Source organism: Haemaphysalis longicornis, unplaced genomic scaffold (assembly GCF_048455015.1).
Source record: "Haemaphysalis longicornis isolate Haplotype H1 unplaced genomic scaffold, Haemaphysalis longicornis Haplotype H1 scaffold_6, whole genome shotgun sequence".
In the NCBI taxonomy this organism is placed as follows: Eukaryota; Metazoa; Arthropoda; class Arachnida; order Ixodida; family Ixodidae; genus Haemaphysalis; species Haemaphysalis longicornis.
This window is the reverse complement of record NW_027526407.1, coordinates 96406741-96477904: the sequence shown is the minus strand read 5'-3', so window position 1 is coordinate 96477904 and position 71164 is coordinate 96406741. Positions and strand designations below refer to the sequence as shown.

At 46.5% G+C, this 71164-nt stretch overlaps 3 protein-coding genes and 1 non-coding gene across 4 annotated transcripts; 2 read left to right on the top strand and 2 right to left on the bottom strand.

Annotated features, from left to right (window-relative positions):
- Positions 1 to 1312: 1312 nt before the first annotated feature.
- Positions 1313 to 6208, top strand: LOC144143149 (uncharacterized). Its single transcript, XM_077674952.1, has 5 exons — positions 1313 to 1339; positions 2116 to 2165; positions 2830 to 3030; positions 4546 to 4893; positions 6119 to 6208. The coding sequence occupies exons 1-5, from the start codon at positions 1321 to 1323 to the stop codon at positions 6206 to 6208; spliced, it is 708 nt and encodes a 235-aa protein (XP_077531078.1). The 5' UTR covers positions 1313 to 1320.
- Positions 6209 to 22619: 16411 nt separating this feature from the next.
- On the top strand, positions 22620 to 22785 carry LOC144143623 (U1 spliceosomal RNA). Its single transcript, XR_013317134.1, has one exon. It is a non-coding gene; the product is annotated as a U1 spliceosomal RNA (small nuclear RNA).
- A 2447-nt stretch (positions 22786 to 25232) lies between these two features.
- On the bottom strand, positions 25233 to 37738 carry LOC144141068 (lactosylceramide 4-alpha-galactosyltransferase-like). Its single transcript, XM_077672575.1, has 6 exons — positions 37538 to 37738; positions 35981 to 36068; positions 34465 to 34545; positions 32785 to 32983; positions 31729 to 32070; positions 25233 to 28644 (listed from the first exon to the last, which is right to left on the bottom strand). Exons 1-6 carry the CDS (start codon positions 37538 to 37540, stop codon positions 28302 to 28304), a joined length of 1056 nt encoding a protein of 351 aa, XP_077528701.1. The 5' UTR covers positions 37541 to 37738; the 3' UTR covers positions 25233 to 28301.
- Positions 37739 to 53003: 15265 nt separating this feature from the next.
- Positions 53004 to 69544, bottom strand: LOC144141784 (lactosylceramide 4-alpha-galactosyltransferase-like). Its single transcript, XM_077673280.1, has 5 exons — positions 69450 to 69544; positions 66832 to 66916; positions 61679 to 61874; positions 58586 to 58930; positions 53004 to 54663 (listed from the first exon to the last, which is right to left on the bottom strand). Exons 2-5 carry the CDS (start codon positions 66890 to 66892, stop codon positions 54315 to 54317), a joined length of 951 nt encoding a protein of 316 aa, XP_077529406.1. The 5' UTR covers positions 66893 to 66916; positions 69450 to 69544; the 3' UTR covers positions 53004 to 54314.
- Between the last annotated feature and the right edge of the window lie 1620 nt (positions 69545 to 71164).

Below are 71164 nucleotides of genomic sequence, written 5' to 3'. Positions count from 1 at the left end.
AAGAGTTTTGGGTGAATTTATTGGCGCAATTGAGAATCCTTGGAATTGCTTCCAGAAGAAAATTTCGCGTTTATGCTTTCTCATCATGCTTAGGATTGCCTCAGTTAACATTGTTACCACAAGAAAATTTCGCGTTTTGCTTTGCAACTCGTTTTGTATTTCCCGAAGCTCGAAAAGTGGGGTTTGCAATGGTCACTTCAACGCATAACCTTAGTTCGCACTTCTGACTACTCTTTCCGCTTCCTCCGCCAGCGTTCGGGATTTAACATTTTTTTAAACAGTCTTTCATTAGCAAAACAATCTCCCGATCCCTCTAACTTGATGAGTGAGGACGTGTTGTTGCCTACAACGGGTTATTTTGATGTTACTGTTTCATTTTGGCGCTTGTATGAATATTATATATTATTAAGGCACCTTCCTCGATTTCAAGTTTCTGGATTTCAAGTTCAACACCGGAAAAAAGCCCCCTTTTCTTGAAAAAAGCCCCAATCATTTCTTGACTTTTGAAATTTAGGGAGCTTACAATGCTGGTAGTGTCCGAGCTATTTCGCTAAAATACTGCAAAAACGACGGAGCACTAATTGGGCGGGTATCTCCGGCACTGCTCGAGAAGTTTCTGGGGTGGCGGTAGGTTATAATTAGGTATGTGTTTATTGTCACGGCCGCCTTTACAATTTCCGTCGCGAATTCCTCATGGCAGTTCCCATGAAAGCCTGGCATGCATAGACTTAGCCTAATAATATTACTTGAAATCAACTAACAAGACCTTGTTTTGCACGTGTGTTTTGCACCAGTGTAGTCACTTACTCTGGCCAAATTCAATTGACATAGAGGAAGCCAGATTTAACGCAACGTACCCTAATAGCGTCATCCTCGCTGAACCCAGCGTAACACAATCTATCATAAATAAATTCACCAACTCTCGATAACGAGATGATGCGAACAGTAAAGTCATGTTGACCCACTGCGGAATAACGACGGGACCGTCCCGTTCCAAAGCAGGTATTTTACTAGAGAAGTAGCCGTGCGCGTGAGTTTTCGCCGTACATTGGCACAATGAAGTTTCCGGAGGCGGTCTTATCCAATCACCTGCCGTGAGGAATTCTTGACGGTAATTCTTACAGCTGCCTTGAAAGTGCAGTGCCAGTAATATATTTAGTCGATACCGCAGGAGGACCCCTACAACGCTGCTCATCTCATTTCGGTTACAGGAGCATGCCGATTGGTGTAATTGTGTTTTGTGCTGGTGTTTTATTACGATTTCTGGCTCGTAATGTTCTTATCGGTTATTTTCTGTTCATTTCAGACAAAACTGCAGCCATGAGGCACGCCATTTCCAGTGAGTTGATGCTGTATTTCTTGCCTTATAGAATATACGGGGTAGAACAACTGTGTTGTTGCAAAAGCACGCATTCGTTCAGGATCACCTGTAGGTACTTTGTTCACCACTTGTATAGTTTTCAGCAGTGCGAGGAAGTTTTCCTTTGGAAAATTCCGTGTGTCTCTTGGAACCGTTGCTGTAGTTATGGTAGGCGTGCTATGTTTACGACCCTAAATCAGGTCGAAGACGATATGCGGTTTCACAGCTTCTTGAAAATAACTTGCGCGACTGCCGGGCTTGGAACGTTCAAAGTGCTACAGAGGTCATACAATTTGATATACAGCTCCTGTCCGCGACCGAAGGCGTTTAAACCTTGGTTTTAAACCGTGCTACAAAAATTGTTAGGCCACCACTATTAGCTCATGGCATTGGGTGGGTTGTTTGAGTCGATGGTTCGATCGATTGTGGGGTTTGACGAGCCGGCGCTATACAGACGATAAGGTGTGCCGTAGTGGAGGGCTCCAGATTAATTTTGACCATTTGGTATCTTTCACTTGCGCCACGAGCGTTACGCCTCCATCAGAAAAGCTGCCGCGGCGGCCTGTAATCGGACCCGCGTCCTTGGGCGCAGCAGCTACAACACCATAGCCACTGAGCCACTGCGGCGGGTCGGGTTGTTCGAGTCGTTGACGACGTATTGCCGATTTTGTCGCGTTTTTTCCTGAAGCGCTTGTTAAGGGGCGGCCTTGTAACGAATATCGCTGATCCAGTCACTGTGTTATTCGTATTTGCAGTCGCGGTGATGATGGCCGTCGTCTGCGCCTTCGTGTCTACTGGGCCCGTCGTAAGTACTGCATCCTCCTTACATATATTACACCCTCCTAACAGTTCACCTACATGGGCAACTATGTAACTGAACTGGACGGAGCATTCAAAGATTCGATTGAGGGGCGGGGGCAGCAAGCGACCATCAAATATGCTCGTCTTCGAACAATGCAGAACGCAACAAATGACAGGAAGCACAATAAGGGCCCATTTCCTGTCCCCTCATTTATGTTGTATTTATTGGCGCTACTGTTTCCGAAGATGAACGTTGTTGCAGTTTCGGCAGTTCAAATTCGCCTTATCGTAAATTTCATCCCTTGTAAAGGGGGCATCAATTCGCCGCCTGCATTGTAAACTGATGCGCATTAAGCATTTTCCGTAAAATATGCTGTTGGGCTAGTTGGTTCATTGCTTAAGGGAAAACGAGCGCTACAAACGAGGACAGAAAAGACAGAAGCGCATCTGTCTCGTCGTTCTTCGCTTTTTCTGTCCTCGTTTGTAGCGCTCGTTTTTCCTTAAGCTTTTTCCGTCGTGGTTCGCACATTCTCTTTGAGGCTTTTTGCGGGCTTCCAAACTTACACTTGCCTTCCCCTCTCGTCTGTTTGCACCATAATTAAGCAGTGCCAATTTGGCCGATTGTGGCTTTGTGCAGTTTATAATCGTATTATTAATTTTCTCTCAAGCAGCCGGAGCAGCCGGAAGGCGTCAGCCAGGAGTCTGCTCAGGCCGCCTACCTGGGCCTGCCCTCGGGATCGGACACCATCGTCAACCCCATCGACGTCACCTTCAGCTGCGCCCAGCGCAGCCTCGGCTACTACGCTGACGTCAGCAACGACTGCAAGATCTTCCACGTCTGCAACCCCGTTCTCATGAGTGACGGACAGGTAAGATGTCGCGTTTTTAAAACGCGTCTGTTAAATCCTTCACACCGCCGTTTGAACGATGTCCAGATATCTAGCAAACGCCCTTTTTGAGTAATGTTTAATCTCCGGAAAGGGACCCAGTAATTAGATTAGGGAGTCTCAAAGTAGATCAGCCAAAAATTACTGCTCTATGCCCATCAGCTAGCTTGCAAACTCACTCAAAAAATTTTTCTGTCTTTCCTGGTCTTGACGTTCTTTCACGGCTCGAATTACGTCACTAAGTCCATGATGTGGCTGTTCGCCGGTTTTCCTCCAGTTGCAGTGGCTTTTTTCAGTCGCTTTTCGGTAGCAACTAAAAAAAGCCACAAAAACAGAGCAGAAATGGAAGGCGTATCTGATGCGACGAGCAAATCATGCTGTGCCGCTCCGTGCTAGCGATAACTATAGCTTTCGCACTGCTTTCAGACGCGACGGAAAGAGTTAAGCGCTAAAGTGTTGCAGGGACCCTTTAATTAGATTTAAGGGGGCGCTGAACGCTTTCTCTTTCCTTCGCATCTGGATGCAGTGCCAAAGTTATCAACCGCAGAAAGCGGCGCTGCGTGATTCTCTCGTCGCCGCAGCATTATTCGCTTTGCTTTGTGACTTCTTTCTCAAGTGTTTAAATGCGCTTATTACTGCAGCAGAAACGCCGCGGCCAATTGCTGCTACTTTACTGTAATAACGTAATTCGAGCGCCCAAGATAACCTGGAAAGACCGCCAAGAGTCTTTCCAGGTTATCTGGTAGGCATGAGGTTATCGTTTGAGCAGTAATTTGTGTCTAGGTACTAACCTCCTATTCCAAGTACTGGACGCGTTTGTTGACTACGTTCTAACTTAGATTCCCTAGGTTCTGTTTAAATGGCTCATCAACATTGAAGACTAAATCCACCCAGTGGTGTGGATCGCCTCGTTTATTTTCATCGAAATTTTTCCCCAGCTGATGTAGTGTCGATGCTTTACGGGTGAGTGAAGCGGCAACTACATGGAGTGTTTAGCTCGCGCCTGTCGGCCGTCGGCGTGTCTGATGCGAAAAACGTTGGAAAACGTTGGAGATGGAAATTTACCCCACCATCTGCCCGGTTGCTTTGTTAGCTAAAAACTGCCTAATTGGTGATATTGGCTCTATATTTGAACATTGGCTCTCTTTTTTATTTAAGCCCTCCAACTTTCATTCCACGTCGCCGCTAATCGACTCCGATGGATGTCAGACGCGAACAAAACTCTCCCATGAGGTTGCCTCTTAAATGTTGCGTGTTTTAAACAACAATAGCAGATGCTGCAGTACCAATTTTTAACAATCTGTGCGAAAGCTTTACAAATCTCAGTAAGAGTGAACCAGCTTGAAGGACGTTGGAACGATTTCGTACACTAGATAACAGCCTAGTCACATTAGCTAGTTGCAGTGGTGGAAGTTCGCAACATGTGTGTCTTTTTTGTTGCGAGTGTCCGATTCTCATGTGCGTCTACGTGTCGTTGTCCCCCCTTTCCCTGCGCAGGTGGCCATGATGCAGTACAGCTTCGTGTGCCCCAACCAGACCCTGTTCGACCAGCAGACGCTGACCTGCACGCTTCCCCCGGGCACTGCTCCGTGCCGCCACGCCGAGAACTTCTACTACCTGAACCGCCACGTCGGACAGCAGGGCCACGAGGGAGTTCCCCCCGCCGCTGTGCCCGAGGAGCCTCAGCAGCCGCAGCACCCTCAGCCCCACCACCCTCAGCCCCAGCACCCTCAGCCCCAGCTCCCTGAGCCCGACCAGCTCCCTGAGCCCCAGTACGCGCAGCCCCAGCAGCAGCACCACGACCGTCCTGCCGTCGTTCCCGAGCCCAAGCACGAGGCTCCTCAGGCGAGTTTTCTTTTGTTTAGTGTTCGTTGTGGTGTGAGGGAACGGAAGTGCGCTGGAGTTATTACGGAGCTCTGCAAGGGGATCTCACCTGCATACAACCGGGGTAATGGAAAGAGAGCAGAGGTTAAAGGGAGAGCAAAATAAAAGATCAGAAAAGTCAGGCTGGTGCATCAGTCAGTTCGGGCTGCAGCCACCGGTCTTCTCCGGGTAGTGGATCGGCTGGCCGAAAGCTTCCAGTTGGGTGGCGGCAGGTTCAAAAGGAAAGGATACACTAAGATCCTCGACAGACACTGCACAGCACCACGCGCCATGGGGTTTTTTATGCGACACCGGATAAACCGAAACTGCGACACCGATAAACCGCGGTGGAGTTGCAACATTCCACCGCGGATAAAGGACCACCGCGAAACGAGGGAGTTGCGACTGGATTATGTACCATGTAACCGTAACACTTAGGCGAACAAGACTCCTGCTCTCAACACGACGATCACCCCTTTCTCTGTTCCCCTGGAAAATCTGGAACACACATTCGGAAGCTTTTAACATTCCGCAGTTTTCTTGTATTTCGAACATTTCTTTTTTTCGTTTTCCTGCTCTTTACCTGATGAAACCCAATAAAGTGCGCGTTTGTTCGTCTGGGGTGCAAAGCTGTTACGTAGTTTTCTCCCAAAGTTCGGCTGACATCCGACATGTAAGGGAGCTCATATTAACTGCAATTTTTAAATTTCACCTGGACCACATTATTATATTGTAGTAAGTAACATCTGGAACAGAGTGGTAGCTCCATGAAACAAGCTTTTAGAAAGGCTCAGCCGCGGACCACGCTGCACCTGCAGGCGGATCGCGTAAACAGCCATGACGCACGCGCCATGGCCGGACTGATGAGCGGCGCTCCTCTAGCCCGGCCGTGGACGCGCCTGTGACGATGCGGCCGGCCGGGGCTTCTTTTACTGGGCAGCCACGCAGCTGGAGAACCGATCGAGCTCTGCTGCGAACGCTTCACCCATCTGCTGCCCCGCGCGCGCGTAGTGCTGCCCGTCTGTCCACTCGCTGTATGGTGGCTACTCGCTGGACGGCTGCAACGTCATTTTAATCGTCGAGCTCTCTTGATTTCGGTTGATCGCTCATTTTTGCTGACCGCTTGCAGCGGCCACGCGCGTATTTCAGCCGTTGTATTTGGATTATCAGCGCAGTTGGCCTTTAATCAAACGCTGTGCGTGCGCAGGTTCCGCCGCACACCCGTCCAGCTGGCCTTGCCCCGACCACCGATGACCACGTCGTGCGCCCAGCGTCTTACTACGGCGGCAGGCGCTAAGCGGACTCCTTGGTTTGTCGCAAGACAAGTCTAGCCGGGCTAGCACATCATGGAAGAATAAATTCTGTCCCCAACGCTCCTGCTGCTGTTTGTTTATTTTCAGTCGCTCGGCTCAGTAGGCTCCGGCTCCGATACGCTGGCGCAAATTGACCAGCTAGCGCGCAACAAAATGTTGAAAGCGCTTTTTTAAATTTATTTTTCGAATTGTCGAGGACGCTCAATTTTCGCACGTCTTTCATTAAAACCACGGTTTTTATTTCGACTAGGAGCATGTTGAATTACTTAACGGCACTTGTGCACGGCCCCGCCGCCCAAATCTGGAAACAAAGATTATAATTAACTGCTAATAATGACCGCAGCCTCGCTGATCATCCTTTAGAGTGGAGGGGCGCTGAATTATTTTTTTGTTTGCATTGCATAGCGTGGATAGTTGAATTGAAAATATGCGGCACTTAGCGCTCCAACTGTCTAAATTGTTGTCGATGGTAGGCGCAATGCGAGTCGACATTCGCGCCATTTGATTCACGCAATCCAACTGACGTCGCACGAGCTTCACAAATACAATAGAACTACTACTGAGTTCTATTAACTCAATAGTAGTTGTAACTATTAACTCAGTTCAGGAACTAAGCTATTAAAATTCTATCTGCGGCGGCGTGTTTGCTTTAAATTGTGTATTTAAGCGCACTTTAGGTGCGAAACACGTTATACGGTATTATTTCTCGTTAATGATTTTCAGCGTTTAACCTTCCGAAGCTACCTCCGGGATAATTTGGACGAGACCTGGCAGTAATGAAAAAACAGTAAGTAAATTGCAGTAATTAAATAGCTTCCTGCTGTAATGAATAATTATTGAATTGCTTTTGAGTGTTGATAATTTAGTAATGTTATATATTACTTCACGCCAGTAATTTCCAATTACTTTTGACTACGATATAGGCTGTCCGCCTCTCGTCTCTGGGCACTGGAACTACGAACGCAAAGGAAAGAACGCATCGATGAGAGCTCCGCCTGCATACTCGTGCCTCTTCATTCCTTTTTCATGCGTTCCATGTTAATTTAAAGTAATTTCATTACTTTTGACAAGTAATGGTAATGTAATGTCATTACTTTCGCCACATGTATTTTTTATGTAATCGATTTCATTGTAATTACTTTTTAGAAGTAATTTTGCCACACTGGCGTTTTGCCTCGGTGCACGAACGTTTTCGCTTTTCTCCTCCACCAAAGTAACAACCACCATCAAACACGTGTCATTAGCCTGTAGCCACAGTGGATTTCTTGAAGTGCGAAAATAAACTACTTTATGGCAACGATATTAAGAACAACATTATGTCAACACCACACGAAAAAGGTGCGCCCAAATTCATTCCTTCAGCTCATCTTCCTTTTCGAGGTGGCATACCACGCTTATCGGCTTTCTCTCCAAGAACGGTGTTGTGTGCAAGAGTTGGGCTGCGAAAAGTCATACGCTGAAGGAACGGGCTGGACGGGAGCATGCGACGCGGTTAACAGCGGCGATTCCCGCAAATTCCCGGAATCCTATTTCATCCACTGAGAGCAAACTGAGAGCCTGACTCACGGTCCCCTTTCGAACTGGGGCTGTGCCCTGAGCACACTTTGTCACCAATGAAGAAGTCTGCTTTTTGGGGGTTGAAATGTCACACTAAATTATATTTCGGCAATACCGGCAACGTCTGCAAAGCGCCACTTAAAGGGGTCGTGAAGAGAAAATGCAATTGTCTTTGCTTAATTTTGTCCGCTTGAACGGCTTTTTAAGAACATAAAATCCAAATATTTTCAGAATTCATTTCTTCTGGAATGTAGGAGGCGCCTCTGAAATTCTCGTTTTGAGGCGCATCTCAAGCAACCATGCGGGCGTCGTCGGTCGGCAGCGCAACTAGAGTGACGTCACGTCAAGTACATTTGAGGGTTCAACGCATTCGACGTTCTTTGTGTATTGGCCTCATGGAGGAAAAAAAAGCTTAGGAGAGGCCCCCAGCTATCCCCGCGCATTGGCAAAAGTGTGGAGGAAGTCACGTGTTTTCGGCGGCCATTGGAAGTCGCGTTAGCAACGGCGTCCTAGCAACAGCCCGCCCGCCGTTCACCAGTCATGGAGGAAAGGCAGCGCCTGCCTTGTCGTCCGATTGCGAAGATTAGTGCTTCGCTTTGCTGCGCTGTGGTCTTGCGGAACTCGAAAAGGATGCTGCGAGTTGCGACAGCTGCGCCGATGTGAATATGTCATTTAATTTCTACTTGCAAGTGCACCTTGTACCGCGTCAAGCTTTTGCTCCGGTCGTGATTACGACGCGCCTATTGAAGTGCAGATATCGTGAACGCGCCGTCCCGTCGTACGCGCGGACACCCGTCAGGTAGATTTTCGGGAAGTGATACACGGTGTGCAGTACGTAGGCGACTTGCAACCGAACGATTCGCAACTCAATTTTTTGGTTATCGCCGCTGCAATATATAGTTTGCTAGGCCGGCAATGCGCGGCAGTGCCTTTGCAACTGTTACAAGGTAGATTCCCAGTTGATATAATTCCATCGTCCTATTACCTTAGTAGGTGTCCGTCTGTTGACTGGAAGAGTGCTGGATCTGGAATCTGGATCTTTTTGTGGTCTCGCTCTGGATTTCGCTTTTCAACGCTTCATACTGCGAAGTTAGTGTATGAACGTTTTCAACTGATATCACCTTGAATTTATTGACACTGAGACAAGTTGAAACTCGGCGAAAAAAAGTTTATTGACGCCACCCACCCTCTCATTTTTTTTACTCAATAAAACGTTTTGCCTCCTCCCTCTCCTCCTCCTCCTTCGCAAAAAATTCTATCGAAGGCACGCGAACAACGGTAAAAACATTCCACAATTTTTTAGCGTGAAATCTGCATGAAGTACTGCTTACCTATATATATAGAACGGCCGTTTAATTGACTAGTCATCTCTGGAATTGCCAGTGAAACTGCAACGCAAACTTGCATGGGCACTTTTCAGTCCGGTAGCCGCACGGCGTTCGCCCACTGTTTGCGGCGTTCTCCATCGCTTGGGAACCTATAAACGGCGGCGATTGCAAACAAAGGGTGAATGCACACCAATGTACAGCAATACTTGTCAGCGGAATGATGCACTAACCGGTGGAAAGTGACGCCCAATTCCTTGGGTACCGATCGCGACTTGCAGCCTGGCACCGAGCATTGCGGCATTGTTAGAGCGAGCCGCTTTGCAAACCTGCTGCGGCCACACTGAAGACGTGTAACAGTGTAACCGCGCGTTTAGGTTCACGGTCACGCGCTGCAAAACGGCCTTCTACCTGCCTATCAGCTGATTTCCGCCGGCTCGGCGCTGGCAGATGCAGACGACAAGAGAGGCGATACAGGACGGAGGAGGCGGAGAAGGTGCACCGAGAGAGAGAGGCAAAAAGAGTCCGCCAATGGCATGGAGGGCCAATGGTCCGCCATTCGACTTACAGAAATGGCGTTTCCGGCTGCGCTGGGTGTGACGTCAGGGCCTCTCCTAAGCTTTTCTTTCCTCCATGATTGGCCTCGAGGAAATACCGTGGCGCCACCTACGAGCGACGTCATTTGTTGGACGCCGGGCCGCGTTGTCGTCTGCTACAACACATTTCCTGTGCGTATGCGACAGCGTGTTTTCTTTTTGTTTTTGGTCACCGTCTCGCCCCTCCTTGTTGATTTGATGCAAATTACCCTAAAAAGTGTTCTACAGACCGAATAATCCAGGCCAGGAGTCAGCGACTCGCTTCTTACGGGCGACACAGCTCGTACGCAGCCATATAACGCCAAGGACGGTGTAACTGATCGAGACAAGTACGCGCTAAATTCATTATGAAATACTGGTGACGAGACTGTGTGTGCGAGGAAACTCCTTGTAGTAGAGACGAAAACGCTCCGCTCACTTGTGATCTCACCGCGCGTATACTTCTCGCATTGCCTCCTAAATAAATGACTACGCGAGAACAGTTATCGGATTGCTTCGCCGCGCACGTGTAAAAGTGCCACTATGATCTGCAGTTTGGCTCAATCAGTGCCTATTTACCCAACAATGTTTTTTTATAGTTATGTCCGCATTCGATTAACGATCACGGCCGTAGCCTGCACTCTGTACGGCTGATGTGTTTACATTTCGCGACAACTTGTCCGCAAAGTATGAATAGTATGTTATGCGAGTTTTCAACGCCTTCGAGGAGGTTTGGACATGGCTATATTTAGTTTCAATTACCACCTCGGCGTGGGAATTTATAATTTCAACGTGGGCTTTGGTCTGTTTACAGTGAGCCTGCCTTTCTGTAGCATCAATTTCGAAACTCACGACTGTTCACAGAAAGCGAGGCTGTGTACGAGGCGAAAAACGTCGTTAAAGATTCGGGGTAATGGGGAGTTTTAGAAAAGGAGAACCGAGCGTTGGGGACCCCGAAGAAGTTAGGGGAAAACACACGCACACGTGCGACAAGACGATTTTCTCCAACAGCTCACCGCCAGCTTCGGATGCACCTAATCGAATGTTGGGAACTTTAGGCTTAGCGTCGCGGCAGATATTTCATCGCCGCTATCGTTTGAAGTTGCGAATGACAGTCCCTAATACAACTTTTCACCGCACTGCCGCCCCTTTTCTCGTGCGTGTAACTTTGTATGCGTGTTGGTTGCCGTTTCAGCGATCGACGGTCAAGATACCTGCCACGGGCTCGGCCGATTCTTGCGCGCAGGTATCCCCATCCTTCGGCTACTCGCCATACCGCGGGAAGCGGGCCGGCGCTGCTGGCACCGACGACCGCGGCCGGTCGGAGTAGATCGCGGCAGATATTTGAGCATCGCTTTGAAAACCGCAGCTGATGACGCTGCCTAGGACAATTTTTCACTACATTAAAATTTACGTTCATCAATGTGGAACTACTTTTTCACGACTAGTGGGTTTTGAAAAAGCGGCGACAAGTTATTGCAGCCGCGACCTGTGAAGGTTCGAGCCGCTCCATCGGCCGTACGGGCAGGCGCGGCGGGTGTGCGTGCTGAGCGTTTCTGCGAGCAGTAAACGCTTCATGATTTCCTGCTTTACACATTCTTACAAACAAGGAAAATCGAGAAACTTAGCTTGGTGATTCTCGTAGTCTACATTGTTGATAGGGGAAACCAGCCGCAGGGGAAACCAGCCGCTTCGGTCACATGTCATACACCACCACGCTCAAGTTGTTTGCGGAGAATGTACCATAGCTGATACAGTTGTAAAGTCCTCAGGAGGTTAAACTGCGCTTTATGCACTGAGAATTAAATTCAAACGACGGGAATTAACACGAAAATATGTTTAGTCAGCTCTTCCGAAGCGAAGCGTCTCGCGCTGCAAGCCAAGTACGCAGCAAGATAGGAACGGTGATCCCACAAGTGACGTCAAAACGATCGCAGCGCCGGCCTCTCCAGTGGTGGGGCTCGCGGCCAATATTGCTCTGCAAAGCTGAAAACCCGATATTTAAAAAATAACGCATTATTTATTCGTTGCTAAAAAACAGTTTTCTATCAACGTGAGCGGTGTCGTGACCGCTTCAGTTGTCTGGCAACCATTGCAGCAGAACTCGAACCAATTGGCTGTTTATACAGTTTGTAGCCAGTTTCCCTGCTGAATATTACGTTCTTTTGCCGAATTCTTTTCGGAATCTTACCTTTTCTGTATGAAATGGCCCAAAACCGCCCAAGCAAAAAAAAAAAAAAAAAAAGGTGCCCCGTGTGCGATTCGAACTTGCGGCCTCCGGACGAGCCAAACGTTACGGCCAGCCGAGTTGGTCACTTTATCCAGTACACTATCGACGGGAAAAGCGGGCGCAGCGAAAAACTGCTGTATAAAAGCCTGTTCGCATTTTTAACCCAGAAGTCTGTCGTGTTATTATAAATTCTAATCAACCCAGAGCTTTAACCGCCAACTTACTGCTGAACGCTTCTGCAGTAAGCCCAAGGGAAGCGTATACAATAAACGAAACAGCGTTAACAACATTGTTTATTACAGGAAACAGGAAAGCAATCGTCGAACTGCGTGGTTGTGGGACTCGGCGCTGTATCGCTGCTTCTCGCGAGTTATTTTTGCGCTTGATGAGTAAATGATTGATGGATTTTAGGTTCTGACGACTCGAAGTTCCTTCGATTAACATGTTTATGAAATAAATTCTCATTTTAAGCGTTCGGTCATTTATCTCGTCAGGTCAGAAGATTCATGTCCGCGGAACTCACATTACAGGCTACGTGAGACAGACGTCAGCAAACTTGTGCAAGAATATTGGCTAGCAAAAGGACAGTTTAGACCCGTGCGAAACAGCGCAAACAGTTTACGAATGCCCAATTTAGTTTAAACGCGGTTGCTTCTGCCTGCGCCACTCACCCGCGTTGTTGACTGGAAGTTCGGCCATGTTGATCAGTAGTATCGGAGATCCGACATCTCCCGAGGCCCGTTCAGTTGCAGGGAGAGTTTCATCATGGCGCCGATGTTGTAGCTTTATCTGACCCTTTGCAAGCCCGCGCTATGCCGACATATTGTGCAGACGAGGTAGAACTGTGATTGGCCTCTTACTGACTTACTGAAACGTCACTTCACGAGTTGAGGAGGAAAGCCTCGGTGAAACCATAACTGCATTTGTTTTTCTAGTTGCCGATATCGGGCAACGAAACGGGTATGAATTGTTTGTTTGTAAAGGTACCATGGTTATAAGCGCACACACAACACAATTTTTTTTGAAAATCTCTTCACGACCCCTTTAAAGCCCGTTCTACATGGTGCGATTTTCCGTGCGTATTCGCAGAGGCGGCGCCGGTCGTGCGCGCAAAACCGCCTTTTTTCGTTGCTGCGGCAAAGTGCCATTGTTTAAAACGGTCGAGAATCCCCCGCGAACGCCCCTTGTGCGGCTCATGCGGCGTAGAGGGGCCGGACCTGTGGCCAATAGGAACACAGCTGGGTGAACGTCACGGCCACGATGGAGTATTCTTCCATCGTGGTCACGGCAGCACCATTTGCACGCTTAGCAACCAGATGGCGTTGCTTAAGCGCGGGTGCACCGAAACAAGCGCACGCGCGTTCACAATGCACACGCGTTCGCGCGCGGATTTCATGGAATGCTTAATCGGTATCCAGCAAGCGGGGGACATCACAGCAGGGAGGTACAGAAACCAAGAAGAACCGGCCGAGGTAAACCGAGATGTGCTAGGCACGCACAACAAGCGAACCCAGGGTTGCTTATTTGTCTTCGCCGCCATGTGTGTGTGTAATTGATAAATAATTGGCGATTGTTGTATGAAACCGCAGGTAAACACACATTTATTGCAGAAAAGTGTGACACAACTTGCCAAGAAAGTAAAATAAAACCTTTTTTTAAAAATCACAACAAGCTTTTCCCGCGGCAGACTTAATTCAGCCTGCAAACAATGTGCCTCTGAAATGCGAACATCGTGACGTTCGCAGGCCATGTAGACGACATTTCCAGGCGTTGCGAACTTCGCAAGTGCGAATGTTCGTTCCACCGAATTCGCAGACGAAAAACGCACCATGTAGAACGGGCTTAAAGGAGTACTGACACTAAATTTCTCGCTTTCGGTTTTTATGCTGTAAGGGATACCTCGTGGTCCAGTGACTACAAAAAGCGAACAAAAAGCGATCAGCCACCAGTGTAGAATTAATTATAACGCCTTTATTCCAATCAGTTTGAAATTGGGTCGTCGCGCGCCAAACGGCCGTTCAAATGCAGGACGGAGAATCTTACGTCACGGTTTCCGTGACGTGAGGGGCGTTTGCCGCATCGTCTGCTACGACTGAACATAGTGCGCACTCGCCCGCGCAGTCGACATGTCGTCTGAATCGTCAGACTCGTAAGAGTCGCTGCCACCCGGCAGACATACAAAGCAACTTTATTTGGCCAGGCGATTAGGCAGGCGACGTCTGCGCCGTCATCCGTTTATAATAACACTGCGGCTCGAACCGGCACAGACCGTGATAGCAACAGCTTGTCGCCACTCTTCTAATCAATATGATCGCGAAAAAGAAGTTCCACATGCGAGAAAGTAGATGTTAGTGTGGTGAAAAATTGTGCTAGAGGTTGTTGTCAGCGTTGAATTTAAAAGCGGCGTTCAGATATTTGCCGCGATGGTAAGCCTACGCTGAAGGGCAGCGGAGGTTCGCGCTCCGACCCAGCACTGGCACTGCCGGTACCGTGGTGCGGCGAGCGGCCGAAAGATGGCGCCACCTGCGCGCTAGAATCAAAACAGGCCATGACAGATGTCTTGGTCACCGATCGCTGAAAATGAAATTACGCCAAAATAAAGCTCCACACACGAAAAAGGGGATTATAGTGTGGTGAAAACTTGTGTGAGGGATGGTCATTCGCAGTTGTACAGATAGCGGCGATCAAATATTCGCCGCGCTACTAAGCATACAGTTCCCAATACCCAAGCTGACCCGAGCAACGCCGAGCCCGCTGGCTTGGGCGACAGTTCTTGCGGCCGCCGCTGCGCACGAACTCAGTCCACGTTTAGCGCCGCAAGCCGTCGCGTGGAAAATAATGCATCTTGGCGTCGTCGTCGATTTGCTCGGATAGGTACACGAGCAGTACTTCGCATTCCGCGAGCTTGCCATAGCACAACTTGGGCGAGCTCGGTCCGCGTCGCCGCGTTGCACGTCGAAACCGCGCAGTTTTCGGCACGAGTGCAAGGGAACACCATGCGCCGGTCACGAACTGAACAGCAAAGACGTCGCTTTCACTGATAAAACGTCCCTGTCTTTCGCCCCATCTTAAGCCGCACAAATACCGGAAACAGAGGCGTCAAATTATGGTGGCTAGAAGGCCACCATAGTCAAAGAGTGCCGTACAGATGAAGTACAGAAGCGAGGAAATAATTACCAACAGTAGTGTCGAAATAAAGAGGAGTAATAACAAGCAGATCATACCACGCCATTCCAACATTAAGGATGGAATGCCGTAATATGTGGCAGTCACGGGAATGACTTGACCAAAAAAGTACTCGCTCTAAAAGTGTCACCTGTGCATGGACATTATTGATTGATTTATTTTGTTATTGGAGCAAGGAGGGCGTGTGCCGTACGACGGGGGAGGTGATGCAAGCAAGCGGATTGAAGAACACTTAAAAAATGATATAAACAAGCTTTGCTCATCATAGAAACGTAAAACGCTTGGAGGAAAAAGAAATTGCCACCAAAAATTTTACTAAACAAACAAACTCGCTGTGCAGACAAACTTTGCTCTTATTTATCTATGTTGAGGTTTATCTTACTCTTATTTATCTACAGTTATTTATGTATGGTAAGCAGACAGAATATTTGCCGAGAATATTTGCAAGTTAACGAGGGAAAGAAGCGGGTAAAAATCAACGAAGTACACAATAAGAATTTCGAAATTTTTTACTCAAATGAGCACGCGGATGGACTACATGCAGAAAGTGTTTACAAATCGTTGTCCATAATTTCCGGCACGCCGGTCTAAGGAAATTTTTTGTCATGGTGGGTGGGCGTTCCCTCTACTTCCGGAACTGCTGTATTGCGTGCTTCCGTGTTCTCCTCAGTTAATCCAAAGAAATGCAGTTGCTTATGACTTTCATGATAGTGTTTTTCTAGGCATGTTGGAGAGTAACTGGCCTGCCATGCGTCCACATGTACCTCAGGATCTAGCAATGAGCCCGTAGTTAGGCCGCGCCGTTAACGTGTAGGTTCCACGCTAACTATTCCTTCTCTTTACTGGGCCTAACACTGATGACCCCGCCGTACCTAAGCATTTAAATTTCGCCACAAAGGACAGACACTTTATTCCTCTGCTTCAGTCCTCTTTTCTTTACTTGCAGGCAGGGGATTCCGAGTCACTAGATCCAACGCGTCCAACCCAATCCCAAGAAATACAAACACGCGCGATTCCTCCCTTTGGATGTAATTGCTCGTTGGATCTAGTGACGCGTTGGATCTAGGGACTCGGATGGATCTCTTGGCGCGTTGGATCTATTGAAGCGTTGGATCTAGTGACTCGGTTGGATCTCATGACTCGTTGGATCTTCTGACTCGGTCATCACGTGACCTAGTGGATCTCCTGACTCGTTGGATCTAATGACACGTTGGATCTAGTGACCATAAGCGGTTGGAGTCCCGACCACCTTTGCCACCCAGGAGGGCGTAGCTCGCACAATGCCAGGCAAGGCTCCCCTGCTCGTTCCCACTATGATTTGAAGCACAACAAAAACACACAGATGAAGAACAGAGTAGACGAGACAGGCGCTACACTGTTCTTCGTCCGTGTGTTTGTGTTGCGCTTCAAATCATGGCGTCTATTCACCAACTAGCTCAGAAAGAAGTTCTCGTTCCCACTAAAAGCGCCGCTCCCCTCTCCCTCTGTAGGAGAGCGCTTTCACGGCAGGGGGAGGCGCACGGCGTGGGAGGAGAGACAGGGATTGCGGGCAGTGAGATTTCGAGACAGGGGGGAAGCTGGGCGGGGAACTGCGACGGGGGAAATGCGACCTGGGGAGGCGGGCTACACCCGTTCATAATAGACCTTCTTCCAGCAGCGCTCTGCGCATGCGCTATTTTCGCTCCCAGAGACCGATTCGCCATTCTTGGGGGGCAAAACAGGGCAACATTTAAACAAACGACGCCATATTAGATTAGCCGGTTGGAAACGCCGACTCAGCGAAGTGCTGCTCTGTTTTCTGAGCCCTGAACGCGGGTGACAGGTAGGCGCTACGGCTGCCATCGAAAAATTTCTTTGCCACAAAAACCACGCATGGCGACTGGGACAGCTTCCTCAACTGCGCAGGGCAGGCAGAAAAAAAGGGCGTGCTCTTCTATAATCCCCCAAGTGTGGTTCGGGCGGCCTCCGCAAGAGGGCTACGCTACTGGACAAAGGTCTATTGTTTATTCGACGCTATCAAGTACGGCGATTTCTGCCTCGGACGTCTCTGCCAATGCTGGTTGTCAATGCTGGCACCATGTTTCAAAATAATAAAAAAAGAAAAACAAAGCTACAGGCGATGCAGCTTTGAGTCGAGCACTGTGCACAGCTGTAGTCGTGACAACTACACAGCGTCGCTTGGACGCAGCCTGACAGCCACGTGGTTTTCCTGAACCGCAACGCTAATCTCCACTCCTGCAGTCAGCCTGTTCCCGTACAAATCTCGTGCTGTACCGCTCTTGAGCTGTAATCGCTCTCGCAATTTTTTATGCGCACGAGCGCAGAATAGGGAGCCTTAGCACAGAGTTCACAGAAGACGTAAGGGAATAGCGCAGGCTATGACTTCACATCGCTGCGAAAGTGCAGCACGCTACGCTCGTTTGGCCTCTAGCGGGTGGACCATGACCGCACGCCGCTTCCGAAAAAATTAGCAGTGGCTTAGCTAGGCTATGCCAGGATATACGTAGCGTGAGCAAAGGTTCAGCTGGTTTTTCTCGGGTTTCCTGGTTGTCTAGGATTAGCTTGATTATGCTTACTGCTGCTAAAACGATTTCCGATCCAATCCAATCCAATCTAGTCCAGTCCAGTCCAGTCCAGTCCAGTCCAGTCCAGTCCAGTCCAGTCCAGTCCAGTCCAGTTCAGTCTAATCCAGACCAAACCAATCCAATCCAGTCCAGTACAGTCACTGCTCCTCGCGCATGCGCAGCACGGCTCTCCCGGAGCCTTGCGAAACGGCTATTAAGCGGCTCCTGCGCAGAGTCAGGCTTAGCTACTGCGCAACGTAGGCGCAGAGCTAGGCACGCGCCGGCGAGTGCGTCTGCCGCGGCTATGACGTCACTCCTCTGGAATGCGCAGACCGGCGAATGTGCAGACCCAATTCTCCGCACACCCGTACTCCAATTGGATTGGATGTGAATCCAACACAATCCAATCTGGTCCAATCCAATCCAATTCAAGCCAATCCAATCCAATCCAATCCAATCCAATCCAATCTAATCCAAGCCGATCCGATACAATCCAATCCAATCCAATCCAATGCAATGCAATCCAAGCCAAGCCAAGTCAAGCCAATCCGATCCAAACCAATTCAATGCTCCTCGCGCTTGCGCAGAACGGCACTTCACGGCCCATGCGAAACTGCTCAACCTCGGCCAGTGTAGCTTGCTACAAAATAGCGCGCTTCTGCTGAGCCGCTTGCGCGCTGCATTGGTCGCATGACGCGCGAGTGCGAGACTTTTCCTGTAGGTTTCGAAGTGTCACTTTCGACCCAGCTTTGAAGAAAGCAGACAACCCCGATGTGACGTAACCCTATAAGAACAGCCAGGCGACATTTTCGGCGCATGTTTTTGGTTAGAGGTCACGCGAATGCACAACATATGTCACGACTGAAACAAGCGCAAAATGGGCATTTTTAAAAGAGGCGCAGCTCAGAATTCTGAATCTGGTTCAGGCAGGGCCATTACTGCAGTTTATGGACAGCGCTATCCTTACACCGCGACTTGAAAATTTTTCATTTCTTTAATAATACAGTTGAGGGAAGCGTGAAAGCTAAAAGGTCGTCTAAGCTTCACTAAAACTGCGTTCAAACGATCTTCAAACCTTCAAAGAACCACACCGCAAACGATGGGCGAACCCATGCGACGATTTTTCGCGCAATAATATAAGTGAGCGCATCTGTATAAGAACGATGTAAATGTATAACGATAAGTGGTTTAAGACATTGAGGTATACTTTCGTCTGCCTTCTTTATAATCGATACGTGTTTGGTCTTGTGGTGAAAACAGTTTTGACACAATGGAAGCCCGGTTTCATGCACGCGGGCCGTGGGCCCAGAGAACGTATTGAAGCTTTTGGGTCTACCAAACGGTCTATGGGGAAATAATTTCTTTTTGACGGGGCGCCATCAGCCTAATAACAAAGCTTTCGCTTCAAAAAGGGAAAGCCACGGGCCTTCTGTGGGTGACCGCACCGTTGTTTTGTTTCAATCATTCGTTATGGAGGGGCATTGCAAATTGGATTATCGTTGTTGTGAGAGGAAGCGTCGGAGCGGCGAAGGCAGAGGCGTAACTTGCGATAGACAAATAATTATTGGTAAGCGCTACTTGATGATAAGCGCAGTTATTAACCTCGATTATGACTCCGTCTCATCCCATACATTCGCCAGAGGCTACGGGGCTGCCAAGGTGTGTCCCAGCATTTCTTAGAATTCACGAAAACACAGTTAGCAGCAAAGTTTGTCAAGAGACCCTCTCGATCTCCAATCCTCGCTTTGAGCCTAATCAAATATTGTTCTTTCGGGTTTGACCTTTACTTTTTTTTTGAGAACGCCTTTTTTAAGCGATAGCTTTATTACTGTGCTATAGCTGACTCTTTCATGAACCACAAGTTTTCTTCTAGAGACGTGTTCAGAGGAGAAATATCTTTTTCATGGCAACAATCGTCTACTCCTGTACTCGCGTCCTTTTGTTTCCTCCACTCTGCTCGCTGTTTCAAAGGATGCCGAGCCCTAATCTACAACTTCCAACGCGTTTTAGGGCACTGAATAGGCAAATAAGTGGTGCAAGAGGTATTACGCAATAGCGTCAACCGAATAAAGAGGTTTTGGGAGGGCCATAGGCTTGGTCATGCAGTAATGGCATGGGATAATTGGAGACAGGTGGGATAGCGACTACAGAACATACGATGCTTGTGGCTCTGATATATCTCCCGAGTCCTCACCTTCCCCCTCAGAAAATACACATCAATTCGTATAGCACTAACCTTACTACAAAACCTGCAGACCACGGGGACTAGAAAAAAAATGAGGGAGGAAAAGAATCAAGATCACAGGATCTAGAACAGGGGAGGGGACACATTTGGCAATACCAACCTAAGTAGACAAATTCAGACCAAGAGATATTATGCATCGGGTAACGGTTGCTAATAAAGAGGGATATTTGTTAATAATGCAAGAAAAAAACACACTAAACATACAGGCTTGAAAGCTATCAATCAGCACGCAAAAACATTCATAATAAAATAAGAAAGCAGAGAAAATACGTCCAAATATGTAGGGATATTTTTGCATGCAATGCAGCGGATAGACATCGAGGGGAAATAACTACGATCAGGTTGGTGCAGTGGCCACCTAAACCAAATAAATGTCTAGAAAATGAACGCAACAATGATTGAGATTCTGTAAAACGTACGTAGGGTGTTTGATAAAAGGGGCATGCCTTCGATAAAACAGTGCTTTATAAATTTCCGGGGAGTAATCCCATCTGTGACTCTTTCTTTGCTTTCGATTCTTTGCCTCTTGACCAGATTAATTCAACAGGCAGGGCGGAAACACTTCACCCCAAGCTCCCCAAGAATCAGAGTGTGGGGCGTGAACCTATTCCTGTCACCTGTCACCTGTCACCTGTTCCTGTCCTGCCATTGTTTACCGGTTACGTGATATCATATGACATCAGCGACACGCGCGCGAGGCGAAGTACAGTCGATTCCCCTTAATACGAAATCGACGGGGACCTCAGAAAAACTTCCAATCAACCGAATTTGGAATTAAACAAAAAGCAGAAGAAGAGCATTGGTATTATTCCGCAACACGTCCGCCTTCGTGATTTTAGGGGCGAAACATCTTTGTTACTGTGGCTGTTGGCGTCGACTTTCGTCATTGGAATCGTCGTGTCATGTAATAACGGCACTAAAACACTAAAACATATACTGTAACGCGCACTAAAAAACACCCACACACTCATTTACGCTTCGCGCTGGAGCCCTTCGTAACACGTACTAAAAAACACCGGAACACTCGTTTACGCCTCGCGCTAGAGAGTCTTGTGCATCAAAGACAAGAGACTTTTACAGCTAAGCTGTATACCTCCAACCCCAACGGTTTCCTCTCCGTTGGCAAGCATGCCAAGGTGGCAAGAATACCATTATACTCCGCATGCTTCGCGCCTCCCCAGGTTTCACGTTAGTGGAGGTGGCCCGGGATTTTTTTCCCTTCGAATGTGGACTGTAGTCGTCGAATCCGAGCGAACGACACCGGTTGCCCTGATAGTTGATACCACGGAGAAAGTGTTTGGGGGTTATCTCTAAAATCGATAAATCGATGCGTGATGCGCCTACCACGCAAGCTGCTCACACGGGGCTGCGGGCAACATAGAAGGTTGAGGACCTCAAAATAGGCACATACGTACGCTGGCGCGAGTCTTGAGTCTTGACTGCTTTCCGCTTTTTCCACTGAACGCTGCCCCAGCTGCCAATCCGCCGACGTAGTGCAGAGAACGGCGGCGTTCTGGCGCTTGAGAATTTCGAGTTTTTTTTTCGAGAACTGGCGGTTACGTCGATGTTTTTATTCCAAATAACTTCCAATAACCGATGACACGGGTTTTAGCTCTGAATTATCGAGCGATTTCTTCCATTGAATTGCATGTAAAATTGCCGGGACCATAAAAGCACTTCAAATTATCCAAAATTTTATTTAAGCGACTTTGAACTATGGAGAGTCTACTGTATTGCTTCACCGCTGGCAACGTGCTTAGGTAAGGCTGAGGTAACGCACAATACGCGTGCCTCAGAAACCGGGGTTTGATTTCTGGTTTCTGTGTTTTATTTACCCTTTACAGCGGCGGCCATATAAGGGAACCAAACAACACAACGCCGGTTTTTAGAATGATGGAGCACTTAATTAGGGTGGGAGCATTAATGTTCCCATCTGGAGGGATGGTATTTTTGTCACTCGCGGCGGCCGCTTTTCTGGTGGGGGCGGAAAGCGAAACCGCCAGTGTGTTCGAGATTCCGGCTCTCGTTAAAGATCCCTAGGTGGTCAAAATTAATCCGGAGCCCTTCACTACGACGCGCTTCGTCACCCCTGTGTAGCGTCGGCGCGGTAAAGCTCCCAATCAATCAATCAATCAATCAATCAATCAATCAATCAATCAATCAATCAATCAATCAATCAATCAATCAATCAATCAATCAATCAATCAATCAATCAATCAATCAATCAATCAATCAATCAATCAATCAATCAATCAATCAATCAATCAATCTTTGTCGCTATTGTTTCGTCTTTGTGCGACTACCACCAAGCATGGGTACGTAAGGCATCACGTGTCGAACTCCATGGGAAATACGGCTCGGAAGCCAGTGTTATAATAAGGCAAAGAAAATACGACGTTCGCCAACAATTTCTCAGCGAGGACCTCGAAGGAAACAATTGCCCACAGCCGTCCGATGCAGCTGGGTTAGAACTACGGTTCTGGGCTTCACGATCATGCGTTAACATTTTCTTGCTTCTCAGCCCTGTCGCTTTGATTGAATGAATTAGACTAACAAGTATTGTAGTGTCGCCTCGAGAGAAGTAAACTTAAGGTTTTTTGCAGAGTTTATGTAATCGTCAGTTATATTTTCTCAGTGGAGATAACGTTCCCACTGAGCTAGTCTGCGCTACGCGAATCGGGCTCTGTGTCAGTGAAATAGCCACTTCACCCTGAAACTCACCTGACGCCGGGGGTTATTGGTAAGACTCAAGACCAGGCTCCCTGGCTGAGGTTGCCATTGCACCATGGCAGCTGAAGCTTACATCTACTCCAAATTGGGTAGGGTTGAGGCGTCTAATTTCTGGTAGTGGAAAAAAAGGCATTCATTGCCTTTTCCACCAAAAATCTTGCAAGGTAAACAGAGATCGCTGAGAAGGGGCCGCATTGCTATAAGTTCAACGGCCATGTGACATCGGCTTCTCGTTCCCGGAAATTTTACGTTTTAACTCCGTGTGCAGTGACACGCTTTTCCATGCCGTATCGTTGCAGAGAACACGACCATAAGTTACTCTCGATGGCTTTCTTTAATCCTGGTTTGTGACCAATCATATTACGTAAATGATATGACGATTTGGGCCTATATGTTTGAACGTCATTGAAGGCGAGGCTTTCTATTCTTATAAAAAAAGCCAGCCAGTAAGCTTTGGTCAAAACACAGCTGGTTTCACGTTTAAACTCAGGTGCATTTAGTTCAAGGCTTCGGTCTGGCTGTGGGCGGTGTTTGGGCACAGTGCCGCTGCTTATATTACGACAAGCGTAATGACAGCACTAAAATGAGCAACATTTTAACAAGTGTCGGGAGAAAGATGAGCAGTTGGTGTTATTATTGCTCCGTTACAGCACGTTTGAGCAATAATATATAAATGATATTCATTGATAAGTTTGCCTGCCAATTTCTTACCTTGGCAATACTGGAAACGGCCACGGACATGGCCACTGTGCCACGGACATAAAGCGGCTTGTGCCACTGCGCCCGCACGCCGAATAATAATAATAAAAAAAACCGGCGTGCGTCGTCTGCTCCGTTTCAACCCGATTCTCAACGGTGGTGTCAACAGAGATGTTATTACTCGCACTCATATTGGACTTGAGGCATTACTTCGCGTTCGGTGGGGCAGAGTTTGGAACGCCCAACACACATCATGCGCTTAGCACGCACATGTACCGCCATCCCGCGGAGCCCGATGTAACCAGGGACGGCGCACTCATATGGTTGCCTGCATGCGTGCCTCACCAGATGAATACAAGCTATAGGCTGGCTGAAACGACAAGAGTTCTAGATGGACGTACCTACTAAGCCTTCTTTCAGACGTTTGAAAACACAGAACTTTGGTAAGTGTTATTTCCGTTCACTGTTTCGGTGCGAAAGCCCCCAAGATGTAGAAAAGCCCCTCTGTGACACATTTCTATTCCGAATACAGGTAAGAGGACGTGCCCAGATCGGTGTGAGTGAGCGTAGAGCACGCATGCAATTTTATGCACCAGCCAACAAGGACACGTTTACCCCTCCCTCACGCCGGCCGTTAAAAGGGAAGACGAAATGCAAGTTTGATTCAAGAAAGAGGCCGCTTTCTCCCGAAACAATGACACCAATTTTATCGCACACTTCAGTCATACGATGAAGCTACTAGAAAAAGAGGTGAAGGAGTGGCGACGTCCCAGCCACTTACCGGTGACGTTTCTATAACGTCGCAGAATCTTGTCTTCGGGAGCTTGGCGGCTGCAGACCTAAGCCAATACCAACAAACATGTCCTAGTGATTGTAGCGAGGCTTCTATATTCGATTGATTGCATTAAGAACATGCAGTTAACGCATTGATAAGTGTGATTTAGTGCTGAATAGTGTTATTAGGTAAGTTATCAAAGTACCGATACTTACGCACGCAAGTCACCAACGGCCGCCATGTTGTCGTTCATCAGTGTTGCGAGATTGGCGCATGTACGGCCTAGCCGTTAACTTTGACCGGGTCGTTCGTGAAGAACACTACCACAAATGCAACAAAACGGCATCTTCGGACGCAATCCTGCTGCTGAAATGCTGTAACACACGCTCTTTGCTTCACAATCGGAACGACGTCAGTCGCGCGTAGCCACAGAGCAGAACGGACAAGCTATGCTTACCTGTGTTGACCGACTAAAACGCATGAACGACAAAATGACGGCGCGCATGAACCGCCGCCGTGATAACAAATGTCACGTGATGCGAATGGACCAATGATCATCGCGGTGGCGCGGAACAATTGGTGAACAAAGTGCAGATACTCTGTACCCTTATCTAGTGACACTAACGCTGGCCTCTCTTGCGTAACTCCTTACCAGAATGTGTCAGTGCACCTTTAATTTTTTTAGTTCAAAAACATCGTTGGAGGCTGGATTGGAGCTCAGTGAGCTACCAAAGTATAGTTATTTAACGTAGAACAAACCTTCATTTTTTATTCACGGCTTTTCAAAGCCTCCGCGGTTGCCGCCATGCTAAAGAGAGTGCTTGGTCATCTCGTCTTTTGGACTAAAGGAAGCGAAACGGTGGGGTTTGCCACGTGTAATTTCGGCTAGCAGCTTCTGCGGATGTCGTGCCGAACGCGAAACTATAGACGTGACACAACAACATGGCCTTTGGCGCAGTCTTGGTCTATATTGAAGAAACTGACGGATGAGTTCTTTTTTTTTCCAGAGAAGTGGGCGTGGTCTATACAAAAAAAAACTACGCCCCTATTGGGCGGCAGTATCGGTTACACTAAACCTTAGGCGATCTTGCATCTTTCAGTACTGTCGCTGTTGCAAAAAAATATGGGGAAGAAACACCGCAGACGCCAGCTGTGCTAACAAATTAGGTGCTAACACAACGCTTCCATTTCGTTACTGAAAACATTGGGTAATGCGCGGTTTTGCGGCAGTTGCAGATTCAGTTGTTAGAAGCGCAGTGTTGACAGTGCTGCGGGCCACCTGATTAGCTTAGTGATTATTTCGCTTCCCCTTGTTGAAGGGGTAGCAACCCCATTTCATAACCGAAGAAATGCGCTCTGCATCGTACAGCTCTTCCAAATAAATTTTGTTCGTAGTGAATGGTAGCTGTTCACAATATGTTCTCCACGTAGCTTTTCCATCACCAGCAATACAGTCACTTTTTGTCATCTTTATGCCTCTGTAAAACATTTTGTAAAACTTTTATTATAATTACAGCGTCATGACTGGTGAGTAAGGCAATGTTTAGATTACAGACACAAAAACCGTATCGTGATCTATTGACGTAAAGAAAAGCGGCATGCCACGCAGTTCGGTTGGCTGAGACGTGACATGACGTCATTATTTAAAGGTATTACGACAGTTGCGGCAACAGTCTGAAACCGGCCTAATAAGGTAGTTGAGAGAGCCGGGTGACCACTTATTTGCATCCCATTATACTGTCCGCTAAGCCGACCCTGGTACGAAATCGTATAGGAATCCTCGTGCAGTGTCAGCCGAACGGTGACCTATCATTCTGATAACTGGTGTACCGTAATCTCACCACTTAATCCCTTGTAGAATTTGGTAAGAAACGTATACCAATCACTGCTTTGCAAATAGTTTGTTGGTAAAAGCGCTTTGCAGCAGGCAGGCACGAAACGATAAACGCTTGCGCAGGCAACAGGTATATATGATATTCTACGACGTTTTTCGTGATTGTGCCACTATCCACGCCACCGCAACTCGCTAGAAGCGTTTATTTTTCTCTCTAGTTTGCACCTGTTTCTACCGCTTCCCATGGACTCACAGTCGCTTGTTTATTTTTACTGTAGTTTTTCTCGTGAGTATATTGATAAGATATTCACTGTTATTTTAATACTGCCTTCCGAACCTGGCCTTCGCCAAATTGTATTGCATAAAGTAATGTTATACAACACGATTGAAAAATGGCGCATTGGTAAAAAAGGGATTCTCGAAAGCCCGTATGTTTTTGTTTTTATATGCTTGACGGTCTTTTTTCAAAACAGCTATTCTTAGTGACATTCCGCCACAAGAAAAAAAATCTGCTGAGTATTCGCGTGCGACAATGTCACTTCAGGAACACTTCGCCATCACAGAAATATGACATTGTGGGTCGGAAATATCAAAAACAATTTCCGTTTTGCCCTTTTCTCTGCCGCCAAATGTCTTCGTTCGAGCGCTGAAACTATCCAGTGCCACCTGAACCAAATGAGCCTCCAGCAATTATTCTTAGTACATATTGCATCTACTTTTCACACTCTTTTACGTTTAGCCATACACATTTCCGTAATCAGGAGCACAAACACTATCCCCATGAACAGCTTCGGCACGCAACTTGCCTTCCACTCTGTCAAGTAGCGGTGTTTATAATATTCTGGTTCCATTTTTGCACCTCAATTCTGCTTTTGAAACGTGTAAATCGTATCGACACTACACAAGGTGCGATAATTTTACAACAATATTGCTTGTATGTTTGGCCCGTTTGTATTAGTACTAACCAAAATCTGCAATGTCCAGAGCTGAACTACCTTTATCTCCTCGTCTACATGTAAAGCTTCAATACATACGACTGGCTTAAGGTCCACCAGTAATCGATGTATCTAGAGATGGATGTTTATCTATATATCTAGCGATCGATATACTCTAGCGATTGATGGTGGTTGTAATAAACATCCTCTACCATCCCTTCATAAAAAAGGTGAGAAGCGCGACAGCTAAAAGTGCGTAAACCTTCGCTGAAAGAGCGTCCATCGTCAAATTTTCAGAGACCCAAATCGCAAACTAAGAAAGAACCAATGAAACGGCTTTCGCGCACTAAGTAAACACATCTACGAACGATCTATATGTACTCACGGCGTCAAATGAAACGCGAACACGAAAACATGAACCTGCACGCACAAATAGCGCGATTCCTTATCATGCAAGCCTAAATGACGCGTGGCTTAGTTACTAAAACAAAGTCAGGAAAAGTGGATTTCCAAATATACCAATAGCGTGCCATTATAGGAACTCTGCGAACAGTATTTTCCAATTGTGCACGTTGTCGTTCATATTTTCGTGTTCGCGTTTCAGTTGACGCTGATAGCACACCGATACGTGGTTTATGAGATAAGGGTACTGTTGTACCCATTCTTCGTGATCGATGCATGTGGTGTCATATGTCGAACTGTTCATTTTTCGCGATTTTTAAGTAACTGTTTTGACACAATAGAAGCCCAGTGCCAAGAGATCTTACCGGTACCTTTCCCTCGACCAACCACTCTTTCGGGAAATGCATTACTTTTTTTCGCAGAACGCTATAGATACCACTAAGAAAGCCTTCTCTTTAAAACGCATTCTTGCTTGAATGCATCGCGTTACAACCAATAATCATAGTCATTATCAAAATACACTTGTTTCAAACCTGGCGATTTTTATGTCTTAACTTACCAGAGCAGGAGAACCCAGAGGAAGATTTTGACATGCCCCCGAATGACTGACACTGGTCGGTAAAGCCGCTGCTTTATCTATAGCGGTACGCCGACATTTGAGTGCAATCCCGTTTCAGATGTGAGAAAGATGCGAGCTTGTGTTTATTCACTGCCGTATTTGTTGAGATTCCCTCCAGATATTCGTTACTAAGCGCTTCGCACTTTCAGAGTTGCCTTGGCAATTCACCAAACCCTTCATGTCGGAGCAGCGCGTTCCGTACCGACACTGAGCCTCACAATTTCTCTATCCGTCCTGAGATGCTCAATCAGATAATGCGTGCTTGGATACAGGGTTTTCTGTAGCTCATGCTAAAACTATTGAACAAGTGCATCGCGCTTTTAAAAGTAGTCGTTTGCAACTGCGGAAGCTCCGCCCATTGCGGAAACACTGTTCCCTACGAGCACTGAGCGTCACAATTTCTATATCTGCGCCTGCTTCTCGATCAGGTTATGCGTGCTTGGACACAGTGTCTTCCGCATGACATCGTACGCTGATCCGTGTTCGACTGTCTGCCCTCGGCTGTAAGAGTTCCACAGGTGAAGTGCGAAGCTTTCTGACGTGGCTCGGAGCACTTCGAATGTGTGGTTTTGTAAGAAAGGTTTGCGCCACTCCAGGTAGGTGACCGGGTAGAATGCGTTCGCGGGAAGCACGGTGACGCCGGAGCACTTCACCAGGGGCTGTTTGTTCACCGAGTTTGGAGGGCAGAACCACGGAAGCACGCGTTCCAGAAGGCGAGGCCCATTGTGCGCCCACTTGCGAGGCCTGCGGTAGAAAGGGGTAAAGTAGGGAGTAATGTTTTGTTTTCATGAATCAGCCCGAAGGGCACAATGTCGAGAAGATGGCAGCTTGCAGCACCGACAAGCACGCGATACCGAAGGCAGCCTCATCCACCCGACTGCATTTTTTTGACACGTTTCGGTAGTAACATTACACACATGACATTCGGCTTCATCATTATTATTCCACGATTTCATTTCATTTCGTTTCATTTATTCATACTGCAGGCGAAGATGCTGGCCCATGCAGGGAGGGCAATACAGAGCAAGAATACAAACAACTAATGAACTGGATGCCACCTATTACATGTCACAAAAACTTCCAAATACTTAGCACCACCGCGACATAAGAGCAACACAATAAATCGCAGTGGGGCCGTGTTGTGAAGCCGTGGCACCGATTAAGAGTATGTTCCCAGTCTTGGGCAGTAACTAGTTACTAGTAACGCGTTACTGGTAACTAGTTACTTTTTTTCAGTAACTTGTAACTGTAACTAGTTACTTTTAAGTTAGAGGAACTTGTAACTGTAACACTGTTACTTTTTTGTGGAGTAACTGTAACGAGAGATATCGTTACAGTTACTTTATATAAAAAAATTATCCAACAGCAACAATCATTAACGATCGATGTACAGTATGCGCGTTTCACTTTTTCGGCCTTTCTTCCGCCGAAACTTCGTCTGCTTCATCTATGCCAGCGCACTCCCTTCTCATTTGTGAAAAACATCTGGACTAGAAATGTTTAGGCGTGCACGTGTGCGTGGTGTCCCACGCGGTCTACTAAGGGCCGTATTTTGGTCTACTAAGGGTCTGCAGTATTTTCTTCAGTAGCGCGACATCGCTCTCACCCAGGCCATAAATAACGCTGCGGCACGCGCCTATGCGAACGTGGATGCATGTTGACGCGCCACAACCTATAGTCTGACGCGCGGCTGCACCATGTTCGCCATATCTGGAGTGCAATAAAAGTGTTTGACACCAATGCGAACAGCAAAACAAACACCCACAAACGCCGCACAACGCACTGAAACCTTTGCACTTTCGCGGAAGCCTGGAAAACGTCGGTCAGGGTGTCGCTTTCTCATTAGCGACGTGCAGCCCCGTTTGTGGGGTCATAAAACGCCACGGGTAGTCTCTCGGCGGCTTCGCGCTCGTCCAGCCCTGTGCACACTGTAGAGTGTTCGATTCACAAGTCGCAGTTGCTTGCGCCCATTGTGCGCTTTAGAGACCCCTGGCCGTCTTTGGGACCACGCGTTTGGGACCCCTGGTCTAGAGGCTTCATCGAGCTGTACCAAGTGCTCGAACGAGGTCGAGGAAGTAATAAATTTCATGCCCCTCCACACATACGACGACCCCAACGATGGTGGCCCCCGAGCGCCCTCACACCACCCAGCATTTTGGCCGGCAGACGTCTGACCACACTGCCACTGCACGAAGAAATGTTCTTAGAAAGCCTCGTGACTTCGTTTCGAGGGCCGTCGCCGAAACGAAAACAGTAGCTACATCTGCTTTTGAATGTTGGGGGCAAGGAATACTTGGCCGAGCTTCGTTCGGCCTACGCCTCAAAGGAAACAAAGGGAGAGGTTCTTGGGATCGGCGGCGTGATTGCTGTGGAAGGCTGAGATTGTGAGAGCAGCTTTTTCCGATCGAGATGGCAAAATCCGCCTTTGTGAGGACAGGGGTGGGGGTGGGAGAGGGGGAAACAGTAAAGAAGCGTCCATTTCAGTTTCTATTCCCTTTGGAAATATCTTGTCCCATTCCAGAGATGGGGGTGGCTGGGGGTTGGGGCGGGAGAACGATTCCGAGTGCCCACGGACAAACGTCGCTTCGGCAATGGCTGAAATTTGTCTCCGTCTCCGACCACAAGTACGAAATAAAAAGTTAACGAAGCGCTTTTTTTGAGTATCTTTCAAAAACACCTCGACAACCGATGTACTCCCACGTCCGTTTCCCCTTTACTCCAAGGGCCTTCCGTCGTTCCGCCACTCCCGCCCCCTTTTTCCCTTTCTCTCTCACTACGCGGGGCGGTCAAGCGACAGCATAGTAGGCGAAAATAAATTAAGTTGACATTGAAAGATTGTTTCGGCTGTGTTGTCCTCTAGCTCGGTATAGTATAAGTTCAGCCTCTCTGATTCCAACTTTGAAAAACAACTAATTCTATGCTACAATGATGTTTGCAAATAAATTTCAGGCAGCGAGAGTGCAACAACAAAAAAATAAAGTTCCTTATGATGGATAGCAAAACTTCCGTAATAAAAAAAATGAGGCGTACACAACGATTGTTGGTTTGGGCATGAGAGTGCATCATTATAGGTTCCCCTCGTGTAGGCTTTACTACGTGTAATTTTTGCTACCTGCATGCCTTCGTACGTTTCTGTAAATAAGCCAAATCTTTTTAGTTTTAACTTAGTTTTATACAGTAAGGGAAAAGTAACGACGTTACTTTTTTGCAGTAACTGTAACTGTAACTAGTTACTTTTGGAAAGTTCGTAACTGTAACTGTAACAGAGTTACTTTTCTGGGTTAGGTAACTGTAACTGTAACACTGTTACTTTTTTACGGTAACGTGCCCATGACTGTATGTTCCTAATTGTGTGCAACAGGGCCATAAGGTCGGAAAAGCTGACATTCTAAGCGAAGGAACTTTCAAAAGGCACGAATAGGTTTAAGATATAACGGGTAATCAAACAAGAGCGACTGTCTTACTTTCGTCGGCACGAGGCCTCGCACAAGTCACTTTTCTGAATATTCTGTCTAAAAATTTCCAATAGTCGCGTGCAGCTATCTACAGCGCGCAAAGTATTTCAGCAATTTATTCATTTTTACCAATTCAGCTCAAGCTGGCGAGGCCAATCATTTGAAGCGGTTATAATGGGAAAGAACCGTATTCAACCCTTTTGCCGTACTTTCTTCAATGGCACATTATTTGGGGAAACACAAAATAAAATCTTGCAATATCAGTGTCCGATGCGGCATTTTTATCAATCCACTGGGCTTATGCTTCCAAAAAAGCCACCGCAAGCTTTGATTTGAGTTAAATCCAAGAAGAAAAAAATACACTGCAGCTTACTTGTACGTTTTAGAGAATTCTTCCAGGCAGCGGAAAAGAAAAGGATTGCGTTTTCTGAAGGCCATCACGCTGTTTCCAACATCGGGAAAAAGCTCTCGTGCCAGGACGTTTTCCAGTTTGTCGAAGCTTCTCAGAGTGAGGACATCCATGTCGGCGTAGATGCCACCGTACTTCCACAGGACCAGCAGCCGCAGGGCATCACTTAGATGATTGATGCGGAATGGGCTGCGGTTCCAGCTGTCCTTCACGTACCAGTGCACCAGCACGCTGTCCTTGACAAGAGAGTTCAGGTCGAGGCGAAGAATCTTGAAGTTTGGCAGCTCGAACAGGTGGCTGAGAATACTAAGAAAAAAAACGTTTTACTTGGCATTCAAGCACGCTATATTCTGCCCCTACAAAAGTGTATATAGTGTGTGCCTTCATTGGCGACCGTTCAGTTGCAGTGCAGTGCTAACAGCAGCCTCTGTGTTTCAAAGCACATTAGGAGCACGCGTAAAAAAGGGAAATGATTGAAGTGTACTGTCAGGGACAAATGAAAACTGAACACAAAAATAAGAATAGGAAGGAGCAAAATAAACAAATCTGGTTCGTGGAGATCAATAATGACGCGACTGTGGTACATTTCGAAAGTCACACTTCCAAACTTGGTTGTTGATGGAGCGATGCGACGATTTGATTTGCTCAAAAAGAACTTGCGCTATTTGCGCGTTCAGGTTTATATTTTCCCGTCCACATTTTATTTGTTCATCACCGTACACGAGGAGCTGCAAGCTACGCTTATCACTCCCCTTTTTCACGAAATGGGGAATGTTTATATTAGCGGAGTGTCCTTTTTCTGCTCGTACGACATGATAAGGAGCCAGCAATTGCCAATTTCTATCAGCACTGCGTGACGAAAATTTTGGAGGGTGTGTGTCGACGCGTACAGGAAGCAAAAAGAGAATGCTAAAAAAATTGGCGTGTTCAACATTCAATGTGAGAGGATTGGTCAACACGGTAGATTGGTAACCCCGCGTCCTTGGCACAGAAAATGGCCGATGGCCGGCTACTGCATACCTGCAGTCCTCGATGTCCAATAAGGTGAGCAGCCACACGGTGTAGTCGGGATGACGTAGAGCAGCAGACTCAATGGAGCAAGCGGCACGGTCCGTGATGCACGATGCTCCGGCAGTCTCCAGAAAAAAGAAGTTTTTCTTCGACTTATGTAATTCGTGACGTCTCCGCTCGAGGTCCCTACGGCGACTGATTTTATCGCCTGCGGTAAACATAGCAAACAATAGTTTCAGGCCTCGCCTTATTCTCTATGTTTTTTTTAATTAAGTCAAGCTGCGGCACTGAAAGAAACTTTGTTTTTAGAGCTTTGGGGAAGTCCCTTCCGCTTGCCCCGTGAGTGTTTGCGAAAGCACGCTCATTTAGGAGCTTCTAATATCCATTGTGTATTGCAGCGTAGGGTACACCAAAAAGAACGAATATGCTGGTAAAAATACCCAGAATATAAACTTGCACGCGTCTTTACCCTCACGGTTAAGCTAAGCCTACATAAAATTACCCTTGGGAACCTGAACATATACTCATTTTAAATAGGTCGTAATGGCCATTGCAGTGTCCACTAACATAATCAAAGGGTGCAGTGGATGGGTCTTTGCTCTTGTCACAACGTGAATCTTCCTTCAGAGCTTCACCCTTTCTAGGTACTAGTTCATGCCGATGACACAGAAAATATCATCACCGCGTCATAAAATAAAATATCGTCATAAAATAACCTCGATGATTGAAGCCGAGCGAGAAAGGAATAAGACGCAATTTTTAACTGAATGCCGACAAATGGGATAAAACTGAAAAAGGCAAGGTTCATCGCATTTCACTCCAGGGAAAAAATCTCTTATGCTGATGACATTCCACTATGTATAAAAAGCTCGAAGCCTTAACGAATATATGCCGGATATTGCTGCTTTGAGCGCATATCAAATGAATCAGAAACTGACTCCGGAAATTTATTAAAAGTTTATTTTTTGCGTTCCTAAAAGTCTACTCCTTTTTTCTCTCACAGAAGAAACAAGACTGCTGGTGGCTATTTTTCCTCCTCTTGCAGCAGGGAAAGCTTACGGAAGGCCCGGAAAAATATCTACACCAAACGAAAGCAAAGACATTGGAAAGTTTCAGCTGTGGCGAGAAAACCAGAGGCTCGTTCTGAGCTGGCGAGACCGCTCAAGCCCGCGAGATGCACCACCTTGACCTTGGCTGAGCTTGAATGTGACATCGACGGAACGAGGCGTTTTCTTGGTTAATCTGGAGGAATAGAGATTTCACTCTGAATCGACAAGGGGAACTTCGCCCCTCGCAGCCGGCGGGAATGGTTTGGGTGAATTTTCCGCGCATCAACAGAATGCTTTTGTGGCAGCTTGTTGTGGGAGTAGGTACGGTGCTTCCAGTAAATATATAGCATACAAAGTAAAAGCAGGACAGCAAGCAGAAAAGGAAATGAGAGGGAGGGTTGTGGATAGGGCAGCGGACGTGGCAAACAAGCCAGCTAGTGAGAAAGCAAGCAAGAATGGATAGGTAGTTTGGCGCCTTTAGCTTGTTCCCAAGGCACGACACGACCAAGCCACGGTACTCGCACGTACTGCTGTCAGCGGATTATGAAACTGCCAACTGAAACACGTTCGAATCTACATGCCCTGGTATAGGAAAGCGGTTACTTCGAATAGCCTTTAAAATAGAAATAGGGCTTCCTACCTAAGCACTCGTCATGGTGTGTGCGAGTAGTGACTCCTCCGAAAATGCCTCGTGGGTTGTAGCCAAGATGTTTCGCAGAGACTTGAAAGAGGAAAAAAAGCACATAGCGAGAATCTAAATGGTACCATTTTATCTGGCGCTCTGAATGGAAAAGATACGCCGCCGTTTTTAATGCATTCTTTGCACCCTGTCTATAACGGCCTCCGCCATCAAGGTTTTAAGAGGCACTCGCATTTGCTGAAGATTTGCGCTTGTGAATGTTCGTTGTGCGCCAGGGGCTGCAGAGTGCGTACGCCTGGATGCGACTCTACCAATGACACCTTGCATGAAGCCTATGTGCAAACGTATAGTCATGCTCAGTTGGACCTGCAACATTTAACAGTATTTAAAACTTTATACCACATTCGTTTGGCACTCGTGGTTCAAAGTTAGGTACACATGAGCGACAAATTACCATAACGGCTCAAACCTTGTTGTGAGCTTTAAGCCAAAAGTAATTACTTTGAAACTATACCATCAGAAACGGGAGAAACAACCCTAACTTTGGGAACGCACAGTACGAGACACACACACGGTGCTGACCGGAACTACCAAGTTTTATTGCTTGCAGGGGCCTTTAATGCAGATATACAAAGCAATGGAGAAGGAAAGCAAAAGAGGCAAATAACACAAAATGAACGGAAGTTCTGTCTAACAAAGCGTATACATTGTCATCAAAATGGCACTATAAGGCACTATATGAATACATCGCGCTATATCATATCCGCGTACCTTCGCATATCTTGTCCGTATATTTTTGAAGGTGGGCGGTCAAACGCACACGTAAAATCTATAGAACTTTTTGCATCAGTCAGACGGGCGATAAATGTGAAAGAAAACCGTGTGTGTCACTTTATGAAAATGAAACCACGTATCTTTCGAATGAATAACTGAACTTTTTGATGACAATGTGAACGCTTTGTTTGACAAGAACTTTCGTTAATTTTGTGCCATTTGCCCCTTTTCCTTTTCCCTTTCTATTGCTTTGTATGTCTGTATTTAAGGCGCCTGCAAGCAGTAAAACGATTTTGATAGTGAGGTTTAAAGCTCTGACGCTACAGAGGCGATGAGGTCGGCCGTAGGGGAAGGCCAGGGATCAATTTCGACCACGTGGGGATGTTTACCGTGCGCTGAAATCTCGAACACACAGACATTTCCGCTTTTCACTTCGATAAAAAAAATAAAAACAGCAGAATAAAACTTGGTTGCTAGTTGGTGCCGTGTGTGTGTCTACTCTGCGCCCCGTAATTTCCCCCGTTTCTTATGTTTTAACATGCACAAACCAGCCCACTTACTCCCCATTCTGATCCACCACCACAACGATAACGAGCTTTTTAGGTCATACTGAGCGCGGCTCTGCATTTAAATTTGTTGCGCGTGCACACGCGTGTGTAGGTTCGCGGTTCTTCGTACGCATGCGTGTGCCTTTTTCTGTTTTAATTGCACGCGTGTGTCTAAAATGAACGGCACAACTTACGCGTTACAGTTAGGATCACAAAGCCGGCTACGACGACCAACGCCGTTACGGCGGAACCTTGACGGGTGTTCCCCTTCGAAGCGTGCCACTGCATAGAATCAAATGTTAGAAAAAGAGTTGTAAACGTAACCCTTATTCGTTGGAATGAACTTTGTTCCGTACAACAATGCGGAAAGCGATTCGTAAAATAATGGCCTGGAAATAATTTTGCAATGCTCAATAGTACTTGTAAATGTAATTTCCGGTAGTGGTTGATTTACTAATAATGAAAATTTACCGTAATTTCTGACAGACATGCGTAAGGAGAAAACAGCTACAAGGCAAGCCAACGACTACCAATCGCATTGCATACGTTGTTTTACATACCCGCATTACATACCCGCAGCTGAAGTATATTAGAGAGTTGTATAAATATGAAACGCAGCTGCAGAAGAGTGGGGCGCTGCCGCCTGCAGTGGATGATGGGGCATGCACGAAACATAATTAACGAATCAAATATTACTTAGAGCGCGACTACTAGGAGGGCCGGAGGGAAGAAATTTGTGGTCCTGCACTACATTCTCTGAGCCTAGCCTAATATAAAGCGACTGTTCCATACACATGTAGAAGCACATACCAGCTGCGAGGTACAGAAAACAATTCACATGCAGGATTGCATGACGCTATGCAAAAACTCTGTAGTTAGACCAAGAAATTTTTTACTGTTCTTCCTTCACAACCGATTTCTCAATGTAAATGCCCAGTAATGTTCGATGTTCCCATATATTACGTTCATCACTAATTTTATCCAAGTCTCTTCACCGTATTTCTTTTTTTGATTAATAATCAGCCACTCCCAACTGCACAAAAAGTAACTACAACTATTGTTTTATGTTTTAGTCTGCAATAAGCGTAGATGATTTACACAAGGTCTCCTTGAATATGGGTCATTATGGGGATGGCAAGAGAGAAATTTCGCGTTCGTTCACTGGCTTGTCATAATCTCTGGAGATGGAAGTCTCTGAATTTCCTCTAAACGGCAATTTTCTTTATTTCTAAAAACGGAGGGTAGAAAGGAAAGCCAATGAAGGACTGGGTTTAATGTGACAATAGTTGAACTTTTTAACTGCTCGTTCATTTGTTTCTACGCCTTTGTTGTTAACATCAAGAAATTGAAAACTGTGACGTTCCTTCAAAACACTGTGACCTTAATTAACGCGCGACAACGTTAAAAATCCAAGCTTCGGGCGTATCACAGTGGTCGAATTTAAAAACTTTTTTTTTTTAAATTTCACGATCGCTGGTTTATGCTTTACTGGTCCTCCATGCTCAAATTCCTTCCCTGCAAAGCACTCCGTTTTTATGCCGTCATAAATAGACAGATAAGTCATTGAAGATTTGCCGTATCGAAGCTAATTTTGTCTATTGTCGCCAGACTTTGCTACCACTGCAAAGTGGCGAGAGAAATGCACCAATTGTCAGCGGCATTCTGACAACCACTCTCCTGTTAATGTTTCCAAGTTTTCGGCATAAAAACACAGGAAGCGCGAGGAGAAATACAGTAGTTTTGTCACTCACCATGACTGCTTGAGGGACAACATTACCACACCTCACCAGGCATAATCAGCAAGGGAAGGAGGTCAGTGATGTTCGGTAAGCCATTCTAGACTGTTCCTTCTGAACGTTATTGGAGGAATTCGGCGTTCACTTGTTGCTTCTCTTTCAGAGTTGCAGAGCCCTACCATAGCATGTCACTGCCATCCCACAGCTCGGAAAAATACTGCCGATGGGAACGGAGTGGTGGTTGTGCCAAGTGGTTCCCGTTCCCTTCAAGCGTGTCTGACGCTGACACCACGTGGAACCAGCACTGACAAGATAACAACGACAAAAAGAGAGAAAATAAATGCTCAAAAAGCGCGCACTCCCAACAGTTACTTACAGAGAACGAATATTGAAAGGCCGGCCCAAAATGAATAGAATCGAGCATAAAAATCACAGCGCAAAAGTGCAGGAAACGGAGTATGAGACGAAAAAAGAGAAAAAGCGAGAGGGAGATAGCTAGATGAGAGGTAGGTGATAGAGGGAGCTAAGAAAAAAAAAAAAAAGACTGCGGAACAGAACACCCAGGCCCACTCAAAACGGGGCCATTTGTTTCGGGTCTCATCAGTTTCAGAAGTGAGGCCCTTTCCGGCCTTTTGTCAACCGTGGTCGCGTTTTCCGTCACGCCTGTTTACAAGACAAAGGGCGGAACCCGGGAAGCGTGCCGGGGAAAACAGACGCCTTTTCCGGTAATCACACGCGACTGACTCTATGGACTGCTCTGCTATTTGCGACGTGTGTGGTCCAGCTCGTTAGCGGCGGCGCCAAATTCCCAGTTACCACAGCGTTGCATTCGAGTATGTCCAAGCAATCAACAGTGCTTCAACGAGGCAGTGCAGATTCTTCGGCATTAGCGGGATCCACCTCTCTGTCTGCTCGATGGTCTGGTTTTTTATTTCCCACCGTGGTCACTAAAACCTCTTTTATTTCTCGTCTCTCTCGCCCTAGATTATCTGACTCAGTAGTTTTATATCACGTATAATTGCATAGGCAGTGACTGCTGCCTCACGATATGCGACTAGGCCATCCCTTCTGTTCTCCTGACGTGAAGAGACAGCATCGAAGGTACCCTGTAGCAGAACGTTCACACTACCTGGTGAGCAAGCTTGTTAACCGTTAAAGGGAAGCTGAAGCGCTTTCCAAAAAATTTGAGTTAGATTAACAGTTATATAGTTTCTTGCGCGCTGATTCCGAATATCACATTTAAATTTATCGTACATGAGTCCAAGTGGCATTTATCTTGCAAAAAGCGCGGCCCCGTTTGAAAGACGCGTGCTTTTCGTCTTTTGACGCCCCTGATTGGTTGCGCCAGTCATGACGTCAGAGGAGGACACCCTTCGGCCGCGCGGGTTGTCAGAAGCATTGCGAACGATCGCACGGTTGCCTTTGCGGCAATTTAGCTTGCAGTTTAATTTTCGCACATGACTGGAGGTTTGTTTTATATTTTCCCGTGCTGTTGGTTCAATTATCTTGGAGCTTAAATTTGCTTTACACGACAGACAACCCCAAAGAAGTACTGTGACGTCGACTAGTGGGTTCCATCAAAATATTTTTGAATTAGGCAACCAGCATAGGGGGATTTTATACCTTATGTTAATATTAGGTACTGCCTTAACTGTTTCTTATTATACACAAAACCATTTATGCCGAAGATTAATGGGCGTTTTCTAAACAATGTACCAGCGAAAAGCACGTACGTGCACTGCGCGAAAAAATAGCGTTCATGCGCTGTAAACGTATATGCGAGACACATCTTGCCGGTACACGCATAAACCAACAAGCAGACTCTGCTTCCGCATTTCCTTTGTTCGTTGTCGCCCACCATACTCATCCCCGTACACAGACCCACACGCGCGCGCCATTTCGGCAGCGGCGCTACGGCGCCTCCGCGATTGCTAGCTGCACTTCGATGAGTGGCGTCTTACTGCTTCACATGCATTTATTCTGAAAACACTGCAGCATACTAGTGCCTGCTCAGCATTACTGGCTGTAGTAGGGCTTGATTTTCGCTTGTGCGTTGCGCATTCTGCTACAATATTACGGCCACCTCGTTATAATTAACAGACCAGTCGGACAAGGCAGTTACGTTGTAGTTACGTTACTTTATGTAACAATCACCAAACGTTTGTGATAATGAATCGTTGGCCTGTTTCAGCATTACTAGATTTAAGCATTTACCGCGCTAGTCGGACAGAGGCCGTATATTTACTCTTCGCTCCCAATTTTTTTAGTATCATCATTATATATATCACCGACTATCACTGGAGCACACTTGAGGTTCAGTGACAACAAGTGCTTGCCAGGTTATAATATGCAGCCACACGGAATCTTGGACGAAAAATTAGGCCCCCGCAGTCAACACAAATTATGGCACGGTGGTGGTTCGGAGTGGTGTTTTTTTTAAATTCCAGACAAACATCACCTTATCGTGACATGCATACTTGCAAAATAAGTAATCTGGTTGTTTTGGTTCTTTTACTTTGTAAGAATACTGTTTAATTACCTCTTAGCCGGGAGAGAACTTCCATCAGGATTGGCCCTTTGTTTTAGTTTCGCCAAAAAATTGTTTTTTTTTAACACTGTCCTGAGCCCATAGGGAAAGAAAACCGACGCGTTTAACGAAACAAGTATTTCCTGAACAAATGTGACTTGGTTTCTGGAATGGAACGAAACATCCCCGGCCAAAGTTCAGCAGTATTCCCCATCCTTCTTAAATCTAGAATCTAATGTGAACATTCACGTCCGTCGCATAAAAAAAAAAAAAAAAAACCCGCATTGAAGCGGTTTACAAAGTCTTTAACGTAGTATAGTATATTCTCTGTCATCAAGCACAGCCACCTCGGCTGTCGCTTCCGTATGTTATCAAGCATCCCGGCGTGGCATTATTCTGCTTAGGAATACGGCATGATAACGTATGCCTCATTTGGCGTTCGTGCATACTTTTTGAACACGAAAATTGTACAAATGAGTGCTATCAACCACAACAGCAACAAGTATCATTCACAAGCAAACACGGCGAAAAGAGCATGGCCGAGGCGGCCGATCCGGCCGGAAGTCCAGGTATGACGTTTTTCAGCCGGTTTTCGCCCGCGCTCTGCGGTCTTCCGGCATCGCGCGGCGAGATGGGGGCGGGGCATCGGGCCACTTTTGTTTGCTCATTGCGCCGCTTCTATTGCATGTATTGCGAAAATATTTCGTACACATGAACTATTCAATGTGTACTTGCGGCTAGTCAACTTTTCTTTTAATTCTAAAACCGCTTCACCTTCCCTTTAAGGACGAAAGGGCTAGTGTCAAAGTCAAATTCAGTGTATTTTCACATAGCGGGGTGATGTCATCATTTTAGGCATGGACGGGATGCGGGCGGATGCATTGCTGTTTACAGGATGCGGATGCAAGGGGGGGGGGGGGGAGCGGAAATACACGACCCCTCCCAAACTTTCCAGGAGCAGTTTGGGAGGAGTGGGAAATAGCTGTGGCGGTCGGAGTAGTGCTAAAGGCGGGGGCTATGATGACTCATTCCGCCAGTCCACGTTGAGGCGTGGAGAACTGAGAATGCATAAACGGTGTCTTCTAGATAGTTGAGAACTACCACAACGTAGGCGGCAAGGTCGGGGTATTTCGCTGCGTCAACCTATAGCCTAGAGATGTGCAACGCGTGGGCCATATGTAGGGCCACCATCCGGGCAAGGCGGCCTACTAGATGGAACGTTCCATTGATAAGCCGCAGAAATGGGGCCCCACAGTAGGCGGATCGGTGAGTGCCGTTCAAACCGGCATTATCTCCCTGTTGCGCTGGCAAGGACCGCAAAATAAATGGACGGTTTTGTCAGGATGACCGACCCATTGGAGTAGAAGCTAGATGTTGGAATTGCCCAGTACGTTGAGCTTCAAGCATTTCTTAGAAATGTATTGTATGTCGTCGTTTGAAGAACCTTGGCTGTAGAGGTGTGATGAGTGATACCCATGGCCAGCTTCACTGCTTTGCGGGTAATGCCTTGTAGGCGTCGAGAAACGGGGTGAAGTATGCGATCCGGTGGTCGATAAATGCTTGCACGATGCGAAGAAGGTTATAGTTTCTTTAAGCTCGTAGTTGCAGTCAATAAGTAGTCAATAAGTAGTCCAATCTGATCTTCTACATTCGGGAAGTTGCGGATAGTCTCGGGGTGGGGCGCGAATGTGGTGAATGCGTATAGTAAGCAAGCGGGTATTTTAGGTTTCCTCGCATTGTTACCTAAATATTAGAGACGCAGGCATCGCGATGGCGGATTCTGTGGCGGTAAATGAATAGCTTATATAGGCTCCTGTTATGGCCGCTAAATCTCCTTTCGTGGGAGTAAGTGGCGATGAGCGCACCGGTTTGCGGAAGGTGGTCTTCAATATTACCATCACTGCCCCTGCTTTCGAAGCAAAGATCGATGTCGCCTGCCTAGAGGCTGTCATGCAGACCCGGGAGGCGTTCTAAAAAAAGAGGGAGCTGTAGCATGACCACGTGAAAAGAAAAGGCGAAATGACTGTCCCCTGAAGTGCGCCTTCACGGCTCAAAGGTCTGAGGTATCATTCCATACGTTGGGCCGGTGAGTTATTTGCAGTGTAATTGCAATTGCACGAACACATGCGAAATCGTTCATGACCAGTCAGTATACTTTGATGAGTGACATTGTGAATTGTGTAGAACAAATCGATGCACATAATGGCTTTTGTGTCTCACTGATTCGTATAGGGCTTATACAGAATTGGTTTCTGGAGGCTATGCATAACACACTGGGCAGAGATCGTAGGACGACGGCCCAGCATGGTGCGGAAAAACCGACCCTTATCGTCAATATAGGCTCGTAGAGGGGCCAGTATGACACCTTCGAGTAACTTTCCTAGACAAACGGTTAGGGAAATGGGTCTAAGATAATTAGAGCTAGCTCGTTGCCCTGTTTTGGCATAAGCAAAATTTCGAGTGGGTAAGACCAGCTTTTATTTCAGTGATAGTAATAGGCCGATTCAGGGACTTGGTGGGGCTCCCAGTTTAATTCGAGGCAGGGGCAGAGAGAGGAATATAGAGCTTTAAAAGCTTTCGAAGGACCTCCCGCACGCAAACTGAGGACTTGGGAAGGAGAGCGACCACATTGTGGCGAGGTAACGATCACTTCACCGTTGCCTCGTGACAATCTATTTACGCTATTTACAAGCGGTCATGACAGAGCCTATACTGCAGAATTGCTTTGATTAAAATTTAAACAAAAAAAAAAAACAGAAAAGGAGCAACGTATAGACAGGATAGGGTGAATGCGGCTCCTTTCAAGATTTTTTAGTTCTAAATCAGCGCGATGCAGCAGTATGTACAACCAAGTAACCCGAGTTTCAGCATTGATGATAGAGCCAGCCCAGGCAGCACACCACACACACAGCTTCTCCGCATCGATAGTTAATCTTCAACAGCACAGCGGTATGCTCCAACGGCAACTTCTTTGTTAGCTCGTCAAAATATAATTCCTGGTGTGGTCCTTCTCTTCTGTATTGAGGATATTTCAGATGGGCCTAGTGTTATGGTTCCGCTATATGTGGTCACAAAGGGCATTTGAAAGCTGATTGAAATACGACGCATGCTTGCCTATGTCCAGGATGAGTGGAATTAGGCGCCGACGGAGAGAGTCGTTGGCCTTCCGCGTTTAGAGTCGGCGCACAGAGCTCAACTTAGCTTCCAATAGGTAGAGGAAAAGAGAATCAGCCACATCAAAACGTGCTTCTTTGGGAGTATTCAGGCTACGCTGGGAGTATTCAGCGGGTTGTGTGAGGAGTTTTGTGGTCCAGTAGCGGAAAATTCGAAAATGTTAGGGTAGGTTTACTTGATACAGATGTCGGAAAATCGGAAAAAGTCTTACGAAACCACCCTGTGAGAGCTGGTGCTAGGCAGTTAGCGTCCCTCCTGAATGATGGTTGCAATCCCATAGTGTTTAATTTTAAAGTAATGGCCAGTATTGAACCAGACTGAATTTGCGATGCTATGCGCCATAATCAGATCCGAAGTGGTGTTTATTTGGACGGTGTTGCTTTGCCGCGTAGGCCATGGTGGGTCGTGTCAAAAGAGCATCTGCTGCGAAAGGATCGTAGAGAGCACCCCACAGCGTTTGTTTGGCACATGCGGATACCACCTCTCAGGGTGTGGAGCGTTGAAATCGCTGACACTAAGCCAAATGGGCATTTAGTGTAGTACCAGGCTTTCTGCAGAAGTAACGTGAAAATTGGCAATTGTTTGCCGGCACTATAATTATTTAGTATGTACAAGCAATGTTGTTGTGTTTTTGTTCGGACCCCCTATCGAAAACCCCAGCAGCGCTGGTGCTCCCCTTCGAGCGTTTGCCTGGTTATGGGACTAGCGAGCGCTGAAATATGTTGGACGCGGAAACACGCCGTACGCGGAAACGTGCGGATCCGGTGCGCGCTGCACGTAACGCTGGAACACGCTGGAGACCACGCCGTTTCAGGCGGACAGCGTGGCCGATACTGACGCTAGGTTTTTTTAGGGGCGAAGCACCTTAAGATCTCGCTTTGTCCGTGGCTTGTCCCTTGGCGTCCGTGTACAGTGTTGCGCATGCGCGACGAGCATTGGATTCGATTGGATTAAATTAGATTGGATTTGGATTGGATTGGATTGGAATTGTATGTACTAGTAGTACACTTGCGTTGTCACTCATTTACATGCGCGAGTGGGCAATGCCACGGGTGATTTACGGTAAGAGCAATCCCCAGTACTTCACCCACTCGTCATGATTCACTTCGTGGAGATGCGGGAATTTTCTTCTCTGAAAGACGGGTAGTTACCAGCCAGCATAGGAGTTAACAGGAAATACAGACGCCCTTCCTTCACGGAAACGTAAGTAGCGCTATAAGATGTAGACAGACTCATTTTTGCACTTTCCAGCTAATTTCGCCCTTCTGGCTGCATTGTCTCATCATGGATATCCGTCAATAACGCTCAATCGAATCATGAAAGGGACTTTATTTTCCCGCATAGAAAAAAAAATTTAATGAGCATCGATATTATTGATTCTAAAATTGGTTTCCTATATTTTTAGTTCTAATAAAACCCAAGTGGACAAATAGTTCTTGAACCGGTTTTATTTTAAATGCACAACGTGAGAGAACGTGATAGGAGTAAAATGGAAAGTCAATCCTTCGCTGGATTGCTTGCCTTGGTCAACCTTTATCCGTTGACAACGCATTCGTTCAGCAAGGCCTGGAAGAACATCCTGGGGCGAAAAGCGCATTTCTCCGTGGTGCAGCACTATCTCGAAAAGTACACGCACACAAAACCTTTCAATGTCTATTTCAAAGTCATTGCAGTTTCATTCGTTGTCGAAGCACATACCACGTAGTCCACATCACGCGGGTTGCGAGATTCGTCGTAATCACTCGCATCAAAGTATGAGTAGAATGTAGTCCCTGTGCTTTCGACCGCGTGGAGCCGTTACCTGTGCGGCGGCGCTGACGCCATATGTGCGGTTGCACTCTGCGGCACGCGCAGTGCGTTTCTCGATGCGAAAGGGGGTTTCGGCCTGGTGTTGGCAATAACGTTCGTGTGGACGGTGTTTTCTCGGCGTGATTTGGGGGTTTGCGAAAGCCCCGTTGTAAATATTCGCCAGCATTGTTCTCGCTTCGGAATTCTGGACTGCGCTCTTCACGCCTTGTACGACCGCAGACCCGATTCAGGCCACCCCCCCCCCCTCCAAATTTACCCCATCTTCCCGAGGGGAACCCTGAGTAGGATGCGGAGCATCGCGGGATTCACTTACATTTCCCCCAAACCCAACTACTAACACAACGGAACCCCCGATGGGAATGTAGACGTTGTTGATGTTTACAAACGGCTTCCCGTTCTCGAAGGTTCCGTTCCGCCGCTCGCTTCGTACGTTTGCGTTCCACTTCACGTTGTCGAAGTTACGGGACCGCCGCTCGACGTTCTCGAAGCGACGCTGCTTGACGTTGCCGAAGCTCAGGATCCGCTGCTCGACGTTGACGCTTCGAAGCTGCTTCGCGCTGACGAAGTTCAGGGTCCGCCGGTCGCTTCAAGCGTTTGCGTTCAGCGTAGCGTGCCCTTCGCTTCGCAGCTTTGTCTTGAGTGGACGTAACGTTGCTATTAGTGTTTGGGCTGATGCTTACGCGTGCTTGCGTCAGCCCACTCACTGTCGGGACTGTTGCTTCCATCACACTTCATCGGAAGCATCAACGGAGTCAACCGAAGAAAGCGCTGCACTGAACGCGCGCAGCGCTCTACCCGCTTTATATTCACACTTGAAGGAGAGGAAACTAGAGGAGGAGAGTAGCGCATGCGCCGCGAGAGCAGAAGCGAGAACGCAGGAGAAGCGCAAGCAGGCGGTAGGAGAGAAGTGGAGAGAGTAACGCGCAGCTGTTGGAGAGCGGGAAGGAGGAGAGTTGCGCATGCAGTGTGAGTGCGGACGCCGACGCCGCGGGACATACCCCCGAGGAAGAGATGCTCCGCATCTAAAAGCAAGCGCACCGTCTTTGTTTTTTTTTTTTGCTGTTTCGAAGTGAATTCTAGGGCAGTGCTTGAAGACGGTCTGACTTCGTGCCACGAATACAACCGTGCAACGATTTGACAGGCGCGGAGAGCGGCATAGATAACGAGGTCCGCTCCGTGCTATCTCGATTGCATCCTTGTACGCTGATTTCCTTATTCCTTGCGTTGCTTAAAACGACCGCCGCTAAAGTTATCAAAATTTCTCCAGTCATGTGACGATATTTTGTGGCGGTGGCGTGTGAGGCGAGGTACTGCTTTTACCGTGCCACCCAGGCATGCTGCGAGCTTCTTGAGGTGTATGAGAGATGGTGAGGTGCTGTGGCGACAAAGTTCTGGTGCGTTGAACGCCTAACCGTCCTCCACCTGAGCTCCCAATAAAGATGAGTTACGCACAGGCTCTGGGTAGAAGCGATCGAGAGGTAAGTACGGGATAATATTAGATGCGGCGACGACGCAAATATTTCCTGTGACGTGCTCAAAATTGGACTACTGGCTTCAGACAGGACAAAATTATTGTAAACCTTTTTATAAACTACAAATATCGTACATTAGGTACTAATTATACACCAAAGGTACAAATTACAGTTTTCCGCATAGGCGGTTCGGATAATAAATCCTATAAATAAATCATTACTTTATTAAAGTAGGTTTCGTGCCTGAAAGACAAAAAGGGGGTGCATAAAGACCTTTTCTTCACGAGTGATAACAATAGATTGTACAATATTGGGAAGTGTTTTAAGGGCGAAGTATCTTAGGGGCTCGCGCTGTCGGCGTCTTTTGTCATCTTTTCCTGTAGTCAAGGTACTAAAACACCGGGACACTCGTTTTCAAACGCCTCGCGCTAGAACGTAACCCATACTAAAATAAAACTGTTGCACTCTGCTGCAACAGTTTTGATAACAGGTTGAAGATAAGCTAACACGATGTAAAAATTTGTGGAACACTTCCTGTCCGCTTCATCATGCACATGCCTAAGGTGTTTATATACGGGTTATAATTTCTGTTGCACTCAAATACTCACCGGCTCTCGACGCTAGGCCTTATCGGGTCGGGTGGTCGTTCGAAGCAGAAAAAGGCATACGTACCTGGTGCCGGGACCTCCTTGATCACCGAGGACGAGCCCCCAGGGCAAGGCGCGAGCATGGCACTGCCCTCACGGTGACCACCACCACTGCCCCAAAGTGGGGCAGATGGGGCATGCAAATTGCTTAAATTCAGTTCAACGCAAGAGAGGGCGCTGGAACCGGCGCTTCTCCGGCGCCCAATCAGCGCGCGCAGTGTGGAAAGAGAAAGGCTTCCATTTTTTAATGCACTTATACACTGCATGCTTCGCCTTTCCCCAGGTTTCACGCTAGTGGAGATGGCCCGTTATTTTTTTTGCCTTATGTCTACATCTCGTGTATTAAAGGAGCCCTGAGATGGAGTTAAAAATGTTTTTTTTTGTGTCACAAATCTACTCCATAGTTCTTGTAGAAGGACGTCCAAAAATAGTAAGCATATTTGCTCACGCCAACAAAAGTTATTACTATGACGAGACAAAACTATTTTTTTGCTCGGTGGCTTGCGATGACGTAGAAGTCCGCCCTCGTCCGAGGCGAAGCACTCATTTCATGGTTGGCCGAAAGAATTCTCTTGTATGTCCGCGATGTTTGACGGCGGTGGTTCTACCATATTTACCTTGGTTCTACCCGCGTTGGTTTACAGCGTCGTCGTTACCATGGTTACTTCAACAAGTGGGTCGCACATGGGACGGTGACGCCCTTTTTTTTAAGCTACCTTTTAAGTCCTTACGGACTTTGAGAGGAGGTAATGCGTACGGCGTGATTGCAGAAGTCTGCTTTGCATGCGCGAGAGTTTCCGTGAACGGTAACTCAATTTAGCGTCGCTAAATAGCGGTACAGTGGCTGGAATTTCTAGCGACTGTAATAGCGAGCTCCCAACGCCGGCGAAATGTACGCTCGCGTCGTGATTATGTTACCGCAAAGTTCCTTCAGAGAACGCCCTCCCCCGAAACAACGCCCACACCCTTTTACGGGTGAAAAATTCAATTTTCTGAAAGACCCCAAAGATTGCCCACCCCGTAAAATCGATGGCTGTATCGCCGATTAGTGAACAAAATAAACGCGAATCACCTCTTCATGTGTAGATGCGGTCACTTATTCGCTCTTTCTGCGCTTGACCCGCAAGTTCGCCCATCTCGAATTTTTTCTTGGTAACACCGGAGTTTTGGCTGGCAGTGCGGCCCCCTTTTCCTAGTTTTCCGTACCTGACCCGAACGTTTTAACTTAATATCCCTGTACTTTGGGTGGGAGTTCTTTCGGAACTTTACGGTACAGCAAATGCACTGCGCTCGGCGCTTCATACAAGTAATCTTAGTTGATGCTCTTTATTACATTCTTGCTAAATGATGATCAGGAGTATGATAAATGACCTTTTTTTTTCAGAAGAACGGGCAAAATCTCCGCCCCTACTTCAGCCTCCCACACTTACAATGGTTGAGATGCGTTTATGAACTATCATCGCTCTTTGATGCTTTCAAAATCGTGTTGGGCAAGGTAATATAGGTCGCGGCGAAATTATTACAATATATCTTACCCATTTTATGTTGAAATATTCAGAGAAGGCGTGAATTCTGGTTAACGCAATACTTGGTGCCAATTGTTCCCACTAGATGGCGGCGTCGACTTCATGTTTTTTTTTTAAAAGCTCTACAGCAGAAGTATAGGACTCTTTTAAAAGAAAATTAGTGTATTGTGAGAGTTTAATTTAAAACCTCCAAGATTCAACCTATTTCAAGCGTAAGCGATCAACTCTGGGCAACAAACTTTTGTGTCATTTGTTTTGAAATGAATTCGCCAGATGTCGATACTTGGCAGCCGGTAAGCCTGAATGCAGAAACCGCCGAGTGCAATCCTTCCCAGCGGCAAACATAGTGTTGTATGGAACGGCGTTCCAAGGAACGGCGTTCCTAAAACTAGTTCCTTTCTGAAGGAACGGAGGAACGCTACCGTTCCATTAAGGATCGGTGGAACTGTAACGGTAACTCGTTAGGTTTTTGGAGGAACGGCAGGAACGGCGTTCCTTCTGCAAACGTTACATCGCGAGGCGTTGGCTGTTTTTGGTTTTCCTACTGGCGTGGTGGAGTTCATGGTCTCCGAAGCGTCACCGCAGTGATTTTTTATTTTTTTATTTAGAACATACTGCTAGCCTCTTAGTGGAGGCTTTTGCAGGAATTGGGTGATACGTGACTTACATAGCACACTTCGCGTTTAAAACAGAGAAAAAGCTTTACATTCCCTATGGGCGCACAAAACCTCTATAATGTGACACAAAAAGCCACCCCAAAAGCCGCTGAGAACACAATGGCCACTATCGTTTGCTGGCTACGCCCTTCGGCGCGTTCCGGTCATACCGATGGCGCCCAAACTCCAGGAATCGCTCTTTCTGCACCTTCAATCGCCCCCTTGTGAATTAACTCATCAGGTCGCGCATATCATGGACACCACAGGTATACATCGCTTCCTCCCATTATAAGGAGCAAAAAAAAAATGAATAGGCTAGTGTGACGAGAGCGGCAACAGTCGCCTTCAAGTTTTCTAAGTCCAGTCGATGCAATGGTGAAGCACAAGTGACACCCCTCTCTCTCTACTTAGGGGGATGATTGCCGGCGGGGCTCAGCTTTCCCCTCCCCTAAGTAAAGCCACCGTAAGTGCGATGGTTGGTTTGTTAGTTTTAAGCAGAACTGACACCGAATGCAACGAAGGCGATATTGACTGAGAGATTAATTGAAACGAAATGCACACGCGCCTAATCGACCTCGTTTTCTGTTGTTTTTTTGCGGAAGTTTTCCTGGGGGGGGGGGGGGGGAGGAATAGACTAAAAGCAGCAGCGTCTTGAACCGTTGGGTGAAGTGAAAGGAAAGCGTTTTGGTAACACTTAAAGTATTATGGTTGTTCACATGAATGTTAAAATTACAGAAAAATGGTTGAATGGATCCAAATTAACAACGTTAATTTTTACCATCTGCTACAGAAATTGGGTTTCACGTGGCAATGCTCCGCCAGGGTTTAGCGTTCGTTTCCACGAATGGCGGCGCAAGTACAAGTCTCGAACGTAAAATCATATCAAGTCACGAAATTACAATATTAAAGCTAAAATATTCAAAGAATGCCTGCGACATCCCCTCACTCAAAATGTCTGGGCCAAGACGTCGTGCACCAAAATGTCGGTGCACAGAAATGTCCAAACTGAAACGTGCTGGACCGAAATGTCCACACTGAAACGTGCTAGACCGGGTTGTCCGGCTCCGGTCTGCTCCTGAGCGCGTGGAAGGGCGAGTAGGAAGGGTGCGGAGGCACGGACATGGCGAAGGCAGGCCCGCGAAACTAATCTCCCTACCGCGACGAATGCCCAAGTGCCCAGCCGGGTCCCGGTCAACCAAGTAACAACGCATACGACAGAACGGACGGACTGCTAAAACTCTCTATTCTTTCCCCGCCAGGGAACAATTCTATCGGCCAGACGCGCATTATGGCCTCCCCAGACAAACGATGAAGGGTGAAAAGCATTATCGCGGCTACGCTATTCACCCGTCGAACGCCGCGAAGCGACCAGCATGAAAGCAAACACAAGCTGCGGCCTGCTGCGTGGTTATTCTTCTGCCTTTGACCTTCGAGGAAGCACGTACGGCTGAAGGGCGGGCAAATTGACCATCTTATACACCATTTTCCTTGCTAGAGGTGGGCGCCGCCATTTGCTTTTTCTGACCGGACGCTAGCGCCGTCTATGAAGCGACCGCCGAAACTTCCGCGCTGGGTTGTTAAGTGCTTCGTTCTTTCCGTGCGTCTGCTCGGTACCCGTGCATTACCAAGTGAACCGTAGTGGTTTGGCGTTAAGTTAGCGGTTGCAATGCTTGTGTGTGTGAGTTCTGTTTTGTTTTCATCATCTGCCGACGGATTATAGGTCTTCATTTGCTGCCAGAGCGGAAAATGCCGATCCCGGCTGTTGCGAGCAGCAGTAGCAGTGTGGTGGTGGTGCCGGTGGTGCTCCGCAGTTCCGCGATGCAAACGTACCGGTATGGCACCAACTGACACTGAAATCGATATCGGGGAGTAAATACGTGTTTTCAATGCCACCGTGCTCGTTATGTTCACCGATTAGTCATGTTTACGGAAGCGCGGGCGTCGAATGCGAAGCGCGCACAGCATACGTGAGTCACGGTGATCCGTGCTCGCGATGGACCTTCGACGAGGCGATTGCTACACTGTTGACATTGCAATGTAATATAATCTTTCTTAACTAGACTTATGACGGTTACTGACGAAACGAAATTACCTGGACGGAAAAATAACACGACCATACAACCAGTCAAATTACTATTCGAAGGTTGAGCAGAAGGGTCGACGTTCGAGCGAGTTAATTGTGGTTGATCATGATCGTGATTATGATTGACCTAACTCTGCGCAGCGCATGTGGCCTGTCGCTCGGAGCCCACCTTTGTGAAACCGCTGCTTGCACCACAAATGCTTTACGCGACCAGCAGTAACTGTTTTGTAATTGTAATTAGATTCCGTGACAACGGAAAAGGATTAGAAGCTTTTCCTTTGACCGCGTTGTGAACAGGTTGAGCTATTTTCCAAATGCAACGTTCACGCGTATCTCGAGCTTCGTTTCCGCATTGGGCTGCCTGCTTATCCTGCTATCGACCAGCAGTGTGCGATGGAGAAAGTTATCCTTTCATATCGTTTGGCAGTGTAATGCGTTGGCCTGAAAAAAAGTAAACAAAACGTCGTGATTTTAAAGGTTAGATTAGATGAAAAGGGTATTGTTTAATGCCAATCGGCTGTAATGACCAAACAATATATGGTATTTTAAATTGACTACAAGGAACCCGAAGTTATTGTAATGTTGTATAGTATGGGCGCTCGTGAAAAATCCCCAGGTGGTCAAAATTAACCCGGAGCCCTCCACTACGGCGCGCCTCATCGCCCATGAAGCGTCGGGGCGTTAAACACCATAATGAATCAATTAATCAATCAACTAATCAATCAATGATGTATGGTAAAGGATAAAGTTGCTTCTAACATTTCAGGGGGTTCCGTTCCCTGTCGCAGCTTTGCGTATGATAAATGGATTTTGCTCCGTCTGCTTGCCGTCCAAGTGCACCCAACAAACCCTGGAGTTGGTCGTTGATACAAAGTCGTTGCGATTTATCAGCAGCATCCGCCAATATCTCAACTCGGTGTGTGTTGGGAAGCGATGCAGCAAAAACACGCCGCAACCGCACTGCATTTTCTCCATGCAGTGTCGTGCACATGCGTGCTGTCAGCGACTGTTTCTCGCTTTCTCTGGTTGTTCAATAACCCACCACCGCGCAGTGCTGACCAAGTGACGTTTGCGCCTTCAACGGCATCGCAGCATTGGCTAAAACAGTTGAAAGTTCCGCAAAAACTAAGCACGCGGTGCGAAATACCCCCTGTATACGCAGCGGAGCATACCGCGCCGAGCGATGTTAGCAGCCCAGCGCGCACAGGCAACACTGGTCGGCCGCCGAGAGAACTGGTTTGAGGGTATTTTCCCCCTTTCCCGGCTGCTTATGGAAAATGGTGTATAGGAAGAGAAACGCAGTAGCACTTTGTGGATTTTTGTACTCGAGCCTTGGCATCAAAAACAGCCAAATCCTAGCGATGTAACAGCAGGAACGCCGTTCCTGCCGTTCCTTCAAAAACGTAACGGGTTACCGTTACAGTTCCACCGACCCTTAATGGAACGGTGGCGTTCCTCCATTCCTCCAAAAAGGAACTAGTTCCAGGAACGCCGTTCCTTGTAACACCGTTCCGTACAACACTGCTCCTGCGCTCACTGTATCCTTCTACCATTTCCGCCGAGAAAATGTGAGAGTCGAGTCGGGTGTGTAATTGCTTTAAACTTCGGTATAATACAAATATCTGGCACGGCATAAACGGAAACGGACACGGAAGATGTTTTTTTGTAGCTTTCCGGTGTTTTTACGCTCGTAAAAAAATGCTTAAATCAAGGTCGGACGAGTGCGTCACGAATACTTCAAGAAATAGCCGCTGCTCTCCGATACCATCGACCCCCGCAAAAACCCCATCTCAGCGGCTCTTTAAGGCTTCCTTCGGCCTGATATACCGACGCCAGAGGTGGCAGTGCGGATAGAAATAAAAAAGGATATTGAGCACCCCTAAGCAAACTTTATTATGACTTACGAAAAATTTCCAGCACGATTTTTAAGGGTAAGATTACGGTCTTGTTTGTTTCCCGCTGTGCGGGTCAGCCGTCGGTGCCTATATCATGGGGATGTAACTTTAGGCGACCGCCTTTTCTGCAAAACCTTTGAAAATTTAGCAAGATCCGCTAACTATCTACAACGCCACCACAAGCACACGGTACCGTCACCTCATCACCTCTAATATGCAGGGCGGCACGCAAAATAATAATAAAAAGAACTTTCGAGTGCCCACCGGGGGAACAGAGGGCTAAATCCACAAGATTTTAGTGTTCGGAAAGGTCAAGCACACCAATGCCTCGCATATGCACGTACATTCAATCGTTGAAGCACTAAAAGAGGCACTTTGAATGGGGAGTCAAACGCTATAGTGCACCATCTTGGTTTTACACTGGAACTAAATACTCCTAAGATTCAGTCGGGGCAATATCCCGGCTTTCTATTGCATAATAGTATTTCTAGTCCCTCGCAGGAAACATTCCCAATGTAATAATGTACCATACCCTTGTCCTATTATTTGGAAAAAGCGAGCTGAAGTATGGGCTTATGAGTGGACGGGTGCTTCAGTATGCGTAAATTTGGTTCCTACAACGTGCAATATTGCGTTAGATGTGTAGAGGTTCCAAGTTGTCAGCACTTATAAGTGTTCCGTCGACAGTGCAGCTTTTCAGCATCAATACAATTATCGATAATACCAAAGGGGCCGTGATATGTTTCTTCAACTGCTACGCTTTAACATCGGATGCCGACGAATGAGCCTGCTATGCTACGTTCAATCATGGTGAGAATTTCGCAAGAACGCACTTAGGCTCAGGTAGCCCTATATCATACTGGAACCTCGGTCACCGTGAAACCATGGAAAGTGATAGAGTACAGGGACAAATACGAGCACTCGGGAGACTACCACAGTGGTTTGTTAGGCGTCCAAGCTTAAACTGTTGCAAAACGATGGTCTTACGGGAGCATCGTTGGCTTTAGACAATGTCGGCACCTATGTAAGGCGCTGCGTCGGACGTTGTTGGGCAGAGAACACGTCGCCACGTGTCGTATGCCGAGCCCGGCTCAATCATTGCGGCGTGGCTAAGTGAATTCCAGAGGTGAATGACGGTGCTGTTTTTGCAATCATTCAGAACTTCGTCAGCGTCCTCTGCGTAGAAGGGTCTGTGCCATTCCGGATATGATACAGGAAAGAAGGCCTTTGATTCTAGCACATGGACTCCCGCGCACTCAAAGTTCTCTTCGTTGTAAAACACTTCCTCCGTGCAGAGTTCACAGAGTACTCTATCCAGGAGCCTTGGACCATTATATGGGTAGTCCATTGACCTGGCAATGAGAAAACAGGGGCCAAGTTTAAACATTCAGAACTTTTACCTGTTTCACAAACACGACGTAACAAAAACATTACCCCTTCCCTTAACTATGTGCATCTGTCTCTCCTCGCTCTGCGACTGGTAAGCTTTCCGTAAGACATGCTACCAGCGGTGGCCTAAGGGTAGGACACTAGTGTGTCGGTCGCGATTCCCCAGTAATTTGTGAGTAATGAATGATTGTTCGCGGGCCCACCCGTGGATCCGATGTTACTGTGTCAGGTTCGGGGAGAATAACAAATGTAACAAAAACCTTTGGGAAAGAGACTATGTTTATGTAACCCGAAACCCCCAAAAAATGTACACAATGAACAGAGACAAACTAAAGAACCATAAATGGCAATACAAAGCTATAGAAAAATAGAAAAACTAGCGAGAATGCGGTATAGAAAACGGTAACGAGTTCAAACAAAGAGGAAAAAAAATTGGGCCAATCTCCCCGCGAGGGGGACTCGAGTAAATGCGTCGCATAAGGGGTGGGTGTAATGCGTTAACGTTTAGTGTTTGGGGAGTTGGTGGTAGTAGAGAGTTTTAGTATAGCGTTTTAGCTGTAGCGTTAACGTTTTGCGGGCCGCAATCGCGAACGGATAGCGCCTCGTTATGCTACGGTTAGCGTGCCCGCTAACGCTATGGGCGCGCTAAAGTGGTGCTTTCCGCTATACTAAAACTCCCTAGTGAATGCGTTGTATCAGCAGCTTCTTGACGTAGTTTGAATGAGTCAAGGATATAAGGCGCGTTCGTAGCCTCCCATTCTTTGTCGGCTTTGTGGCGCAGGGGGAAGAGCACCATGTACCTCGCGTTCCGCCCACAGGTAGTGAATGCATTGTATCAGCAGCTTCTTGACGTAGTTTGAATGAGTCAAGGATATAAGGCGCGTTCGTAGCCTTTGAATCTGTGTCGGCTTTTTGTGGCGCAGTGGGAAGAGCACCATGTACCTTGCGTTCCGCCCGCAGGGTCGTGGGATCGAAACCAGGCGCCGGTAAGTATTATTTTTTTATATAGTGTAGGGGGAGGGGGGCGGACCTGTTGTTGAGAGCGAGGAGGGTAGCGTGATGCGGGAGAGGAGGAGTGGGGGAGAGGGCGCACCTGCGCGCTGAGCTGTTGCGGACGGACGGCGGACGCTACGCGTGAGTTAAAGAAATGCTCTGCATTTAAAAGTAAGTCCTTGGATAAAGGGAGAGGACACAGTGCGGGAACAAGTGGGAAGCATCATTGAAACGTTCAGGTAAAGTGTCATAGCCGCGGTGGTAGAGCGCGCATTGAGCTCCCGTTGCAGAGTAGCGAACGAAGCTCTCTTGGGGCTTCGCTGCCTCCTACTGACGTCCTGCCACCACCCGACTCGCTTGCATAGCAGGCATCCTGGATGTTGCAGTTGTGGATAACCTTTTGGGACACAGCAGCGGTCCGGTCACCCAACCGCCGTGCATCCCAATCACACTCCACCCTCCGATTCCCTCTTTTACTTCACGGGATGGCTTCTCCCGCCGGCCGCTGTCACTGGTAGCATAGCTTCCGATTCACCGGTGGCCGGCGCAGCTCGTGCCAGGGTTGCCAGAGAAGGCTAGTTTACGCCAAACTGGCTAGTTTAGCAGGACGCGGCGACTAGTTTTTGGCTATTGTTTTGGCGCTAGTGTCAACAGCTGCCGTATACGCTAAAATACGTGATAACATTAACAAAATAAGTGGCGTCTATTTATTTTCCAAGCAACCGCTTCACAGGAGTAGTGATAACTGTGCTCTCTTTACTCCGAAAGCATATATGCCTGCACCAGAAACACAACACGGCGGCATGGCACCAAGGTTCCGCAACATTGTAACACTGCTTGTGCAGTTTTTCTGACCTCGTTTTGTGTTTCCGGTTGCGCCGTGCACGTGCAGCTGGAAGTTATACACTGGCGTACACAGCTGCGCCAGGGGCAAGAATGCCACTGCACGGAGGATGTTTACGCAGCAGACATTGCAGACAGCGCAATGAAGCTCCTTGTTCTGCCTATATCGAACGCAGAAGCAGAAAGGGTATTAGATGCGACTGCATCTCATTCACTCGCCTTGTCCCTCCATACGGCGTTGTTGTTGTCCGTCCACACCCCTCCCCCATTGTCCTCGCCGCGCGAGCTGCGCTCTCCGCCGCTCACCCCCTCTCCTCTCCGATAGCGAACACTCTCTCGCGAGGGGCATTGGATTGAATTGGATTGAATTGGCTTGGCTTGGCTTGGCTTGGCTTGGCTTGGATTGGATTTGGATTGGATTGGATTAAAGTGGATTGTGTTGGATTGTGTAGCGTCATAGCCGCGCCACGTTGCGTCATAGCCGCGGCAGGGGGTTCACGACACGTTTCACGCGATGGGAAAATCAACCTAACGGAAACAACAACGGAACCCCTATGCGTCGCATCTACACGGGGGTTCCCGCGAGGGGAGGTGGGTAAAATTGTTTCAGCCGTCAATCTCACAAAAAGTGACTTGCGCAAAATAGAATGTCCCACGACCTACTCCTCGCGATCCTCAGAATCAAGTTTAGACTGCGGCTGAAAGGAGTCAGAAGCTCTACATTTTCGCTGCCGCGCGAAAAGCTGGAGAAATTCAACAAGAGTATGTACGCCTAAGCTTTTTGGTCTAGTCGACTTTCTAGTCTAATGTGATTTCAAAAATGTGGAGATTGTTTTTTTAGTGTTTGTGTGATGTGACAAAAGTCAAGCTGATGTGTTTCATTGTTTTTGTTTTCTATGGCGATGCGCAAACAAGGTTAAATTACACTTGGCTACTTTTCTGGCTCCGAAATAAATCGACCGTGGCCAGTTGGCTCCTTTTCTGGCTACTTTGGTCAATTTTCTGGCTCCTTGTTCCTTCGAGGATCTGGCAACCCTGGCTCGTGCCGTGGTCTCGAGCGCCCGGCACTGTACCCGGGCCATTGACCCGTGGGGCACGTGCTTTGCTTCTCCGCTTTCATCGTCGTCTGCTTTCGTCGTGTTTTAAAGCAAATATTTGCTACTTTCATCCAGCGGTTTCGCCGCGAAATTCACCTTTTGAGCTCAGACACCACCCCTGCGGCACACCCCTTGAAGCGCATCGCGTGATTCACCGGGTCCGCTTTCGGCGCTGAGAAAAAGGCCTCGTTTTCCGTCATTCTGCTCAACTGATCAGCTGAGCGGCTCGCGGTTGCGGGTACTCAGCTGATCGGCAGCCGACCAATACCAGCGCCTCCCACGCATGCGCCGCTGTTTCGTCTCGGGCTACGTGACTCATCTTACGCCCGGCGAAGAACATCGCGTTTGCCGCGAATGAAAGCGAGGCGGGTCTCTTTCTCTGAGCGTTGCACTGTACCGAAAGGCTTTGAGCCGTGGTCGGTGATGCAAGGGTTAACCAAGAGAAACCAATACTAAAACAAACTAAGCCAAGCAATTTGTTTTGCCTATCCAAGGTTAGCCGTGCTGAGCCGCAGTAATTTTTTCCCCCGTTGTCTCGACTTCTGCCTTGCATTTCTTCGCATGACAACTGACCGCTGCTAAACGGATGATGCGCCGGGTGGGCTACTAATTGCTTATTCGTTGTGGTAACCCGTGACCAAGAAATTCCGAGAGAGTCAGCCACATTCTAATGATCAGACAGCACCAGCGCCTCTCTGAATGATATAGCTGACACAGCTGACAGACATTAATCAGACGCAGGTTGACAGGCAGGCAAACAGACCGGCCGACCGACCGACCGACCGACCGACCGACCGACCGACCGACCAACCGACCAACCGACCGACCGACCGACCGACCGACCGACCGAAAGAGCGACCAACCGACAGACACTGCAGACAGACGGACAGACAGACAGAAAAAATAATCATTCACTTTTATAAGCAAATCGCTTTATGAGGTTTTTACTCACCGGTAGCTGGCCGCAAACTCCTGCATGCAGTGTAGCAAAAATGGGTGGCCTTTGTCGAATGTCATGACGGCGTTGCCGACATCCGGAAACAGTTCGCGGCAGACGCTGTTGCGGACATCGTCGAAACTTCCCAGGACGACAACATCAAGGTCTACATAGGCACCTCCGTACTTCCACAACAAGGCTAATCTCAAAGCGTCGCTTAGGTGCATCACTTTGTACGGGCTGGTAGTCCAGATGCCAGAGAGGTACCAGTTGAACATGACGGTGCCATTGAAAATCTCCATGAGGCTTGATCTCTGGTGTTGAATGTTAGGAAGGGTTGAAGTAAGCTCGTCCATATATCTGTAATTGTGCCGGGATTTGGATGCGCTGATTACTGTGCTATTTCCTTTTAACTTGTTTACTTTTTGACCAGCCGTTTTTGTTTTCAATGGCTTAGTCGTGAGGAAAGCTTTACCATAAAATGCTATGTTTTCACAATGTCTTCTTAGAGGACCTTTGCATGCTATTTCCAATTGCGCAAAACTCATGCTGCTTTAAAATTTTATATTAAAAGCATATTTGTACGCCCATGCACTTCAAAAATATTAATTTCTTCTGAAATTAGTTCTATTACGCTGAAAACCCCTTATCCCGACTTTATGTCAGTAAATGCTAATTATTACTACTATTCTTCCTCTATATCTGTTTCTTGTAACTCTAATCTTAATATTTTTGGTAATATAATATTTAATATATTTGAAAGTGTTATCATTCCATGTCGAAATTTCAATGTATTCTCCGTTGTCCCCGTCACCACTATTATGAGCGTTCTGCGCTGTTTAAGTATTCCCCTGTCAACGGACTCCTGTTCGGCCATTGCATAATCAAGTCTTTTCCCATTTCTAATTTATGGTGTCCTAATTGTTGCTATAGTTTACAGCCTCCGTTGGCCTTCGCGGCGTGACATGGTATTCAGAATTTTAGTGCGGACATTCATTATCTTAGTTCATTTTAAGGAATGCATTTTGAGACCATATACCCTTCAACGTTGTTTCCAAAGTTGTGTACGTCGGGCAAGTTTAGTGGTATGCTGCACCCGTAACTTTCATTGCACATACGCTTGATAAGTCCTCACTTTTCTCAATGTTTTCTTGAAATTGCTTTGCGAAATACATAATATCCGGTCGTACGGAGTATATAAAAATGTGGACTGGCTAATTTTTACCTAAAAAACTGATGTTTGCTATTCGTTATATTTTGGGAAATATTAGCTATGTATCACATAGGTTGAGTAAACGACAAATGTATAGAGTTTATTGGGAATTCTTTATAAGCTTTGTTTCTGTGCTCCGCGGCTGCAATAAAAAACAATTAAAAACAGGGGAGCGATTTTGCAACAGCCTATACTGTGGCAGGCAGACGTAGCCATTTGCGATTTAGAACAAAATTTTAATGAAGGCGTGATCAGGCTGCTTTCTCGTCGATGTTTAGAAGTGTCGAAATGAAGGCGAAGTTAACGCGTCCTTAGGGGAAAAAAAATTAGCACTTATTTAAGTACACTCTCACTGTGAGGGACAGACTTGCTACAAACAAGCTATGGCATTTGCTGAAGAGGTCCAAATAGTAACTAAAATGATGTGAGTAACGCGCCCTAAATTATGAAGAGAAAAAGTGGCCGGAGATGGAGCATGACGGGTGTGTGATTATCGCTTCAAATCTTTAATTTTTTCTGAGTGCTGAAGGGCTTTAGAGGACCCCTAACCAATAGAGTGCAACGAAGGTATGCCAGTTATTCTGAAATTCTTGTGATTCCCAAGACGGGTAAGTTAAAAGAGCTTAAGAATTACAGATACATCGACCCACCCTCTATTGTACGCACGCTCTTAGAAAGACCTTACTTTTCTTCAGAGGCGACAGCATAGATTTTGAATGACAGAATGCACAACCTGCATTTAGTAACGGCAATCAAAAATTGACGCAATTCCTGTCTTCAGCCATGTGAAAATCCTGTGAGCAAAATAGGCCCCTCTGAAAATCATCTATAGACGATGAAAAGCATTTGATTCAGAAGATATTAGTACAACACGGAAAGAAACGTAATACCTCGAAATAGGGGGCACTTAATTATGACTATTTGCACGAAATGCACCAGGTGCAAGCGAGGAATAATCCTCCCAAGAAAAAATGAAAATAACCTACCTCTCCAAAGCCTTACCCATATTGAATTATATCCGCTATTTATGAACAAAAACAGTGAAAAAATCAAAGTCAAAACCAAGCACTGTGTAATTTATTCTGTATTTGTTTCCTGCTGCTTAAGAATTACATCAATGAATGACGCGAAAAAGAGTTACATAAAAATGTGGAGACACCACTGCATGTCGGCATAAATAATCCAAAGAATCTATCCCTAAAAGAGTACATTGCCAGGTATTGCTTCAAAGTTTGAATTACCTTACGAAAAACGGGTTTTCAGCAGAAATTTTATAAATGTAGCCTAACTAAGGCAATATTTTCCTGGAACCTGTAATCGGTAGTCAGTGCTTTTCTGACAAACCCATAGTTACACATGACCCACCAAATGGATACCACATCGGTTGCAAAATTTATCGGGAACCCCACCTGCTCTCTCTGCAGAAATTACGATGAAATCTTTCACACATTATGAGTGTGTGACCGGCACGCAACGTTGACCCGCCTCCAAACACCAACTCTGTTTTTCTCTGAAACAAGGCTAGCCGACAACAACGCCGCAAACGCAGCTGCTTCTGACGTCCAGTGCGGAGGAGGCCTTGGCCCTGGCTTCCATAAACTGCACACTGGACAAAGGGTGCTTATAAAAAGTTTTTTTTTCCTCTCTTCCTTCCGTCAAATGATGTCAAATTTAAAAAATCCAGATTTTTGTGCACCGGTATAGCTTTCATTCTGAATTTCTTATTCTTATTAGACCAGCCTCTACGTTTCGCCGTTTTTTTATAAATCGTTGCAAAAAATCCAACTCGCGGCTTTCTAAATTTAAATAAAAATGTACTATGAGAAAATGCAAGGCATTTTTTTTTCAAAAAAACCTGAAGCCCAACAATATTTGTGGAATTTTCGCCACCGAACCTGCTCGATGTGTCTTCAAGTGACAAGTAAAACACCGTCCACTCAGGATTCTGCCGGGCGGCCGATTCAATAGCACAAGCCACTCTGCTGTCGATGTTTGTCCGAGCCGAAGTTTCAAGGAGGAAGATATTCTTTCCAAGCACGTGAAACGGTTCCTCGTATTTGTCTGCGAGGTTTCTTGATCCTGGAACGGAAACTGACAGTACACGCGCAATTACTTCACAATGATTATCACAAAATGTACAAAAAACAAAAAAAGAATTTGCAGTACGTATGCTCAATTTATTACAAATTACACCGAACAAAAATTGAGTAATTCCCAAATGGCATATCTAGTTTCCTTGGAATTTGCTACTCAGTTTTACGCCCCAAACGAAAGTCAATTCAACAAATTTCAATTTGATAGTCACGAGTATACCGCATAGATATTTGTGCCACTTAACGATTCATAGTACTCGGCGACGACCTTCCCACCTATCCTAATAAGACCTTGAGTAAAAATTCCAGAAACGCGGAGGGTTTGTGTTAATGTTGTGCGGGTCCTTCCTAGCAGCGGCCTTAACATCAGGAAAAATCTAGCTTTTCTCTTAAAATAAGTGTTTTCCCATGGATGAAGATGCATAGAGCCAGCGTTGTAGGGTGTACCGTGGGTGTGTTAAGAAAATGTTTCCACAAGCTGGCCTGCTACCGCCCAGGCCTCCACCCATCCACTCTCACAATACGCATGTTGACATGGCTGTGGCGCCTAGCTCTGTGACACAATCGGTGCTTTATTTTAACTCCATCAATGGCAGCACACGGTCTCTCAATCTGCGAGTTATAGCCGGGCGTCTTCTAGCTATATACACGTAAATGGTATTTCTAGGTCGTTGGTAGCTGGCATGTAGGGCGTACCATAGCACGACACGAACACCTTCGCGAATATGCGTTAAGACACTTCACATCAGAAAAAAATGTTGAATAAGTATCTTGGTTATTGAGTTTGTCAATGAAATGCCCCTGCACCCGACGTGGAAGTTGAGGGTTATTGTTACTGCAAACAATCATACTTTATCAAAATATATAAATTTCGTCCCGAGATGACGTAGTGGAATTACACCGTTTCACCAAGGAACTCATTAGGTGATTATAATTGAGCTTCCAGCCAACTACTGTTTCCACTGCGGATATAAGGGGTAGTTGGAGGCTGAAGTAACTCAGACGATTTCCAATCGCCGGTACCTAATTGCACTGCGCAATAATGTAGGCAAGCCTCTTCTGCCCCGTTTACATGTGTAATTTTAATTTCTAGGTTAGGTAGAAATTACGGAACCGATTCTCTGCCTCCTTTTTTGAAAATTAACATTTCCTGGTGGACTTTTGTAATTGCGATCTGTTTTTTTTTGGGATGAAAATTACCAGACAGGAGTACGGCGCGCTTAATTTTGAATCGTGTAACAGATCTGAATGAGAAATCGTTGTTCCGGAACAGAAGCCTAAAAACCACGCAACGCTACATCTCCTGCTGAAATGCGGCAATTAAAGACGAGCAGTACCAAAGGTTTCAAGGTCGGCATGGCAAATGGGAGATCACTACGGAGCGATGCCAAATGTACATTTGTCGTTTATTACCGATCCATAGCGGGTGTAGCTTCCTCTCGTTGAGGTAATTTGAAGCGGACGGCGCCTAATGTAGTTGACGCGCCAGTCTCAAAACCCGACCGGAAATGTGTACTAGTATTTTTGGAAGCCCTCACGCCCCTAAAATACCAAATTGGTTTCGTTAAAAAAAGTCAGCAAGAGGAGCTCCGCAGACAAAGGGTGTTTTCAAATAATTTTTATGCCAAACGTTTTCCTGAGTGTTCCTCAAGGAACAAAAAAAACCAACTAGCATGATACTGGCATGCTCAACTCTTGGCAACTGCGACACGTACGGCTGCACATATGCATCATGTTAGGAAAAAATAGTACTTCAACTTTCCAGCGTTCAAACCTGTGTCGCAGAGCGCTCAGTGGAATCACCTCGATGAAATAAGCCTCTAACATTAGTGGGCATGGTTGAGTTGATGGAAGTGCAGTGAAGATATAAAAAATATTACATTGTATTTCTGACAATGGTGAGAGTGTGTCGTCGGGGGTAAAGTGAAAATGAGATGGTACACGACACCAGCACAGTAAGACAAGCTGAGCATAGCTTTACAGCTTCTAACGCTTCAGGAATTAGGCCTACAGAAGAAGCGTAACTCATCAACACCATGCCAGCTTGATGATGATGTTGACAGCAATGCCCACCGTCTAAAGCACTGTAGGTAAGCATAGTGCTGTAGCACATCGTTTACCCTTGATTGGCCCGTTCTGCTTGTTTGTGTGGTAAGGCTGCCTTCTGCCAGGAACCGTAACGAGATTGCACGTCTCCACGTAGGTGTTTATTCCGGATAAAGTTGAGACAAAAGTTGTATTGTAAATTATGTGCACAATGTTTTCGATGCCACAAGTACAAATGGCTCAACTTTTTATATCTTTATTTTTTTGGTCAGTCTTTTGTAGCAATAGCTAAAATGGCTGTATTCCCGCGTTTTGCTGTGGCCGGTGGCCGCACCTCGATCTGAGCGGTTCGCCAGCTGGAAGCGGTTCCTAGGGAACATACGGCGGCTAGGGAAGAAAACAAAAATAAAAAAAACGAAAAATAAAACGAAAAGTAAAAGATATCAAAATACACAGAGAAAAAATAAAAACTAAAAATAAAAAGAAAACAAATAGAATAAAAAACAAAAAAATGAGAATAATTGCGTAAATACCATTGACGGCTCGGTGGGATTCATCGTCAAGCATAGTCGTCGGAACGAAACCAAGAAGAGGCAGCGAGCCGAGAGAGAGAGAGAGAGAGAGAGAGGGAGATGAAACGTTTATTTGAACTGAAAGGTCTTGATTGAATTAGGGTAGGTTCCCTCCTTCCAGGGCCCTTGTTTCCTCTGCCCCAGTCTTGGCCCTAAAGATCAGGTTCTTCTGAACCCCAGGGTCAGAGCTGGCCAGAGATGCCTCCCATAGCTCATATAACCTAGTGTTGGTGTTTACTGAGGGCCATATAGTACGACAACCCCAGGATGCATGGAATAGGGTGGATATTTCACCACACTTATTACATGCGTTTGTGAATTTCTCTGGGAACATCTTCGATAGCCTGAGGATTTTGGGATAGGTGTTCGTCTGTATTTGTCTAAGAGACTGATGCTCTGCAGCTGTTAAGCTTTTATCTGGTGGAGGAAAGAGAGCTCTGACTTTTCTTTGAATGTTGAGTCGCTCACCGAAGGCATTGGGGAGAGGGGTGAGTAAGCTAAGACTACTGGCTGAGCGGTTAGTAAGTTCTCGCGCAGCTTGGTCCGGTCTCTCATTACCCTCAAGCTCCTCATGTCCCGGTGTCCAAATGATATTTTGGAACTGTGTGATATTTACAGGTAAAATTTTTGTGAGCCTTTTCTGGATTCGGCCATTTATAATGTTTTGTACGGCTTTCTTAGAGTCCGTAATTATTTGGAGGCTTTTTTCTTGGAATTCTCCATACCTTACGGCCAATAGAAGGGCGCCAGTTTCGGCCTCCTCTGTGCTGGTGTTCGTTAATGTGAGGCAGTCCCTGATTACTCCTTCTTGGTCGACGATGACTAGGGAAGCATTGGTCTTGTCGTAAAAGCCAGCGTCTGTATATCGAACGTTTGGGTTTTTTTTCAACTTTCTGCGTAGGAAATTGACCCTGGCTTTCCTTCTGCCTTCATGTAAGTGGGGGTCCATGTTTCTTGGAATGGGGAGCGCTTTCAATTTCTCTCTGGCGGCGTTGCTTAGGTCTTCTTTGTCGATAATTGATTGTACATCTAACCTGGAGCCTACTCTTTGCAGAATGGCCCTGCCAGTTCTTGTCTTTTGCAGGGTTTCCTTTTGTGAAACAAGGGTAGCTTCACAAATTTCTTCAAAAGTGTTAGACACGCCGAGATTCATGAGTTTTTCATTTGCCGTGTAGTTGGGAAGACCGAGAGCCGCTTTGTATGCAGTACGGAATATAATGTTGGCCTGTTCCTTTTCCTGCCTGTTTAGAGAATGAAAAGGCAAACTGTAAGCAACTCTGCTTACTACTAAGGCCTGCATGATACGCAAGGTTTCTTCTTCCTTAATCACTGCTGTCTTTTTGGTTATCCTCATAACTATCTTGGCAATTTGCAGCGTTGATTTTTAATTTTTGCAGTTGTAAAGTTTGCTCTGCCATTGCTTTGAACAATCATGCCAAGGATTCCTAATTTATCTGTCTCTGCTACTTCGTGGTCCCCAAGATTGATTTTTATCTCCCCTGGGCTCCTATATCTGGCGTCGTGAACTCTGATAACTTCACATTTTTCTGGTGCGCACTCTAGGCCGTTATCTATTGCCAGCTTTTATACCCAGTTCGTGGCTTCTTGGAGTGCCTGTTCCCTTTGAGCCAGGGAGCCTTTAGTGGCCCAGACGAGGAGACGGAGGAAGAACGAGCCGTACGCCTCGAGAAACGTAACCACACAGAGAACCAAGCTAAGCAATAACATTAACCGTACCTCTCGCTACGCACACCGAGGCATAACTGAGTTAAGCCACAGCCATATTTTTTCTGCTACTCAGCATATCGCATTTTTACTCCGCATATGGCATTCTGGGGGCACACTTTGCTACCAGCCTAATGAGGAGGCTGTAATTGCATGCTCATGTGACCTTGCTGCACGTGGCTGACTGAATCCTGGGCGTTTCATACAGCGTCGTGCACAAGCTCTTCAATGTCGCTGAGAACGGGAACCGCGCTCGCGCTTTCACGCCACTTCTCCTCCTGTGCACGTCTAAAGGAGTGACCTCCAATAATGTGCGCGTTCTTGTACGAGAGAGAGATAGCGGCTAAAACGTCTCTCGAAGAACCCTTTAAGGAGGCAACAGCGAGGTTTTAAACTGTCACAGACACAGGCAAAACATCGCTTATGAGTCCTCATAAGAAGATAGCAACACCAAGCCGTCAGGCAGTCGGGCATCATTTACGTGTCGTTGACCATATTTTGTGCTCCCCAGACGTCTAGTTTACGACCAACGTATTAATGAGTGCTTTCGCCCTCAAAAAAAGAGTAGTGCGACCACATCAATGTTTGTAAAAAGGAAAAGAAGGCTCTCACCCCATTTGACGATGGTTAAAATCACAAGGAGTTTTGGCGCTGAAAACCTTCGCAAGGCCATTTATTTGATTGATGCTTTGACCATCTGGAGAATAAACCAAAGAAAAAAAATTAAAAGTTAGCGTTTGTGAACACTTGCACTGTCAAAATGTTGAACAGCGACACAAATGGGACATTCCAGATAAATAGGCCGCAAACTTGATTGCGGTAGAATTAAAACATTATCTATATTGCAGGAACCAAAGGGATTCATCCGCACATATGTTTTAGGTTGCTAAGCAGTAACGCAAACATTTCAAATATTCCGTTGGCCATCGTTTCCTTAATATTTAGCAGTAAGAAATTCACCAGGAGTTCTGAGAGCGCTTTCTTAAGGAATGAACCACTTAAAGTAAAACCGAATACTGCGTGGAGACATAATTGCAAAATGTATCCGTATAGGTTAGCAGGGTTTTCAAAAGTGTGAAACTGTTTAAAAAAGGTATGATAGACACACAACAAACTTAGTGAATACAAACCCTGCTTCCGGTATCGCGCACAGCACACCGTCGGCGTACATCTACACGCTTACACCGGCTATAACCGGTTGTGTTCATGTGCAGATGCTCCGACCTTGTTCTGAGCGCGGTATCGCTCAGTTTCTGGATATACTATAATGCGCTGTTAAACATCGTTATGTGACTGGGATTTTGCTACACAAAACCACAACGATGTTTACTCATCTGCCAGTGGCTGCGCTGGAGTTCTTTTCTGTTTCACAACCTCCTGTATTTGCGAATGTGTTTACTGTGGTTCAAGCGTAAAGATGGTGAATTTTTTCAACCTAAAACTTGCCACGTTTCACAGAGAGAAGCTGTATACTGTATAAGAAAGCACGTGCAATGACATAGATAATGTGACAAGAAATAAATTACCAACCTATGGGAAAAGCACGACGCAATGTAGTACAAACAACAGAACGACGATAAAAGGATATACATTAACACAAGCAACACTGTTCGTACGTTTCGTCATTGTCTCTGCTGTTCGCATTTATGGCTACAGGTCAATACTTATCCTTTGCTATTAGACCGATACTCTGACCCTTCCTCCGGTTACTCTGAGGCCTCGTAACAAAGAACAAAACTTACGGCAGGGATACAGAAAGGTATCTGCCTGCAGAAGATAAGAACGGTTTCAAAATGCCTCCGGATGATACGAAGGGTGGTAGGAGGCGAAGAGTGCTAACAAATGTAGCACTGAGAATACGCCTGAGGCAACGTTGACAGTTCTTGTTATTTAGCCGAGGAAGTTACGAATAACGGAAGAAATGATAAATTTGGATATAATGGTTGAGAGCTGCTTAACAACCTTTTTTAGTTGCTTTGGTTCTTGGTCGATCATTGATTATCGGTATCGAGCAAGTGCGTTGCATGTTTACGATATTATCCATGATTTTTCAGAATGCTGCAAGTTGAAAGATCACGCAGGCAAGACCACACGTGTTCTTGTGTGGTCTTGCAAAAACACACTCCTGGACGTTACAAGAACACAATGATTGTTCAAGAGCGTTGCTTGGTCTCCTATGCTGCTTGTGTAGAAGTGTGTGTCAACGGCGATAACTATTAGATTATGTGCCCCCATGCAGGGTTTATTTGTCTTGAGAGATCGAATTGAAAGGGTATTTGCCATTAAACCTGAATCGTTTGCGATATCGTAAGTAAATTTGGCTCCGCTACCGCAGTAATAATTTGATCTTGCGATGTTTTAGGTGATTTTTCTACAGTATTCCCTCGTTCAAACTAATTGTATCTTTGGTTCTCTCGCCTTGACCATACCCCACTCCCTTGGCAGCATGCCTAACAAAGGAACAACATTTTAACGGCGGGAATTAACTTCTATGCATTTATTCGGACATTATTTAGTTCGTAATACTTTTCTGCGAAAAGTCCTGCAGGCATTCAGTAATTATAAACAATAAATACGTCAATGAAATTTTCGGAAGGGTAATGAACGCAAATTTGTAGTAGGGGAACATAGATATGTATAAGAAGGGACCAATATTCGAAGTTTCCATAAAATTGTAGAATATGTGAGGAGACGTGTTACCGCAAGGAATGGCCGACAAATTATACAATTGTCTTCACGTTGAAGTTGAGAAAGCAGCTCAAAAAGACCATGTGCGTCTATAATACTTCAGAGGGAGCTCGACACCCTTTGTGCCTCACAGTGTTTGTAACCAAAATCATGCTATCCTGAAATCGTGTTCTTAAAAGAGGCACGAAAAGAATGTTAAGTAACAAGCAAACCTTGTACCAGCTTTAAAGGCCCTCAACCGTATAAGTAATTTTTATAATATTTTAGGACTCAATTAGGGAGTTTATTAAAGTTGCGAAATCAGTATCGTGATTAATTGACCCCACATCAAAAAGGAATTTTAGGTGTCTAGCGATCACGGGGAGGCAGCCTGAGTATTTTCAAAGGTATAATTTACTTTTGCTCGGCCATTCATGCTAATACAGAGTGCATTATTTCTCAGCAATAAGAAGGAAAAAATACACGTGGGAGAGGGTATAAAGAACATCCAAGATCGGCGACGTCGCGCACGCGCCGAGTATTGCAAAATGCGGTAAACTCACCCAGTTCTTATTCAACAACTACGGCGCTTCGTTCAGGGCCCCATTTTAAGTATGACAAAAATGTTTAAATTTCCGCCTACGCTGTTGCCTTCAGACGAGGTCGCAGCCTACGTAGGGCATTCAGCTATTGTTGGCACGGCAGATAACGTCCCGTCATGCGTCGCATACCGAGGTTGAACTCTAGATGTGAATTATTGTCCTGTTTTTTCAGTCCACTAACACCACATAATATTTATTGCGAGCATAGGTATTTCCCCCTACAACACAGAAAAAAAGGCCTTTTATGGTGGAGCATTTCGTAGTGCATTCAAAGCTCCCATTGCTTCAACATACTGCTTCCAAACGCACAGAATGCAGCTTTTTCTTGAAAACCACGCGGCTTCTATACTGCTCATAATAAAAATCGGTTGAAATTTAATTTACTGACTTTTCTATACAAAGAAAAAAAAACGTTGCACTGACTTATTTCGTCATTGGTTAAAGTCTGAGAGGTACAAAACTTGTCCTAAGAAGATTTTGTGGTTCCATGGTAGAAATTTTACGAATGTTAACTTTAAACGTTAGACTGCGGACGAATAACTTCTAGAGATCTGTTATGATCATGCTTTTTTTGGTTGAAAACGAAGGAACGTCTTTTCAAATCCTAGCCAACGTTTTCAAAATACGAAACAAACCTAAAGACTTAGAGAAGCTCAATTGTACTTTAGCGACTTGTATCAAAAGCTGCTCACATGATTGATAAGAGACTGGAACTAGAAATTGCTGCGAAGCGGTGCATAATTTGTTGACCTGATGTAAAAAATGTCTGCATGCGCGAATGGGCTGTTTCCGAAAATAGGGCAGTTGTTTATTTACATCTTGCAAAAAATATTTAAACAAATTACCCGTTTGTTCCCGCGTTTCATCAGTTGGTAAACGCTGCAGCATTAGCGAAGAAAGGGCTCTGTGCAAAATTTTGCGGCGTCTTTCGTACCCAACAGTTTTTGCTATCATACGGGTGCAAGGTAACCCGTCAAGTAAGCCCCCCAGCTTTGCTGTAAGCGGCATCGCGCCGAAACATTACCTGGTTGCGATAATTCGTCTGGGGATGGTTAGGAAGATGCCACATATCGCAAAAGAAAAACTATAACTAAAAAATGGCATGTAAAAGTGAGCATTGAAGTACTCTTTTAATAATTACGCCCTAACAATTGCAAGTGCCCTAATTTCTTGTAGGATGAATTACGCACAGGTCATGTGTGGTACTTCGTTAGGCAAGCTGTCTGCGTGACAGCTTTCTTTCGCTTACGCGTCTGTATTTGCTATAGTTATAATTTTGAAGTTCGCCCAAAAGATTGCTTTTGTTTATAATATATGAGCCTAATGCTTTCACACAGTGCGCGTGATATGAAAAATACAAGCGCCGGCAACAATGGCGAATGGTGGCGAGAAGTACATTCGAACCCTAAACAAAAAAAATACATAGCACACGTGAAAACACTATATCAAATAGCATTGCGTTTTGTTCAATAACACCGGAGCTTTTGTGTACTTTTTTTAGCATTACCGATATTGCACCAAAAACTCAAAACACAAACTACAGAAAACGAGAACGCAGTACATCCCATCCGTCCGCCGATGCATTTGCGGGCAACACGTGCTTCGTTGCAGTAAGCAATTGATTTTGCGGTGAGCGAGAGACAGCCCACAATAATACAATCGTCGCCGAATTTCTC

Coding starts and splice junctions, on each gene's coding strand:
- LOC144143149 (XM_077674952.1), top strand. Junction 3,031..4,545: donor TTCTCATGAGTGACGGACAG/GTAAGATGTCGC, acceptor TTCCCTGCGCAG/GTGGCCATGATGCAGTACAG. Junction 4,894..6,118: donor CCAAGCACGAGGCTCCTCAG/GCGAGTTTTCTT, acceptor GTGCGTGCGCAG/GTTCCGCCGCACACCCGTCC.
- LOC144141068 (XM_077672575.1), bottom strand. Junction 34,546..35,980: donor TGTGATCCTAACTGTAACGC/GTAAGTTGTGCC, acceptor TCCTCTTTCAAG/TCTCTGCGAAACATCTTGGC. Junction 32,984..34,464: donor ACACCATGACGAGTGCTTAG/GTAGGAAGCCCT, acceptor TGTTTACCGCAG/GCGATAAAATCAGTCGCCGT.
- LOC144141784 (XM_077673280.1), bottom strand. CDS start 66,892: ATGGCCTTGCGAAGGTTTTCAGCGCCAAAACTCCTTGTGATTTTAACC. Junction 61,875..66,831: donor TTTAACCATCGTCAAATGGG/GTGAGAGCCTTC, acceptor GTGTACTGTCAG/TTTCCGTTCCAGGATCAAGA. Junction 54,664..58,585: donor GAGTTTGCGGCCAGCTACCG/GTGAGTAAAAAC, acceptor TCTCATTGCCAG/GTCAATGGACTACCCATATA.